Source organism: Xiphophorus couchianus, chromosome 17, assembly GCF_001444195.1.
Source record: "Xiphophorus couchianus chromosome 17, X_couchianus-1.0, whole genome shotgun sequence".
NCBI lineage: Eukaryota > Metazoa > Chordata > Actinopteri > Cyprinodontiformes > Poeciliidae > Xiphophorus > Xiphophorus couchianus.
In genome coordinates, this window is record NC_040244.1 from 12,972,219 (window position 1) to 13,042,469 (window position 70,251).

The window sequence follows — 70,251 nt, forward strand, 5'->3', positions numbered from 1 at the left end:
TAAGAGATGTGTACGTGGCAGAGGTCTCGTCTGTTCTCAGTTACCCCAACCTCCAAGCCCTTTCCTCCGCAGCTTGTAAATGGTAGCATTCTGCCAACAATGTGGGGTTGTGAGGGACAGTGGGCTTGACTGCCTGGCAGGGGAAAGAGGCGAGATGAACCCGATTAACAGTCACATCTTGTTCTCTTGTGATCTCTAGTTGCGTAAGCCTCGTCTTAGCAAAATGACAGTTCGCAACCATTAGCCACAAGTCATGTTTATTGATTTGTTTCAGTGTTAGCCATGTATTAATCAGATTAGATGTACATTTCCTTTTATGAAATACTCTAATGTACTGGTAATAGACATGTTCTGTACAAAAGTAAATATAAAACGACTGCTGTATTTAACACATATTCTTGAAAAAAAGATTCACACTTACTAAGTTACAACAATAAATAGTCGACTCAGTTTGAATCCAGTTGTTCTTGGAAGGCTTTGTAGGATGGTTTGAGACTATTAATGGAGGAAAAAAAGGATCATGTAGACCAAGATAGACACCAGAGAGATCAGGAATAGAGTTTTGGAGAAGTTTAAGTGAGGTTGTTCAATCCATTCTTCAAAATAAGAAAAGGACAGTGGCACAACTGCAAACCAACACAATGGAGCTGCATTAATTGTGGTGGAATCGTGCCTTTCTTTAGCTGGGAGCTAAATCCTGGAAGAAACTATGTTTGATGCTTTCAAATTAAAATGGATTTTAATCCAAAGAAACACCAACAAAATCCATTGAAGTTTGTGATTGTAGTGTGATAAAATGTGAAAAATGTCAGGGGATATTAATAGTTTTGCAAAACACACTGACAAAATTAAAGCCATACATCCCAAATGTGTTAACACAACTGACATAAATGACAACTGAAGGTGTGAAAAATAGAAGTTTATGTCACACATAAGAAAAACCAGCCAATAGACTGATGCTCTATCAGCCACGCAAAGCATCGGTGTCTTAACATCGTCAAAAATCGTCTTGGTTCTCGCTTTAAAGTTTGCGGCTTGAAAACAGGCCTTTGTTTTGCAACTGCTGCTCTGGTAGTAGTCCATCTGGGAGTTCTGTCCTGGCACGTACAAACATGTGTGATAGCGTGTCGGTGTGTAGGCGGGAGAACAAGATGGAAAGAGTCAAAAGATTGTGTGTAGCCCTTTGTATTCGGTGTTAGTTAAATTCACGTGCGATTTAAGGTTTGCCGTTTACAGTTCTCCACCTGATGGCTTCGGAGGTTGTGCATCAGCCGTCGTGGCTGCCAATATGTTCATATTCCTCACTACGTGCGGGGGTTTGTGTATGTCTGCGCGTGGGGGCCGCAGCAAGCTGGTGAGTGGGCCGCTTCGCCGCCTTTTCCTCCTCTCCGCAATCGGAGACACTTCCACCGCGTTTCTCAACCGGAGCCATTCACAGCCGTGGCTAAATAGCCCCAGAAACAGGATGTGCGCCAAGTTGTAGCTGCTAGTGCTTGGCTACGGGAAACCTGACCAGCTTCCAGCATTATGTAAAACCTGCCAGATCAAGCTTTGTAGTCATTTGGTCACACGCTTAATTTACATTTTCTGCAACAGAATGAAAAGCACCGGAAGCTCTTTTTCTCTTTCTCTCTCTCTTTTTTTTTTTTTTCTTCTTCCTCCTTGCTTGTGTAGGGACAAAAGTTTGGAAGGAGGCTAATTTCCTGATCAAATCTGCACATCAAAGACTGACTGAATGTTATGTCACTATCACTTAACCGATTCTTGGTTAGATTTTAGACCAGAAAGAATCTGCAACAAGGAAAGAAGGTTTTTATTGGACAATAAGTGTTAAAAGAATCAACCTTGCTGTGTTCATACCCCAGATTACAGGATCACTGTCCTGCTGGAAGCTGAACCTCAGTGCCATGTTTTTGTAGCTTCTAGCAGGTTTACTTTCAACTCTGTCCAGCTTACCTCTCCTTACTGAAGAAAGGCATCAGAGTCTGATAATGCCACTGCCATGTTTCGCCATGCCGACAGTCAAGTGGATATGAAGTGGGTATTTTTCCACCTCAAAATTGTTAAGCCAAAAAGTCCAGCTGAGTTCCCATCTGGCCAGAGGACTTTGTTATGCATCAGTCTTTCCAAAAATGCGTTTATTTGTGAATTATTAGTCTGTAAATTACTGATTACTGACTAATAAGTCTACCATAAAGTTTGTGAAGTTTGTGCGATGATGTTCCCACCTGAGCCAACGTTCTCTGCTCCTCCTCCAGAGTTACCGTGGTGATCTTAGTTGCTTCTCAGATAGGTGATGGACTGAACAGTACTCTGTGAGATGTAAAAGTTAAAAGATATTGTATACGCTAAGATATTGTTTTATACTCTAATCCTGCTTTAAGCCACTCGCTGATGCCGTTTGTTCTGTGATGTCCTCAAACAATTTTCTGAGGTCGTCACAGAACAGCTGTATTTATACACAGATTACACTGCAAACAGGTGGATTTCATACAAGGCATGGGGGACTTCTGAAGGCATTCTTTTGAACTTGATTGATTTGCGTCATTTTCCTTTTTAGTTGGTTTATCACATAAAATTCCAAAAGATACATAAGATTTCTGTCTATAATATCACAATAAATGAAAAGGGTATTTTTAGTAACTAAACATATCTAAAATTGCACATACACTTCTACTTTACCCAGAAACAAGGTCTATGTGACTAATGATCATTACCCAAAGGCCATATAAGAACTACAGTGAAGTTGTTTGCGATGCTACACCGAGGATCAGCCTCTTTAACGCCATAATAAAATATTCAAGTCCTCAGGAGAAGAGGCCCATGCAGCTGAGGACTGTAAAACAAGACAGACCACCCCTGCTGGCTGATTCCCGTCCACAGCTGTCTCTGGCCTCTCGACTTCTCGTGGGTCCACATGTTTTCTGGCCAGCAGCTCGCCATGTGTGGGGGCAGCCGTCTGAATCCTGACGGATCACCTCTTGCATGGAGGGTGACACCTAGTGTTCAAAGATTAAAAGACATACAGTAGATCATCAAGATCAGAGAAAAGCCACTTACTGGTGGTTTTATATGATTGAAGGAACAGTCCTCAGTTTTTCTTTTTTTTTTTTTTTTACATTAAATTGCATTTGGTGCAATAGCATAATCTCACTCAAAAAAACAGCCTTAAATTTGAGTTAATTTAATTAGTGAGAACATTAAGTTTAAGTAAGAAAGTAAATTGTTGTAAGACAATTGCTTAACTTGCCTGTGTGAAACTATGTGAGCACTAGCTAAAAACTTAAAAACCACTGAAGCAGTGTCAAACAAAGCTGGATGATGAGGAGACAAGTGGATGGTAACAGAAAAGCAGCAAAGTTCCCTAGTGGAGAACTGGAGTTAAGCCAAAGGAACACAAAGTCTCCGTTATAACAATTTATTTATATGGCTTCATATGGAGATGTGTGAGATATTGAAGGGTGGTATACTTAACTTGATTAACAAAGACAAAAAAATACCATGTTGAATCAAAGTCTTTTGGCTAATTTATGATTTCCTGATTTTATTTTAAAGATTTGACCTGCTGATTCCAGTTCTAGTTGATTTTGATTTCATTTCAGTGACAGAAGAGGGTAGAAGAACAGTGGTCACTATGTCTTTGCATTAGGAGCAGTGGCGACATCACATGCTTTAAAATAGGCTTTATAGGGTAATCTCGGATTCAGACCAATGTTTGCTGTCACTACCGGTGACAGCAAACATTGGTCTGCTTGTGATTAATTTTAAAAAATTGTGGAACGTCAAGTTCTTTCATATCTTTGTAGTATGTGTGTTGGCTTTGAGGTGCTCCCGCTGTGAAAGGTTTGTGTATATTGGGATCAGTGGTGTGGAACTCACAGTGTTCTGCTGCATAATGACCAAGTAAGTTACTTTTCTTTTGTATCTATGATTTTTTTCCCCCACATTAAAGGATCATGGATCTATTTGGAAATAAACTTTCAGTGATTATTATCATTACCTCGGATAATTATTAGCCTAAATAATCAGGCACCATATGATGGCTAACCAACCATGTTTATTTTAGCTAAAACAAAAAACATTCTGTCCTATAGTCAGCTTTTCAGTGCATCTCTAGATTCCATTAGAATCTTTAAAGTTACGTATTTAAGATATGTTGGATTCAGTCTTTAATCTGTTTTTGATTCTTTTATGTAAACCTGCAAATCTGAAAAGGTATTTTAGAAGCACTTTAGCACTTAACTTGAAAACCGTGAATGTGAATAACAGGATGCGTCGGGTATGCTTCAGTGCGGTGAGGTGCTGTGGGGAATGCCAGCGGACCGGCAGCTCTACATGGCAGATATATGCTCAGAAGTGCTGAACTGACAGAGAGGTGACAGGCAAGGCTTAGCTGACCCAGCAGTGCTCACTCTGACTGCAGAATCATCAGCACAGACTTCAATACGGACCGCACTCTTTTTTTTTTTTCCTTCAAAGCCGACCCGCTGAGACGCTCGGAAGAGACAGAAAATGCCTAACTGGTGCTCAGGAAGAAGGCTGCACTTCGAAACGAGGCTTCATAAGAAAAACAGCAGATTTTGTTTTTCCCCGAAGACTGTTGAACTGAACGCGAATCACCCTTTGTGCTGACCGAGAGTAGCCCTTTCGGTTGCATAACCGCCATCAGTGTGGTGGTCAGCGAGGATAAGCTGCTGAGCCCTCCTGTGATCGCTGCTCTCTCTTCTCTGGGGTCCCCGTCCAGAAAAAACAAAGCCATATGCAGCGATAGCGGCCAGGAAATGAGTTCCACGCCGAGCGACACAGAAGCCCGCGAAGGGCACGTTGTTTGCTGCTCGCAATAGACTGCGCGTCGCTTTCATGTGGCTTTTGAAGGTTCATAAGAGAACTGCGTCCCCTCTTATTATGTTGCGATGGAACACGTCCACTAAACAATTCAATAAAACGAGGATCAGAGTGAGCCACGTTTAGGAAGCTGGAGGAAGATGAGAGAATGTTTTGGAGCTCCAGCTGTAGTCTGTTGTATTCTGAGAGTACAGCTGACTGGGTAATGAAATTGGCGTTTGAGCACATGCTGCTTAACACAACAAAACAGTTATTACAAATTGGATTGGAAGAGAGTAACTTTAAATACACGTGAATTATCTCCAGAGTTAGTCAACAGCTTGACCTTTTGGCCTACGTGTAAAACACAATGTGAGGAGGAAAAGCAGCACTACTTGTCAGCTTCAATAAGTCAGTGGAACACAGAGGTGGAAGCAGCAGACCGTGGGGATACATTTCGTGGATGGAGCCAAATAGGAGACGATAGCAAAAGAAAACCTGTTAGAGGCTGAAAAAGACACAAACATTCACCTTCCAGCAGTTTTGCTGTACTTTGTGTTGGCCTATCACATTAAATCCATAATAAAGAACATTGTGATTAGAACATTGAAAAATGTCAGAGAAATTGTGAAAAAAGTTAGCATTTTCTCTTGCTTTGAGCATTTTTGTATTTATCAGAATAAAAATAACAATAAATTGATGCGTTAGAGAAGATAGTAAGACTAACAATTTATATAATTGTAATGACAGTGGAAACAATTGTGTCTTTTTGCTTTAAAAAATAAAAAGGTTTGCCATCAAGACTGTTAAAGTAGCTGGAAATTATATTTTTACATATCTGTGTTGGAATTTTGACTCATGCTTCTTTGCTTCTTTTAGCCACATTTGGATTTAAAACCATCCTAAAACCTGTTATTGGGTTGTTTAGAGAAGCAATTGTTTTTCACCATTGTTCTGCTACATACGTTTGAGCTTAAGGCCACAAACTGAAGAAACAAACCGTCAAGATCTAAACACCGTAATGTTTGACAGTAGGCATGAGGTTTTCTACTGAAACGCTGTTAGTTTTATGTCAGATTTAACGGGACATAAACCTTCCAAAAGTTATTTGTTTTTCTTGTCAGTCAGTAGAATATTTCTTCAAAGTTGTGGAGATCATCAAGATGATTTTTAAACCGTCCTTTCTGTGTTCTTTAGTCAGCAGGGGTTCTGGTCTTCTCCACCAACGAGGTTATTTGTGCCCAGTTTCTTTCTCATTGTTAAATCATTAATGCTGACCTAAGTTGAAGGAAGTAGGCCTGCAGTGCTGGAGATACTCTGGATTGTTTTTCAACCTCATGTATGTAATGTGAATGCACTTTTGAAGTAATTTTGGTAGGCTAGCCTTCTCTTGGAAGGTCCACCACCGCTCAATGTTTTCTCCATTTGTTGATAGTAGCTCTCAAGTCAGTTTTTAACCATTTTGTTGACTTTTAGATATTCCTGATTTTGTTTTGCATCTGCTTTTGAATTTTTTTTTTTAAGATAGAGGCAGGATGCGTATCTTTGTGAGGCCTACTTTGTATTGTAAGACAAGTTCTGTTTCAGTGATTTCATAATTACTCAAACAGTAATCAAACCTGGGTTAGTTAACATGGCACCAGTTATGTACTCACATGACACAATTTAGTTTGAGAGTTTTTTTTCCTTTAATAAGAGAAATCGTCATCTTTTGTATTTATTCCGGTTATTTTTGTCTGATCTGTAAAGGATGTTTAGTAATCTAAAACATTAAATTGTGCCAAAAAGGAAAAACGAAAGAAATCTGTAAGGGACAAATGCATAACTGTTAAAAAGCCATAGAAGTTATTCCGAGTTATTACAGAAAAAGTTGCGGTTTATGAAAGGAAAAAAAAAAATCAAAACAAATAAAATAAAGAACAAATTCATGAGAAAAACATGTTTTTGTAACAGTAAGCATAAACTCTTGCTCTTCCACCCTCAGCAATGCAGTTTATCGCCAAGACTTGTCATCTGTGACTCCTTCTCTCCCCTACTCATCAACTCCTTGTTCCCTTCCGTCCTGTTTACACCCTCCAGTGTCAACACCACCTGAGCGCCATGGCAACAACACACTGCTATATAGAGAAAGGAACAGAGATCTCCGCCTCCACCGGGGTTTTACAGCTGGTTTTGGACAAAAAAAAGGGTCTGGAAATCACTTTGAAGTTGGGTCCAGCAGTGCAGGAGAAAAATGCCTTTGATGTGGGTAACCAGAAAGTGTCTTATAAATGCCCCAGGTGTTACAATAGGTGAACAATGCAAAATCCTGCTAATTCATCGCAAACCCAATGCTGCATAGATCATGCTTCCAGACGCACAACCCCTGATGCAGCTTTTTTTCATATATATATATATTTTCTTTACATTTATTTCCAGTAGAAATATTGCTCAAAGCGTTTTTGACAAGGATAAGAACATACCCGACGTTGCTATTTCAGCCAACTGCTGAACATCTGGCTCCGACTGTCCGTGACTTTATTGGTGTGCTTATGGGATCTCCGTGTTAGGTTCTCTAGCCATCCAAGGATGACTTATCTGAAGGGGGAATGTCTAACATTTTACTACCTGCACACATGCAACATTTGAGCGTTAGTTACACGGTGCCGCAACAGAGAAACCACGTGCCTGGTCCCAAAAACGGTTGTACAGGACTCCCTGTACTTTATAATGGAAGTATAATGCAGGTTATTAGGGAATTTTTACCATGACAAAAGGTGCCCTATAAAGAATATTTATGAAAACTATTACTCATTAAAGAATTCCAAGTTGATGAAGCAGAATTTTCCTTACCTGTTCAGGGTGAATCCCAGCTCTTATCCATTGACCACCAGAAAGATACGCAAACCCTGCAAGGATGAAGGAATAACAAAAAAAAACTCAATGGATCTTCCTGCAGATTCAAACAAGGAATTGGTGAGGCACCATTGCTACTTTTGCAGTTTGAGCAGCAAGGGGACTTTAAAGCATTAAAACCATCTTAGTATAATACAAGAATATGTTGAGGTAAAACATCAATTGGCTAGGCATTTGATGTTCTCCAGCCATTTGCAAAACAGCTTTCTACCAAAGATTAACTGTTTGGACATAACACAGGGACTGAGGCATGCATCTGGACTCTAAAGCTCCCTGATAAAGAAAAAAAAAAAAGGGATCTCATAGTGGTTTTAGGAAAGAAGCCCAATCAACATGGCTCAAAGGATCTACTGCTAAGCATCTTGGTCTGAGGCACTCCAGGAGAACCCCAGATGTTTTTCCCCTCACATAGCTGAGCTGTCTGGAAGTAAAAGAGGTACCTGCTCAGTTTTAAGCATTTGTTTATGAATCTAGTGTTAAAAGGTGTGTTTGAAGGATTGCCAAAGAGAGCCTGAGCTGACTAATGGTAAAAAGGTGTATCTTGGGTGTAGATAGTCACGGTTTTTAAACCACAAATATTTCCTGTCAAATTTAAAATCCCTTTTGAAAGAGTTCTTTTCAGAGAAAGTAGAGTAATGTAACTCTGCCTTGCTTATTTCAGCTTGTTGTCTCCGGCATTCCTCCTTTTGGCCATGAGCTATATCTGATGACCGCTGGAGTTTCATTTTGATTCTCCTCTTTCTTCACCGTGACAGACCAGAGCAGTGACCACGTTACTCCAGGCAAGGTCTCAACCCATCTACCCACCATTCTCTCTGGTGAACAAGACAAGTTATTTGAACATTTCCTCTTGCTTCACAGACTGATCCCTACCCTTAGGAAAGCAATCAGCCTCTTTCCTGGTGGTCCATTGCCACATGCCGTTAGAGCATCTGCAACAAGCTAAGGTGAGACCCTGAGGTTCCCAAACCCTCGTCACAAATGCACCTTGAGATGTGGTCCATAAACACCATAATCAGATATAGTACTGGGAACAAGTTCGACTTTGCGCCAGAAAAGCAGACACAGCACTTCCTTTGACAAATACCAATTAAAACAATCCAGGAAAGATGCAGAATCCCCCACAAACCACCTTGACTGGACTGTTGTAATCCTTCTGCAGATGTGGACAATGCAACCAAAAGTACCATGAACAACTCAGCAATTCCATAAGCGTAAAGATCTGGTTCACTGTTCCAGCGCCAGTTTAGATAGTTATTTTATTAATGCAGTAATAACTAGAGCAAAAGCAGATAAAATGTCTCAGTGTTTTCATTTTTATTTGCATCTCAACAGACAAAGGACTTAAACCTACAGCACTGAGATCAAAGTCTCCTATCTGTCTCCTCTCATTCCTGATGGCTGCAAAAGATCAGAGGCCAATGATTCAGTCGTGACGTATTGCTGTACACGGAAAGCACACTGGGCCTAATCTCATCGCCCTGTTATGCTCAGCACATGTGCACACCTGCACATGCAGAGACAATTCTAGACCTGGACCCTGGCTTCAGGATCAAACAGATCGTTGTAAGGGCAGTCTCTGTTCAACACTGAGAATAGGAAGGAATACCCCCCTGAAAACGGTCCAGCCACAGTGGATTGTACAAAAGAAAGTAAAACAATACAATTTTCACTCTATTGAAGCATATAAGAACATTACAAACAACAGAAAGATTGTTTTCATTCTCAGCGCAATGAAACAAGGCAACAAAACACACTGAATAATTTAAAAAGCTGGGATTGGCTCTGTGTTGTTATTGAGTTGAAATGGTCTCAGGTAGAATCTAATTTCTGTACATGCAATCAAAACAGCAGTTATTGAATTCTCTGCTGCTTAAGGGCCCTACTGTGTTTTCTTTTGGTGGGAAAAAAAATCTTGTGACCTAAATAATTCAGATGTAGATTATGTTTCCCTGTTTTTTCTCACTAAAGGTCAACTGAATTTACTCTGGGAAATACCAAACATACAATCCAACCGTGGCAGTCTCTTTAAGGAGAAAAGAAATCTGGATCAAGTGCTTTTGATTCTGCTGTTTTCTGCTAAGATGCAGCACAGATGGAACTGCAAACTTCATTGCATTACTCGAGATCTGCTGTGATGAGGGTTTATATTTTTGTTAAATTTAGGCAGTTTTGGGCATCAATAGGATGCATAACAAATAAATCCTAAACGTATTTCAACAAGGTGTTAGTTTAAGGATGCACATTTATGCAACCAGGTTATTGCACTTTGCTATTATTACTTTTATACTTTTTCTTCTCCTTATGAAAATTTAGGAATCTGTTCAATTGAGGGTGATATGGGGGTCACACAAGCTGCGAGTCAGTGAGTTAGATGTCTTTCACAAACAAAGCAGATTTTCAATTTCCCCCTCCTCACCCCAAGGCAAATGGCTCCAGCTGTTCCACCCTCTTCTAATGCTTTCACTTCCTGTCAATGTCTACATCTTATAAGAAAAGAGGCCAGAATCAGGAGGGTTGGTGTCACTTTTTTGCACCTTGAAGGAAAGATTCCACAAGAAGCCATGGGTCTTGAGCTCCAGCCCACGGCGTCCAGTTTGTCCGGCCTAATCGTCGGCGGCTGGGAGTCCAGCTGGCCGAAAACAAGGCGAAGCCGACCGCATCAGAGAGGGCAGCAAGTTTAAGGAGTGCCTGACATCAGAGGCTGTGCAGACCGCTGACAGACAACAAAAGCACATGGTGCCACATCTGGCTTCTAGTTTAACATGCAGTTTCCCTTAGAGCATCTCGGCACTGTGATTATCCCCGTCCCACCGGCCTATAATGGAACAATGAAGACTTTCGGCTAAGGATAGCTCTGGGAAAAAAGCTGGTTTGAGATGAAACCCTTGATGACTGCGGAAGAAGAGCAGTAGATTTATATGCCCAAAAAATGCCACTGAACAAGAAGTGGTGAAAAACACTTTATACAGAATTTGGTGCCATCACCCTTGCGTCCCTGTGTTTTCCATCTCTGGAAGCATCCTAGTAGTCGCCCTGCTACAGCTGGACCATGTGCTTCACAGCTGAGGTTTACTTACAGCGGAAAACCACCAAGGTTAAAAGAAAGTATCGGGGTGCCCCTCCAACCACAGAGCGAGCGAGCATGCATGCATGTGCAAAACTGAATCTAGGTCGCTTTACCGCACGGAAGGGGAGGCCAGCATTCAGAATAAACAATCCCCAACAAAAGGAAAGCCTGGTGGTTAAAGGAGCGGTCTTCAAACGGGTCACAAGTTCAAAGCACTGAAAATCAGAAAGTCATGAAGGAGCATCGTTTTCTTTTCCCAGAGAGTGAAACATTTGTTGCATCATTTTCAAGTTATTCATAAGGTAAATGAATTTAAGATGTGGGCCAAGAGTAATTTGCCAAGTCAGAAGTGTACATACACAAAAAGCAATTTTAGGCAATTTGGGGAAGTCCACAAGGGGATGTCAAAGCTTTAGAAGATTCTGATAGGTTAATTCACAACATCTGAGGTTGTTAAACATGGCCCCCGTGGACATAGCTTAAGGAACTACTTAAATACAATGCTACCTTGTGTGACATGATGGAAAAATAAAATCTAAAGAGATCAGTCAAGATATTTAAAAGACAATGCTGTACCTCTACAAGACTGGTTCATTTGCCTCCTGGCTCTTATTGGTTAGTACTGGGAGAAGGCATAAATGAGGAAAAAGCAAATCTGCTTTGACTGTCATTAAGCATCAGGTTCCTGCAACAGACTTTCCCACTAAAGCTGTTAGTGCGGTAGGCTCAGTGGAGTACATCTCATCTCCAGAACATAAAACATTATATCAAACATGCATCTGATGAAGGCTAAATTCACCTAAAAGGGTGGCATCAGTATTAGGTACACTGACTCATGTATTAGTCAGGATGCTGACTCACGCTGATGCTCTCTTCTTGCCAAGTACCTCATATCATCCATCTCCTAAAGCAAACACTTTCTCCTTTGAGTTATGGATAAAATATTTAATAACACGAGATAGTTCTAACAGTGTAATCCATGCCTCCGCAGTGATGAGCCCAGCATGCTGAGTGCGAGGGTCAGAGTAGGGCAACTCTGCATCTCTGCTGCCGGCTCAGACAGGTCTCAACTGGCTGCTCCTTCCACCTTCGGCAAGATCCGGCAAATCAAAACAACTTACATCATCCCAAAGATAGCGGAGAGGGTTGATCAGGAGGAGAGACTGAAGGGTGGGCAATTGTTGGTAAGAAACACGACTACCTCCACTTGTGCCCACCTCAAGGAAAGTAATTTAGATTAAGACTAATCTCTTAAATAATTAGGCTTTAAGAGTAGGGAAATGTACTTTTATTACCGCAGGTTGTAAAGGAAACTCCGGCTCAATCTAGGAGGAAATTCTGTATTATTGAGGATACTGAGTGCACAGTAAAGATGATTTAAAACACCAACACAGCATCCCTCGCTTTCTGGATCCATTCCAGACATGTGAGCGATGAAGATCGAAATTTCAACAGCCAGCACTGCCATCGTGTGGCAATCCTGAGTCACTGCAACACGATTGCATTTAAAAATGTCTCCTGCGTTGTCGGGCAGTTTTTCCTCAAAGCTTTACAAATGTAGGCGTGACATGTTTCTTTTGGGTTGCTAAAAAAATAATAAAATCTTTGAAAACTGTCAAATCAAATGGTTAATTCAAATAACTCAGAATAAAATGTCTATAAATCAATTTGTGTTCAAAATACGAAACGTATTTTTTACATTACAAAGCTACCCAACTTTAATAAAACGCAGACCTTGTATTTTAGTTTCATAGCATTCCAAAACACATTTAAATTCCTAAGATCTTTGTTTTACAGGAGCTGACTTGCCGTTTTGACTACCCAGCGTTTGCGTTGTAAAACTAACGTTTTACTTAATCATTTAAATAAATGAATATGAGACTACCCATTGTATTGTGTCCAAGCTTTCACTTGTGTAATTGCTTTCTATGCATACATTTATGCAACTTGTTACCAATTGGCTCCTTTACTATGAGCCTCTGAAAGGGAACTTAACACTGCCATCATGTGGTGATTTCAAATTACTGCAACAAAGTTACCATTTTCCTTTGATTTTCCAATAATTTACTGCTTCAGTTAAACTTGCTCCATTCTAAAAGTTATAAAATAAAACAGAAAGTATTTGATTAGTTAACATAGAATCACATTGAATTCAACATTATTCACGTTTATTGAAACAACTTTATTAAAACAAATGAACAGTGGCATAAAATGTCCTGTTTCTGTCCAATTCCACTGCTGGAAAACACTGGTGGGTTTTGAAAACATGTGGTATATTGATTGCGGTCAAGTTTAAAAAAAAAAAAGTAATGAGGTTCAGTTCGTTCATATACGGGTCCAAGTTTCAACATCAGAGCTCCCCATGTGGCCCTGGAGTCGTCTCCGATGCTTCAGACTCCTCCTTTTCATCTACAGACAAAGGAAGGAAAAAGGTGAGAGTAATGCTACCAATGGTGAAATGTTTGAGTATTTAACGTAGTGACCCTCACCGCTCTGTTGGACACACTCGCCATCTTCCTCCTCATAGCCACTGGAGCAGATGCAGATGAAGCTGCCTTTATTGTTGACACACTCCTGGTTCTCCTTCACACACGCAGGCTCCGACTGTGAACATTCATCAATATCTAGAAAGCAAGGATAGCAATAAGCAAAAGACATCTGCAAAAATGACTCTGTACACATGGTAATAGTTGTTTTCCTCGATAATTTACAATCTACTGAAATATTTCCATCCTACCAGTGCAGGTTCCTTCTACATCCTTGTATCCTTCAGCACAAGCCTGGCACTCATCAGGACCACCTCCAGTGCAGCCGGTGCACGCCTCGTCACAACCTGTGTGAGTGCAAGCCGATCAAAACTAATTAATTCAATGTTCAGCTGCTGCAAAAAGGTTGAAAATATTGTGACTATTTTATTATTTCTGAATTTTTTTCCCCCTTTAATCCAAGGAAACTAATCGCAACCTTACCATTGCAGGAGTAGGAACCTTCAGCATTAAGGCAGTATTGATCCTCTTTGCACGGTGAAGGCTCTTTGGCACACTCGTTCACATCTGCAAATCATTTGGCCAACAACACAAATGTATCAGTTTCAAAATGTGCAACCCTACACCAAGTCTTTCTTTATAATTAAATCCCTCTGCAGAACAGGATGGTATTCCTCCTACCGACACAAGCTTCTTGGTCATCCTTCTCCCAGCCCTCCTTGCACTCATCACAGTCCTGATTGGTGGCGCCAGTGCAGGTCTTGCACGACGCGTCGCACTCTGTGGCAGGATGTAAACCCTGTATCATTGACCAATTCACTGAACCGTGTCGCTTCCTATACAAGTTTGCCTAAAGTTTACCTGTACACAAAGAGTAGGTATCGTTTCTGACTTGGTTGAAATACCCGTCGACGCAGTCTAAGCAGAACTCCCCCTTATAGGCGTGGTCGCAGCTGCACTTCCCGTTGCCTCCGCGGGTCCCATCGCCGTCACACACCCCGTTTCCATGACACGGCCTCTCCGAGCCCCCTAGACAAGCTTCGGAAGCAAAATTATTATTATCATTGGTGCGTCAAATGTTACAGCCAGATCTGTTTTCCCTCTGGTTTCATTAGAATAGTTCCTTACCATTGCAATCAGGTCCAAATGTTCCCTTTGGACAACAGACCTTGATGGTGTCTATGCAAAACCATTTATGCAGATCTGGATGTTTGGTTTTCCTGCATTGCAGAAGGGGATGAAATGGGAAGAGGTGGACTTCAATGACTGTAGAAACTTACTGCAAAAACTTGCTAAGTTCAGCTGGTTTTTCAATATTTTGGGGAATAGCTAGTTTGTTAAACCTGATCGTGAAATAATTCAGGTACAAAAAGGTCCCAGATTAGATAACTGCTTATGTTTAAACACTTTTCTGAACATCAGCTCATGCTCATTGACAGTTCCTCTGTCAATCTCACTGGACACCCACTTTTTAAACCACCAGGTCTCAAACTGCTCCTCGTGTTCCTCCACCATACGGTTGCACTCAAAGCTGCTGCTATCACACAGATCCTCCAAGATCTCCATCAGGCGAATCTCACTGCAGGAAGACAGACATAGGTATATCCACACAGGAGCATAGAGGAAAAGGAAGCTGGGAGGTACGACACAGGAGGCGACAAGTAAAAGTAAAGGTTCTCTTTTTGGTGCAACCTTGTTTAATGATTTGTTATCTAAAAACGTAGATATGCTTCCACTGCCGAGGTCAAACTGCTCTGTACCAGGTTGACCTGGTGTTAGCAGAGGACAGGACAATCTGGACTCGTCTCACCTTGTCTCATACTTGGACAGTTTTCTCTCCTCCCATGCTGTGTTGCCTCCTCCAAAGTTCTGCTTTGCTGTTCTATCATAGCCCTGAAAAAAGAAGAAAATCACAAACCCAAGTTATTTATACCAAGTGGAAAGAAGTAGAGGTTTTGCACCTTGACCAATAAGGTCGACTTATCAGATGTGCCTTGCAGGACTGGTGGTTATTTAGGACTGCCAGATTTAAAAGGAGTGAGCACAAAATGCCCGCCACATATTTCAAATAAAAAGCATCAATTAAATGCATTAAAGCGTGAATGCATTTCCTTTCACCTGACAGTCATGCCTAAAATAGCATTTTGTTCCTTGAGATTGATTAGTTTAGCAAGGCAGTGCAAGCAAGACGGGTGTTTTGAAAAGATCTCTGACCTTGTTGAAGTTCTCAGTAATTTGCTGGCAGGTGCTGCAGGCGCTTTTTAAATCTCTCTTGGTGTCGCCGGCTTGAAAAAGCAAAATAAGAAGAAAGGAGCAGGAGATGAGTCGGAGCTGTGGAAGGCAGGGGGACAGCATCTCTCACCCAAACAGATCACGCTATCATGACAGTAGCACTCTTCACTAACTAGTTTACACCTAGCTATAAAGTTCTGTAACGGTCGGATATATTTAAATGAGCTATTCCTAACATCAAACCTAAGATAATTGTATCTATGCAAAGCGCAGCTAAGTAGTATTTACATGCCGGTTGTAGAAAAAAAGAGATGCTTTTCTAGTTTTCCGCGTCAGCCTCTAAGGCTGATTGTGGCTTGTAGTAATTGGTCAAAAGGCCTGTCAATCATTAAAACAACCAATCACAAGCCGCCACGAGCGGGACATAAAACCTAGCCACACGTGGAAAATTTAGGAAACCGATTTGTTTTATTCAAAAACATGTTTTTTAATTTTAGAAAACCTCTTTATTGCAATACCAAACCGGTATTGACACGTTTTTAGATAAAACTAATAATATTATGCGACTTCAAAGCGTTTTGAGAGCGTTCACTTCCTGTGTTGACCGGAAGTAAAATCGTCGGCTCTCCAGCTGTCATGGCGGAAAAGAAGAATGTTTTGGAGAAGCCTTTGCTGCTTTTGTTAATTTTTCTGAGTTTCCTGCATTTATTCATTTGTCCTTTCACGAAAGTCGAAGAAAGCTTTAATTTACAGGCGACGCACGACATTCTGTACCACAGACTTGATTTTGACAAGGTAAGCAGACTTTCAATGATGTAGACTGTAAATCACACGCATGCGCACAGAAGAGACAAACCAAAACGCCTAGTTGCTTAAATGTCAACAGTTCACGCCACTATTTTGGCTGTTATTAAAGTACAAATAAAATATATATTCATATTAAAATAAATACTTTTTAAAAATGAAATTTCTGTAAATTTCATTTGACGTAAATTTTCTGTAAATTTCTTGTTATGATGTAAAGCACTTTGAAATGCCTTGCTGCTGAAATGTGCTATGCAAATAAAATTTGATTGATTGATTAAAACTTACATTTTATTTATTTTTACCTGATTTGTAGGTGTAATAGAACTTGTGCAAGATGGATAATATTTTTCTGACACATTTTGTTATGATATTGTAATAGTAATATTTTGCACTATAATATCTGTTCATTATAGTTCAGTAAGCAATATTTGAGTTATTGAGGTTTTGATTCATAAGTATCAGATTCATAAAAGATGTACAAAGGTACAGTATATCTGTAGCCTTATATCCAGTATCATGGTATATTAAGGTTTTAAAAAGTTATAATTTTTTTTTTAAATTTAATTTAATAATTTGCAAATATTCATACAGCTTCTGAAGTTCTTTCACTGAGAGCGAAAATAAAACTAGATAGAATCATTTGAGTTTGGTCCCCCTCCTCCACCTATTGCTGCACCCAGGTAGCTGAAAGAAGTCTACACATTTCACGCTATTATAGCAGAAACTTTCAACTCATTTGGAATTGCATCCAGATATGAAAAACAAGAACACTCAACTGTGGAAACTTAAAGACAAACAACACAGTTATTATAACATAAATCGATTTGGCTTATAACCTGCTTAATAAGCTTCTTTGCTCTTTAGCTAAATAATTACTTCCCATTCAGCAGGAAGGTTAGAAAAGAAGTATTTAAAATATATTCTTATACTGTAGTTTTGAGCTGGCTAAAACCGGCATTGTGAGGTCAAAGCTTCACAAAAAACTGAAGTTCAGACATTGGCCACAAAATTGTGATTGGTGTATCTCTAAATAGTAATGTTAATAAAAGAAAAACCTTAGCAAGAAATAGCAAACTTGCATCTAGTAAATTACACGTGGCAATATTAATGTGTGTGACAGTACTGATTTTATAAGGAATTAAAATATTCAAACAAGATTTTTGTTTAAAATTGGTGTAACAAATGTCTGTTTTCATGGTTTGATGTTTTGAAGTTGGAAAATGCACATTTTCTAGTCCGTTAGCATGTATATTTTTAAAAAGTTAATTGTTTTCACAAAGTTTTGAGTGCGCTGGAAACTAGAAAATGTTGCTTCTCTCTCAGTATGACCATCACGAATTCCCTGGAGTTGTGCCGCGTACTTTTCTCGGACCCCTGTTGCTCTCCACACTCTGCTCCCCGCTCGTTTCTTTATCATCTCTGCTGGAGGCACCAAAATTCTACACTCAGCTTATAGGTAAGTAAACAAACAGACAATGACTGCTTTAACCTGAATGTGAGGATTTCTAAAGTACGTTCTGCTCAGTCCGGGCTTCGCTGGGGTTTTGCGTGATCGGCGCTCTGTGGCATATGCAGAGAGAAGTGCGGAGGCAGTTTGGCTCCACAGTTGCGTGTCTTTTCTGTCTGACCTGTGCCTCCCAGTTCCACCTCATGTTCTACAGCACCAGGACACTCCCCAATGTCTTTGCGCTGCCAATAGGTACGCTACACTAACGACACATCTTTACCGAAGGAATCTCTTGATACATTTCTTTCTTTATGGTTGCAAAATTCCTCCCAAAGTGCTTGTAGCATTCACCTCTTGGATGGCTCAGAAACACGGCTGGTTCATCAGCCTCTCCGCTTTGGCCATCATCGTGATCCGGTCCGAGCTCTGCATCTTGCTGGGCCTCATGCTGCTGATGGCGCTGCTGAGCAGGAGGCTGGGGCTGCTGCAGCTGATTTACTACGCTGCTCCTGCTGGACTCTTGTCCCTAGGTGAGAGCAGAATTTACAATATCTAGTGAGGTGGGCAGAATGTTTGGCATCTCTTAAGATAGACTGAAAAAAACAAATTTTTTGTTTTTGTTTTATCCTTAATAATTGCATAAAATGAAACCACAAATATGTTTGCTTTATTTTTTGCTGCAGCTCTGACGGTGGCTGTCGACACCTTCTTTTGGAGGAGGCTTTTGTGGCCTGAGGGGCAGGTATTGTGGTACAATGCCATTCTTAACAAAAGCTCCAACTGGGGAATATCCTTTTAAAGGGAACCTATAATGCAAACGTCATATTTGGCATTTTTGTACTTCCATTTGGGTTTCTACTGCTTCTAAAAACAATCCAAGTGCTTAACAAAAACCCACATAGCCGTTTTTTGGCAGTAAGTTCTTTTTTTGTTTTTCTAGAAAATGAGCCGTTTCAAAAACTTATGGAATATAACGTCACAAACCAGCCGGCACTGCATCTTGCAGTGCCTCACCTAGCAACCCCGGCAAAGTATAGCCTCTTACCTAGCAACTCTAGGTAAGAGGCTAGGTTCGAACGGATCTGCTTGAACCTAGCAGCGCAAGCTGATCTCCAGCACGTTTGGTCAGCTGGTTTTACCTCTGTATGCACTGTACAATGGCTGCTGGAAAAGACAAGTGTTTTGTGTGTTGACTTACCATCCAGAAACCACTTGCTGAATTTTTGTTTGTTGTGCTGGAGCTCCACTTCTGCTTTTCAAAGAAGTACAATTGTATAATTGAGTCTCTGTTTGCAGCCATTTTCATGTGCAAGCGGAAACGTTGAGTTGAGGAGGTGTGGCCAACAGCAGTTTGGATGGATTTAAAGTGGCAGAGACCTCAAAAAACAGCTCATTATTGAAGAATGATTTTGTGCAACAACTGCAATGAACATAATTTGTATAGGGGAAAAAGTACAACTGTCTTCAGTTTTTTTTTTGTTGTTTTAAAATGGAAATCCTAATGATTTCCCCAAATATTTCTTTTCTGTCTACTCCCAAGTTCGCCTTAACTCCTCTCTCCATTAAACCTCGCCCTTTCTGTGGTATTTTTACTCCGCCGTGCCTCGAGCCCTGGGCTGCTCGCTGCTCTTCGTGCCTCTCGGCCTCCTGGACAGGCGGATTAGGCTGCTGCTGCTCCCCACAGTTGGCTTCATCCTCATCTACTCGCTGCTGCCTCACAAGGAGCTGCGTTTCATCATTTACACTTTCCCTGTGCTCAATTTGGCTGCTGCACGCGGCTGTTCCTTCATGCAAGTTAAAGTTGATTTAAAAAAAAATCTTATATCGAGTTATATATATATATATATTTATTTTATTTCAGTCATTTTTCCCCCCTTCATTTTGCTTCAGATTGTGCAACTATCAGAAATCCTGGATGTACAAACTGGGCTCTGCAGTTGTGGTTGGCCAGCTGTTGATCAACTCATCGTACACTGGCCTTTGCCTGTATGTTTCCCATCACAACTACCCGGGCGGCAAGGGAATCCAGGAACTACACAGGCTGTTGCCGGCCACAGCAGGTCACAACTGCAATTAAGCAAATTTATTTCCCAATATTAACACACACGTCTGGATTTTTAACGTGGTGTGCACATCCCCCCCCCAGATGTCTTTGTTCACATCGACAACTTTGCTGCCGAAACGGGAGTGTCACGCTTCTTAGAGCAAAACAAAAACTGGAGGTAAGTGTTGTGTAAATATTGCTCCTCACAGTTATTGACACCCCTGCTAAAGAAATGTAAAAAGCATTCAATTAAACCCATTTGTCATTGTAGTAGGAAAAGAATTCACGCTGCTGAAGTAAGGAAAAAAATCGGGTCCTGTTGCAGTGCTAGTTGTTTATAAAGCTTTAAGCATTCTCAGACTAGCTAGAAGAAGTAGGTCCATGTCACCTCATCATTTCCCCAAGGAAACAAGCTATTTAGTTATTTTCCTCTACTATTTCATCACTTATAAAATCACATCTTCTTTGTAAAAATAGCATGCTTCCCCATTTTTCCTGTTTTGGAGAGGGGCTAATAGAAATAAGCCTTTATGTTGCTATACAAGTTTCTTACTTCTTCCTACTCCTTTTTGAGAATGTCAAGATTAATGCGGTACAAAAACATGTCTTTTGCATTCCTTGTTCATGTGTGTGATTTTATACTTCTATCATGTTCGAGATAAATTAATATATCTTTATATTTATGTCCCAAGGAAACAGGCAAGTAGCTTTCATTTTCTGACTCAAAATGATGAACACACAAGCTGCTTGAACGGCATGTTTTCTTGTCTTTTCCATTTTGAATATCGGGTTTAGAATCAGGACTGTCACATAATGACACCCTAAAGAAATGAGAAGTTTTGCTACTAAATACAACTTCTATGGCGCTGTACTTTAAAAGGTAAACTCCTCATTAAAAGGTTTCATATTTACTTATTTTAAAGGGAAAAAATCAATGATCTCCAAGCACTCCTCTCTCCAGTTTTTTTTTTCCACTGTGATATTTTGCTACAAGGTCAATCATTTTGATGCTTTTTACAAATCTTTATCAGATACCAGTGGATTGCGAGTGGGAGGACGGCTACTTTTGTGCCATTACATAAAAATGCTCCTCATTTTGGTTATCTTTCTAATAAATAGTCTTCAATTCTACAGATACGACAAAAGAGAAGACATAAGCACCAGAAGCCCTGAGCTCCAGGTGTACTCACACCTGCTGATGGAGGCGAACGACACCAAGATACAGCAGCTGCACAACACTCATGAGCCTCTGGTCTACATCGAAGGTTTCAACAACATCGCCTTTAGCAAGGCTCACTTCCCACTTGTCAGAGTTCACCTAGCGAGGAAAGCTGTGCTGATGCAGAGCAAGACTTGGGAGGGCACGTCGAGAGAAACATGAGCTGAAATATAATTTAGAACTATCAGGTGACCAAAGACAATTAAAAATCATGCTGCTAGGTTGATAGAAAAAAAAAATGTCTTGGTGTCACATACCAGCACAGATCGCCTATGATCTTCTGCCCCAGCAAATGCATCCAGTTATTGTTTACACCAGAGAATCATTTCTATATTTTGATTTGTAAATGAATAAAAGCCAAACAGAGAAAATGAAAGCATGTTGTTATCCTTACAGAGATAGTTCAGGAGGTTTTGGAGAGAGGTAGTAAAAATCCAGAGTGGTTGGTGCTGGAGATTAAAGCTAACGGCTTTAATTGGTTTGGGGCCAAGCCAAAACGCTCGTCGCCTTAAATAACATCTTAAAAATGTAATTTGCTTTGAGTAACAGCTAAAATTGCTAACTTTGCATTGGATAATCATTTTCACAGGAATTGCAGGTGCAGCAGCAATAATCTTCCTGTTTGAAACACTAAATTGGACCAAAATATCTAAGATTAACTGCATTATAAAGTAGTGGGTGACCTTGTTTCTTAATGGCTCATATAAGGAACCAGAGAACCGAACGCAGCACAGTCTTTGTCAGTAGCGGAACAGGAACTAAACTTTATCAAGATAACAAATTTTCCTTCTACAAAAATGTCAATTGAGCAATGTCCTATTTTCGTGAATTTTTAATCTTATTTGAATTTTAAGTGGAATGAGCTGACATTTCTTAAGAGTACATCTCTAAATGGAAATACTTCTGAAGGTGCTGATGTAGCGCCGGAAATCAGGAATAACGTAAAAAAAATAAAAATGCTGCCTTTAAAATGAGATTTTTGTATTTTTTTTAAATGGTTACATTCTTGAAAATGCTCTGGAAAAAAGCTGACAGAAACACAAGGCAGCATTCGCTTAAACTCCACATTTCACCCTTTTATAGCAGTTATTGTGAGCATGCCAACTCCAAAGTCTAAAGCAAATAAACATTTTTTAAAAAGATAGCATTTGCATAATCTCCTGTTTTGAGACTGGTGTTTATGATGGTAAAAATCAGCTTTGGGCTTAGCTCCTCTTGAACTAAATGTTCCAGTACATTAACTAAACTGGACCTATGCTAAATAGAGACAAGAATCACCTACTGCGGGTAAAAAGCTACTTGTAAAAATAAATAAGCAATAAAAACTCCCTCCATAAATCCTGAACTATCCCTTTAAATCCTTCAAAACTTCACACAAAAGCTAGAATAAAAACAGAGAATACCGTTCAAGAAAAACCTTTATTTACAAATGACCACAAAATTTGCATGTTTCCAGTCTGAATGCTAAACGTTTATCAAATTAGGTTCAGAAGTCATTTAATATAAAAATGTACAGTACACTGTTCATCAATAATAAACCCATAATTTAATCCCCTGGACATAAACTTAAATTGTGCTTAAGAGTCAACTGGTGTATTCCAAAAAAATCCACCTTATTCTGAAAATACAGCCACATTATACATCATCTTATTAAAAGCATTTCAGTGAGTTAAAAAAAAAAAAAAAAAAAGACTTTCTACCGTACCGTAAGCCTCAAATTTACAAAGAAAAATTAAATAGCATTAACTTAAAACATATTTCAGTCACAGCATTTGTTTTTGGGCCAAGTTGTCATTCTGAGAAAAAAATTCCTTGCATCTATGTTTAATTAATAATAATAATAATAATAAAAAAACGGATCCTGATGCGATCAGTACAATTTCTATAATATTTACAGCATTTTGACCTGAAGTAGTTTTGGTTAAGGCACAAGGAGAGAGTAGACAACAGAAAAAAACAACAATAACAAAAGATTACAACCAAACACATCATCACTATCCCCCTACAGCTAAAAAGAAAGAAAGAAAAAAAAATCCCTCCCTGATACACTTCTCACTGAGACGTTTCATCACAACAGCTCCAAGTGTTTAACAGTAGTACACAATACAAGAAACCCTCAATCTGGCCTTTGCATTAAGAATCAGTGTATAAATCCCTATTTTACAATTAGCCCCACACAAGCCCACCCATTTCACAGCTATGCAACTTGGTCCTTGATGGAACAGTTTTCAAATTAATATTCAATAATGTTCAGTACTGAAAATAGATCAAGGGGAGGTTGACCTTAAGGAACAGCAGTCCCTCTATGTTGTCCAGCATTGGCCTGGGCTGGTTTAGAGCACAGTTGACGCCGGCGGTGCTAAACAGCGTCTCTACTGGGACGATGGTGGGAGGGCAGCCCACGTAACGGGCGGCTACTTTGGCAAGATCGGGCCACAGAAACTTTTTCAGGTTCCAATAGTCGAGGGGGTCACAGCTTTGATCTAAGATGTCTTCCTCCAAATACTCCAGCACTACCATCTCTGCGGACTTTTCCTCCTCCTCCTCCTCTTTTATGTTTTGCCTGAATTCAGGCATCAAGGGCCAGAGGTTGTCTCTGGTTGAGTGAGGGTTGTCAGAGGAAACGGGGTCCTCGTCGCAGCCGTTGGGGAGGAGAGAGTCAACTGGAACTGAGGTAGAAGAGGACAAGTCCAGCTCCTGGATCAGATCTTGTTTGCAACGCTCTGCTTCTTCCTCTGTGAACAGTGATGTTTTGTATCTCGGGTCCAACATGGTGGCCCAGGTATAACGTGGGTCTTGCAGAGTAGCCGACATCCTGTTCATCATTGCTTCCTTTAGAGACATCAGCATATTGTCGATGCCAACAGTCTCATCAAACAAGAGATCTATTTTCCTGGTGAGAATGTGAATGAGCGGTATGACTTGGCCCAGAGTGGCAGTGCGGTTGCTCAGCTCTCTGCTGGCCACTTCAAAGGGTTTCAGTGCATTGCAGACTGAGAGCATCACCTCCCACTGGTCAAAGCTGATTATTTCCCTGAAATTGCACTCTATCGACAAGTCGTCGATAGCTATCTTCTGCTCAACCAGGCGTTCCAACATGAAGAAGGACGTCATCCACTTAGATGGAACGTCCTGTATCAGCTGGTTTTCTGGTAGCTGGTGAGTCTTTTGGAGCTCGGCCAGTCTTTCTTTAGCATTTGCCGAACGGTGCACACGTTCGCAGATCTTTCGCGCTATGCTCAGAAGGTTCTGAACCAATCTCTGGCTTTTTATGGCTTCGCTTACAATGAGGTCTATGGTGTGTCCAAAACACTGCACGGTGACATGGCCATGCTCCTCCAAGGTATTTTTGATGGTGTCGTTATCTGTTACTGTGAACCCTTTCTTCAGCCCTGGTGAGGTGATCCAATTGTCCCATAGGTACTCAAGCTGCTTTGGGATGTCGTGCATATCTTGGTCACAATCTATTTGCGAGACACTTAGGAGAGCTGAACAGTGGAAGTCTTGACCTTGAGGTCGGAGATTTGACTCATATGCTGCCCAGTGAGCGGTAAGGGTCAGGTATTCTCTTGTCTGGCTGCTGACCCAAATACTTGTTGTGAAATGGACAACGCCGCCTTCGGCCTCTTTTAGGTGGGTCAGCACAACATCTTTCACCTTACTGTACATTTCTGGTATGGCGGTGCTGGTAAAGTAAGAAGAAGGTGGAAGAGAATACTGAGGCTGGAGGAACTCTATCAGTCTAGTCAGTCCAGAATTCTCTACCATAGCTGATGGCTGAAGATCCAGTGCGAGCATTTCCGCAATAAGCTTTGTGGTTTTTTTGGCAACCGGGTGGTGTTCATCAAACCTCTCACAGCTTTGCTCCGGCTGATAAACGGTGGCTTCCATCGGCTCTTGTTTAATGCGAACTTCAGCAGACGGCACAACACCTGAGATAGAACTGTTACTTTCGAGAAAATGTCCGTGGAACCTCTGCATGTGCCTGAAGAGGCAGCTTGTGCCGAGGTTCGTAGTCTTTTTGCCTCTGCTAATTGTGCGGCTACAGTGCAAACAATTCACCTTGGTGGGATCGGTGTCGGAAATGGAGAAATGATTCCACAGTTTTGACGTCCTTTTGCTAAAAACAGGCAGGTTTGGGGGCTTTTTGTCAATGCCAGAGTCGTCAGCTTCTTTGGCCGAGACTGGATCTGTTGAGGTGAGCATGGCGTAGGGGTGAGGGAACGATTCCTTCTCGTCTGTGCTTTTTTGGTTTTTCATGACGTCTGGGTGACGTCTCATCAGATGCCTCATCAGGCAACTTGTGCCAAAGTCGCCCCGCTTGCCCCGACTAATGACACAAGGACAGTAACGGCACAGTGCTTTTAACTGGTCAACTGGCGACACTATGAAATGTTGCCACACTTCAGATTTCACCCGTTTCATAAGCTTTTTATTCTGTTGGAAAACTAAATGGTTCTGACTGAGGCTGGGGCCTTCAGAGAGGTATGGTGAGGAAGTCAGTGGTGTATCAGCCCCCTGAGTTTTAAAGAAGTTAAAAGAGGAATCCTGCCCTGAGAGATGCATAAGGTCTCTCTCCTCCTTAATAAACATGCTTTCCTCTAAGCTTTGGGGTAGTTCATCTGATATAGTCTCTGGGGAGGACATAAGAAAGGGTGGCTCTTTTTTAATTTCCAGTGCATCATGTAGCTGTGAGCGGGACAGCAGCGAGGGTGGGTTTGTATAGGGTGGCGGAATGTGGTTGCCATGTCCGTTTTCCTCGATGACAACCTCTTTGTGGGCTCTCCACATGTGACGAATGAGACAGCTTGTCCCGAGATCCTTTCCGTTTTTACCCCTACTGAATTCATTCATGCAGTGGATACACACAGCTTTGGAATTGTCTGCAGGTGACAAGTAGAAATGCTTCCACACGGCCGATCTGCGACGGGAACTGGCGCCTTTAGGGGTTCCCGGAGGGCGCTCGGGTCCTCTGTCTAATAAGTCGTCGTTGTTTTCGCTGGAATGTGAGGACGGAAAGGGTGGAAGGATGCTACTCAGAGGGTCGACATTTGTAAACTGATCTATTTTTTGTTCGACTTTGGGCAGCACTTCTTTGGATGACGGGCTTGAATTTTCAGCCGAGGATGTGGACGGTGATGTGTTCTTTGAGGGAGAAGTAAAAAAGTCTCCGTTTTTTGGTGAGCCTGGGGAGGGAGGTATCAACGATGAGGGAAAAAGAGGCAGGCTGGAGAAGGATGCATCTGTGCCGTCCTGTATAAGCACAGTCGGGTGAGCCCTTCGTACGTGCCTCATTAAACAACTCGTGCTGAGGTCTTTTTCATTCTTGCCCCGACTGAACTCTTTCATGCAGTATAGACAGATTGCTTTGGTATTGTCCCGTGGCGAAATGAAGAAGTGATTCCACGCTTGAGATTTTTTCCTCGGGTTGCCGTGACCCCTCATCGACGACAAAAGACTTTGAGTGACGGCATCCATGGCAACATCATAAAGGGTGCTTGTGTATCCGCTTAATAAATTACTATAGTCATCACAGTCTCGGGTTAGGAAAGGGCCAATGGCGCCACCAAATGCTAGCCTTTCGTCCTCTTGCATTTCCTCTTCCATCCCATTTGCATCCCCAATATGATCTCTGACACTTTCACTCAGTCCACCACCGTTTGGATACTTCTCAATGTTTATATGTCCGTCATTGAGGGACGATGGCGCAATATCACACACTTTCTCCAAGTCTAACCGTTTTTCTACCTGAGAAGATAAATGGAAACTAGGGAGGGAATCTTTATCCAGTGTTGAGGAGCAGCTTGGCGACTTTGTATCCGTGAGATCGTGAGGATGAAAGCTGTAGGACTTTAACACATAACCTTCCTGTCCCTCGATTTTCAGGCAGGTCCCTTTCGCCTCTCTTTTTTTACTTTCTGCAGAACTGTCAGATACACAGAAGAAATCCTCACTCAGGCGAGGAATATGCTCCTCTCCGTCCATGGTGGCAGCCCAATTGTTTCTATGGATCAGTCAGGCTTGCGTTGTTGGGTGTAGTCACTTCGTTTCAGCTGCAGTCATTGATAAGGTGCTTCTCAAGCAGGTGTGGTATTGAGCGTGTTGCTTTCGTTGACCCTGAGTGCCTGCTTGTTTCCCTCCATTTATAGATTAAACATTTTCCACTTCTCTCCACACAACCTACAGAGAAAGGGAAAAAAAGAGATAGAATCAGTGCAAACAGTACAAACTGGATTCCAAAAGCAGGTAATACAAGTGTACCATAATGATGTAATCAAACCTGTATGTTTTGCTTTCTTTCCCCCCCCCCACTAGATCCTGTACAAGGCAAATAAATTAAACCAGTTTGTGAGATCAAAGCCAAACACTAAAAGCTTCACAGTGTATTAATGTAACAAAATTGTTCTGAGTAAAGGGTAGGTATTTCATTTCCATTATTTATACAAATGGCAATATTTTATATAAAGAAACTCACAACATATAGTGCTGAATTAAGTTCAGTTTCAGCTCTACATTGTCCAGGTTTTTGGCTCAGACAGTCATAGGTTTCATTTTTGAACACCAAAATATCTTTTTGCAGATAAGTTGTCTAAATCTTTGTGCAAATTGTGGCATTTTCTTATAAATTTGTTTAATTCTGCCTGAAACTGTCTCCGTGAAACCTTTCGTTGAAGGATGGCCGTTGTAGTTGAAATTTCAAATTGATGGCAACGGTACAGCTTGACGGCTGTACCGTTGCCATCAAGGCAACGGAATTTGATGGAATTTATCTGAACATGTCTGGTATATGCCTTCACTCAGCATTTAGTGTCACTTTAAGAGGATGTTGCTTTAAAATCAGCTGGAAATCTACATGCAGGTTGCCTAATTGAGGAACTAGTCTGACTAATGAACCATGTAGTTTCTGCTTAATTGATTGATTGTCCATGCTTTGGTTCGATATGCCATGCTGGTAACTTACACATTCAGGTACAGAACGGCCGTATTAGCTTTCCTCCGCTAATACGGATCAACCCTTAGAGCCTTTCTACTTGATGTTCTTTCTGAATAAAAAAAAAAAGGAAGACTTCTCACAGCATGTATATCTGGAACATGGATTTGTGGCACATCACTGAGCTAAAACTGGAGCTGGTACTGAATTCAGGAGGGTGCTGCATAGGCGTAAGGAGATGTGACAGATTCTGCTAAATCTGTAGAACATAAATAGGAAGATGAACACCTTTAAGTCTGTTTCAAGATCAAAATATCATAAATAAATGTGAAAAATAGCTTTAAAGAATAATGTTTTGTTTTAGAGACAGTGGGAATAGTTGTGGCTCTTATGACTCAAGTTACATCGATTAAATCATGTCCGCTTTTGTATTACATATTTGTCAAAATAACATGAAATGATTTCATACTGGGAACATTTAAATTGATCTACTCCTGATTGCAATGTCGCATTCTTTACTCAAAGCAGAAACAGTTTTTGAATGAATAATAGAAAGCATTCAGCAACTTGATATATTAATGTCCAAAATGATGAAGAGGACTACTTCAGGTCACATTAGAGTAACTTTGGGTCAACTGTCAAGAAAATAAGCCACTTTTTTTTTTAATTTAGCCTGTAATATTCTTCCTCGTCATTCAGAGAATACACACTAATTAGGTGACACTCTACATCAAGCATTTTTAACTATTTCACACAGTAAAACCTGCAAGAAGTCAACAACTAATTTGTGACTAAACTGATTAGGCAAGCAATCTAAAAAAAATTTTTTTAAAAATCAACAGTTCTCAGCCTTGTCTGTGGTTATGGTTCTGAAATAAACAATCAAACCAGGAAGCAGAATTCTAAACTACAGAAGCAAAACCAGAACAAAAAGACATGCACAGTATTGCAGGGAACAGTTCCTATAACGCAACAAAACGTCTGGCAGTGCTGATTTACATAACAAAGAAGCCTGCGTAGACCGTAATCTCTAACGGCATTAGCATTAAACTTGTAGGCTGAAATGTACATATTGCTGGCTAATTAACTATTGGCGTATATTTTGTGAAACCCTGCAGTCGTAGACAAAAGCCTTTCAATTCTGCTTTGTTTGTATTTGGGTTGCTGACATCACAGAAGGTCAGGGACCGAGCCGACCAGCTGATTCTGGTAAACCCTGTGCTAGAATAAAAAAAAAAAGAGAGAGAAAAAAAGTTGCACTTTTGAAGTAAGGATTTAATTAAAAGAAGAAAAAAAAAGCGTGTATCCAATGAGGAAAAAAAGGAGAATAATAATACAAATATTCAAAAGAATTTGTGATGTGTATTTTATGGACATGTCTTTTCATTCCTTATAGAGAAGTAGCCCGAGATTTTTTGTTGATGTTTCCATATGAAAAATGGCGTTTCATTTATGAAAACGTTTGAACTAAACAGCCTAAGTGTCTGCTTGGTTATGGTTTCAACTACCTGTATTCCAGATATTAATTGAATTAAAAGAATTAAGAAGCTTTTAAATCAGATTATGGTCCATAGCAATTAAGTCCTAGTTTTGTATTTTAATTGTAGGACTTAATTAGATGACCTGTTGAAAGATAATGCGATCTTCGGCCTGAATAACAGGACTGTTAACTCTTCACATTTTTCTGAATTAAAAAAAAGCCATAAAGTATCCCCCAAATCTCAGACATACTTGATTTTTCACCAAGACACCGGATCTTGATATCATTTATCTTTTTTTTAATATTCTTTAACAGTTCTGACATACAACTATTCTAAACTTCTTCAACCGTAAGTATTGAAACTATATAATTTCTTTGCAGTACGGTTTGAAGACTTTAGTTGAAACTTTTAAGGGTGATCATAACACTTAAATTATCAAGCTTCCACAAATTCAATTGATCCATCATTTTTCCTCTCTAAACAAAAGCAATAGACTGCAGGTTTTAGTTTTATGAATACCTGAACACGTTTTTTGTTTTATTTAATCAATCACGACTCCGTACAGAAATCCTTTAAAATGTGAAGTTTTCCTCATTGATCACCGGCGGCGAGCTTTCCGGGTTAAGCTTTACGTGCTAAGTCAGGAAGATGCGAGAGGACAGCAGAAAATAGTCACGGTCGGCTAGCGATCACCTGCTCACAACAAGCCCCACTTTAGATCAGTGTGCTTCCCTGCCGGCTCTTCGCTTTGCCACGATGAACTCGAGCAGCCACGATCGTCACACTCCTCCAGGCATCACATAATGGAGTAGTGGAGTAGTGTTAAATATTGTCGGCTATAAGGCTACATCATCAGTAAACACGACGGTGGCTATGTTAGAGCTAATAGTTAGCCTGAAGGCTAATAAATACACAAAAGCCACTCGCAGGTAAAGCCGTTCTGACGCGTGAAATCTCGCTCCAATGTCCACGGCTGTGACTCCTCCACACACACACACACACACACACACACACAGGCAGAATTGTCGCCACACTCTTAGATATGCGCCTCGTTATGGTCGGACCGTACCACGTCTGCTAGCTGGTTAGCTGCCAGCTAGGCCACACACAGGACATGCAAGCTAACCTGGCGAGGCAGAACCCAGCCGAGCACACGAACCGCACGGGATCCGAATCAGGGAAGCTTCTCAACCACGACGTCCCGCCCGCATTAAGCCCCCGATTTCAGAGCCCCGCGTCGCCCCGGCGTACTTACTGTTCACTCTGGCGACGGGATCGCAGGGTTTCGGCTCGTAAACGGTTAATTGTGACACATCTGATTGATCCGGAGCGGTGCTCACTTTGTTGCTTTTGTCTCCTGGTTTGCTAGCAGTTCGCGTTCGGCCGGAGAAGCAGCTCCACGCAACGTCGGACGGAAGGAACGCGCTCAGTGATGTCACCGGGCTCAGAGTCTTCATTGTGGCCAAACGGCCGATGACTTCAAAAATGTCCGGTGACATCACGATTCCGTTTTCACACTTATCACTTTTTTTTTCTTCCCTTCCAAAATGAGAATGGGTTCCATTCAGAAACGAGTTCTTTCATTGGTTAATCATTGTTTCACAATCGATGTTAATTAGTTGTCAATCAATTAAAGTTCATCCTCCAAGATCAGTTTGTATGTTGAATGGTGCGTTTGAGTGCTGGTCGTCATTACGTGCTTTTAAGGTGTTTTGGTCATTTTGTAGTCCTACTTTAAGATAAGAAGATGCCAGTCCAGGTGTCACCACATTGGCAGTGTTTCTGTGAAATTTTGTAGGTTGCTAGTTGTTTGATTTGGGGGTCAAAGAGTCCAGATGGGACAATTTCAACATTTTTCTGACAATAAAACCAATTTTCTTTGTTGAAGTATGGCTGGAGGCCAACTTACTTCTTCATGAAAGAAAGAAATACAAGACATGACTTCTGATCAAACCAAAGTAACCAAGTGACTTCCTGTTGGTTGATGTGAGTTAATAGAATCGCATATCTACATTTTCTTCTTTGATAAGAGTACAGAAAATGACTGTAATTTAATATGCTGTCAAAGTGAAACACCTCATTGGTGGATATGAATCAATGTATTAGAGAATCTGTTCTCTAATGTAGCCTTTATGGAAGAATGAAAACAATAAAAGCTCTTTTTGAAAGAAAGAAGTCCTATTTGTCACAACCCATGTAAGGGACAAAGCAAATGCATGGAAGAAGGTACTCAAACGCACCACGAGACATGGCAGGAGCAGCATTATTCTATGGGGATGTTGGGAACAAGGAGGCTGTTTAGAATTGATGATGACGGAACATAATTACCAGTAAAGTTTGTATGTTATTTAAAAAAATAATAAAGGATTCTCCTGTGTTGCGTTCATCTTCTAGTTATCAAATAGGAAAAGAGAAGAATGAGCTTAAATATGACATTCAACAGGTTTTGTCCCAGAAATTGCCCCCTCGCCCCCCTTTTTAAAAAAAAATAACACAATCAACATTTATTTTATTGTAATTAAGCACAATTTGCACATGAACTTTGAAGACCAAAACAAAAAAAAAACAACAACCTGCAACTCCGTAAAGCAGAAAATCCTCCTTAGATCATGGGCTGCGATGGGTGGCGGCGGTTCGTGTTACACCTGTCACCTGGGTGGGGCTTTAAACCCGCTACTCTGTCTGTGTAGGTTAGAGATTAACCCAAACCGTGACTTGCTGGTTTTTTAAAAGCCATTTCCGTTTGGCCAAGTCAAAACAAAACACGTCACAGCTTTACTCCCACTGCACCCCTACCCGAAGGCTTTGTGTAGGGGAGCTTTGTCTGTGTTTGGCTAGCCTGGACTGACAAAAAAAAAAAGGGGGCAATGCATCGATTGGGTGACAGATGGGGGGGCTCTTTTGTATGAAATCCTCACCAACATGACCTCCAGCGTCATGCGTAGAGTTGTGCGTACGAGTGGGAGTTGTCTGCTGCTGGATAAACGCATTGTTGTGCTGGGGGGATGTTCCGTCCTGTAACGCTGCTGTTCCTGCTGTTTGCCTCTGCAGCCTTTGAATGGCCTACAAAGGGAGGAACTGTGTCTTCTCTGTAGAAATCTGCACAAAAACCAGCACGGGCGCCAAGCAGACCTCGTTCTGTTTTACCAGCAGGTGAAAAGACCAAAGTGTTTCTCCCCCCCTCCGCTGGATGATAACATTGCGCAGGGAATGAGAACCGTTTCTCGGGCCGTTGCTTTGTAAGGCTGCTGGCTAGCTACCTACTAGCAAAACTGCCCGTTTATCCGAGGTATGTGCTTTTCGTTTATCATGCTTTTTTGCGCTTTGGAGTCACGCAGTGCGCCCCGTGGGCTTCATATTAGCCAGATGTTTGACTTGAATTATTGTTTCAAATGGCTTTTGTTTTGTTTTGACGCCATTTGGTCCGTTTCGGGGGGGCGGTTAGCTTCTGATGCTAGTTAGCCTACGTTATTGTTAGCATCTTAGCAGATTCTTCCTGAGGCTAATTAGTGAGTAAAAAGTGTCAACTCCGTGTGCATTTATGTTGTGAAAGCACTCATTGGGCACCACCCATTGCATTTAAATGCCTCAGCTGACTAACTAACGCCCTACTGAGATACTGTTTACAGAATAGCTAATCACCGAGCTTTGAAGTACTAGCATAGCTGATGGGTCGTGTGTTTTATGCGTTTATTTACATAAAAAGTAATACTAAAAGATAGTTTTTAGCCATTTTATTCTTGGAGTGATGGGAGCTCCTTACTGAATAGCACAATGTGGAAAACTGCTCAAGTTGATTTAAGTACTTTCCTGGTTTGAGTAAGTTTGAGAAAAGGAAATGGGGGCCATAGTAGAGGAAATGCCCAGACCTCACAGCCTATTCCATTTTCTCAATTTTGCATCTGCCAAATATACATTAACTGATCTAATTTTGTTGCATTCACCTATTAATCCATGTCCCTACTTCCAGCCATTCATTCAACTTCAACTCATTCACTCATTAATCCACTTGTGTATCCTTTCACTTTCCTTCAGTATTTGAGTTCTGCAAAGATAAACCTCTGTAGATGTATCGGCCACAAACGCATAGTCAAGTTTTGTATTCATTCAAAAAATAAAGAAAAACACAGACTGAACAGGAATTTACTACAGCGACGGTATTAGTTGCAACACAAACCATTTCCTCACACCAATCTTTTCCATTCTCGATACCAGTCATAGAAAACAAGCATAATTTATATTAAAATGTACATTGCAACTACCCTAATAATCTCAAATCTATTGATACTTATTGATACTTTCATTGAACAAACAGTGGAGAAAATAGTAAAACAAGCAATCCCGACAATGTGGACGGTTTTGGGGGTTTTAAACATCATTAACTGGAGTTTATCACGGCAACGTTGAATCAAAGTTTTTATCTTAAGAAATTTATCACAATAATTAAAAAAAAACAATATAACTGCCCATCCCTAGCCATTACTGGTATTAATTTTGCATTGATGATATCCTAACATCAAAAAGCAAATTGGCAGTCAGTTTCAATTGACGTTATTAGTATAGTTCTTTTAATATCTGAACCTCAGCCATCTGCAATTTTAGCTTTTAGAATAAAATTCACGCAACACGTTTGCATTATGACAGAAATATAAGCCATGGCTCTGTTTTGATCCCTTAAATGGAGCATTTGCATTGCACCTTGCTTCTTCTGCATGCGCTCTTGAACTATTTCATAACCAGCTAGATAAAAGTCCAACTGATTTTGGTAGTAAGTAAAGAGACAAATAAATACAGAATGTTGAATATCATGTTTAACTTTCCTTCCACTTCACAATCCTACACTAATTTGTGTTGGTCAGTCATGGCCTTCCTACAAAACACCTTGAATTTTGTGGTTATTATACCTCAAACCTTCCATGCTATCAAAAATGACCTTCCGTCTGTCACTCCACAGCATCACGGAGCGTCAAGATGAAGAAGAAAGCTCGGCAGCACCGGACGGCGGTGCCGCAGAGGGCGCAGTCTCCAATCAAGCCCTCTCCCAACAAGCAGATCTTGACCTATGCCCAGGCGCAGCGCATGGTGGAGTTCGAGCTGGACGGCCGCATCCACCGGCTAAGCATATACGACAAGCTGGATGTGATCTCTGACGACGACCCCATGATCCAGGAGATGATGGAGTGCACCAGCAACAAGGAGAACGCCGACAAACCCCAGCAGCAGGTCCGCCAGAGGTCGGCCAGACTAAAAAGCAACCAGGAGAAGAGAAACGCAGCGCTGGGCATCGCCGGCAACGCGGAGGGCGGCGGGCATCACGCCGCGAGTCCCACCGCGCCGAAGCTCCCCGAGCCGAAATTTCGAGTCGTCGAATACAACCTTCCCGCGGTTCCCAAGCGCTCAGCCTCGTTTTACAAGTACATAGAGAAGACGGAGGAGGAGCTGGACGAGGAGACGGAATACGACATGGACGAGGAGGACTACGCCTGGCTGGAGTTGGTGAACGAAAAACGCAAAAGCGAAGGGATGAGTCAGGTTTCCCACAACGTTTTCGAGTTCCTGATCGACCGCTTCGAGAAAGAGCTTCACCTGGAAAGTCTGGACCAAGCGAGCGAGAAGCAGCCCGCCGTCGACGAGGACGCAGTTTGCTCCATCTGCATGAGTGGCGAGTGCCACAAAAGCAACACCATCCTGTTCTGCGGCATGTGCAGCGTGTCCGTGCACCAGGAGTGCTACGGCGTCCCCTACGTCCCGGAGAGCCACTGGCTCTGCAGACACTGCCTCCAGTCGCCGACCCAGCCGGCAGACTGCATCCTCTGTCCCAACAAGGGGGGAGCAGTGAAGAAGACGGACGACGATCGGTGGGGCCACGTGGTCTGCGCCCTCTGGGTCCCAGAGGTCGGCTTCGCCAACACCACCTTCATCGAACCCATCGACGGCATCGTGCAGATCCCGTCCGCTCGCTGGAAGCTCACCTGCTACATCTGCAAGGAGAAGAGCGTGGGCGCGTGCATCCAGTGCCACAAGGCCAACTGTTACACGGCCTTCCACGTCACCTGCGCCCAAAAGGCCGGCCTCTTCATGAAGATGGAGCCGATCAACGAGGTGACGGACACGGGGGAGCCCATCCTCTCTGTCAAAAAGACCGCCTATTGTGGAGCGCACACGCCCAACGGATGTGTGAGGAGGCCGCTCTCCATCTACGAAGATGCCAAGCGGAAAAACGGACTCTGTAAGAGGGCGAATAAAGGCAGGGGAGATGATAAAGAACATTGCAAAGGAAAGCAGCAGCAAAAGAAGAAAGGCAAGAGCAAGAAGCCTGAACCTGATGAGGAAAGTGAGGCTGCAGCTCCTGCTACTGTGCCTAGTTTTCCTGCTCACAGGTATAATCAAGTGGAGGCTCTGTAAAGCATTTGACCCATGAGTGTTTTTTTATTCTAAAGGTTTGAAAAGAATGGTGTTTTGAGTTTAGTATTAGCTTAGAGAATAAGTTACTTTTATGTGTTTATCCTAATTATGTCCTGCCCTGTTTCCTTCCTATTTTCATTCTTGTATGTTCTCTTTCTTTCTTGTGTCCTTATTTCTTCCTTCCACTCTAATTTTCCTCTTTCCTGTTTTCTTTTTGCCCTTCACATTCCTGCCAGCCTTCCTACCTTGTTGCATACCTACATTCCTTTCTTTGGTCCTTCCTGTTGTCTTTACTTAATCTGTTGCTCTTCCTTAATCTGTCCCTTCTTTTCCTTCTTCCATTCCTTTCTTCCTTCCTCCATGCCTCCATTTTTCTTCCTTCCTTTCTTTTTACTTGTGTTTTCATTCCATCTTCCTATGTGTCCTTTTTTCCTATACCTCCTTTTTCTTTCCTTAAAATGAAAGAGGATCGTGGGAAGTTGAGTTTACATAAACTCCAGTATTAATCCTGTTATTTGATGATCAAAAAACAAAGCAGTTCTGAATACTTTTCACCTTGTTCTATCTCACTGGTTCTAATATATTTTCTTGTGCCTTGTCAAGGCTCCAGACCATTCTGAACCAGGTGTCCATACAGAAGAAGAGAGTCTTTGTGGAACTGGTCCTAAATTATTGGACCCTGAAAAGGCGATCTAGGAACGGAGTCCCCCTGATCAGGCGCCTTCAGACCTGCCTGCAGTCACAGAAGAACTCACAGCCGGTACGATTCACATGCTCATGTGTTGTTTTTTTTTTGCTTTTCCTTATATTATTTAAATCTCATAATTTCTGCATTCACCTATTGCATTTGTATTTGTTTTTTTGTTCCTCCTTAGAGGCACAATGAGGAGGAAAGCAGAGCGCTGAAGGAACAGCTGAAAGAATGGCACCGCCTCCGACACGACCTGGAGAGAGCTCGACTGCTGCTGGAGCTGATTCGCAAGAGGGAGAAGCTAAAGCGAGAAGAGGTAGGAGAGGACACATTGACAAATTTCAGGCCCATTTTTACCCGTTCCCTCATATTTCTGTTTTCCTCATGGCTCTGTTGCAGATTAAGCTACATGAGACCGTCCTGGAGATGAAGCTAACGCCGTTTAGCATCTTGCTCCGGGCTCTGTTGGACCAACTTCAGGCAAAAGACCAGGCCAAGATCTTCACCCAGCCTGTGGATGTCAATGAGGTGACCTACAAGAGAGGCTTGAACATGTTGTTTTTATTTTTAGGGTTCCTTGCATTATGAACAAGGCTGGGCTTTGATTGGACTTTTACCACGTTTGGATAATTGGAGAAAAGAAGATGTTTTATTCCTCTTGGCATTTCCCAAAAGATTGTATTCCTCTATCTGTCCCCTCAACTGTTCATTCATCTGTTCATTCAACCGTTCATCAATTTTCTGTACGCTTCAGCATCCAACCAATCCTTTTTCCATTCATCTAATTTTATCCATTAATTTTTATTTATCCATGTGTTTGTCTATTTAAAAAGGTACATTTTTATCTAACTTTTTCTACGTTCCCTGTGTATTTGAAGAGTCCACGTATCCTTAAGTCTGAGATCCTTTTATCTAAAATTAAGGCCTTAAATTAATTAAAAGGTAAGTTGGGCTGGCTAATCACAGGCCTTAAATTTTGTCTTGTGTTTCAGTCATACACTCATACAAAGATTCCACATACCTCCTTAATAAATTTTAAGCGAGCCACATTTAAACTGTGACAAAAAAGAAAACATTTGTCGTAAACCTCGGCATCAAATTGTTTGATTTGTTAAACTAATATGCAGCGACTCGCTACGTAAACATCCCAACTGGTGGTGGGATCAATTAAATTTTCTGTAAGAAGTAATAAAAGCATCTCAGTTTTGTGGATTTGAAGATGGATAGAGTATATTTCTTAAAATAAAGTTACGTTGTCTCTTTTAAGTTTGTGGAACCCTGCAGCTGCTGGCTTCAGTCTCGCACTGAGCCGTGATTCAGGTCATAAATCGCAGCCGCCCACCTGGTGGAGCCCGGGTTACGCAATGCGGTTTCCTGCAAAGTGGAATTTGACACTTGAGAAGTTTGCTTGCCAAGCCCGGCTAGCTCAGTCGGTAGAGCATGAGACTCTTAATCTCAGGGTCGTGGGTTCGAGCCCCACGTTGGGCGCTGCATTTTGTTTCAAGCATGAAGTCTTTAAATCTCCTTCCGTTGTCTAATATTAACCTCCAGTGACATTGCGTCAATGATAAAATACTTCCTGCAGGTTCCAGACTACCTCGACCACATCAAACGCCCGATGGACTTCTCCACCATCCGGCAGCGCATCGACGCCCAGGCCTACACCAACCTGGACCAGTTCGAGGCCGACTTCAACCTCATCGTCAACAACTGCATGAAATACAACTCCAAGGACACCTACTTCTACCGGGCCGCCGTTCGCCTCCGAGACCAGGGCGGCGTCCTGCTCAGGAAGGCCCGGCGGGACGTGGAGCAGATGGGCTTCGACACCGAGAGCGGCATGCACTTGTCGGAAGCCCCCGAAGTCAAAGCACCGCCGTCGTTTTCTTGGGAAGACGGTGAGAATCTTCGTCTTCAAAGGTTCAGTCTGAAACGGTTGGTTGATCTTCTACTGAATCACTCTTTTTTTTTTTTTTTTATATATTCCTGTACCCTCAGTGGACCGTCTGCTGGTGCCGGCCAACCGGGAGCACCTTCCCCTGGACAAGCAGCTGCAGCTGCTCCTGGAGAAGTTCGACCTGACCTGCGCCATGAAGACCAGCCCGTCCCGCAGCAAGCGCCTCAAGCTGCTTAAGAAGACCATCAACGACATGCGAAACGAAATCAGCCTGAAGAAACTTCTGCCCTCTCACCATCACAGTTCCGCCTTCGCAGCCGCTCCGTCCCCTCCGGAGCTGGACAAATCCACAGAGGACAGGCAGAAACCCAACGGGCATTTTCAAGATGACGAAGGTACGTATGCATTCTCTGTTTTACTCAGTTTTTGTTCCTGAAAGGCAGAGACAACATTGTTATTGATATGTGGCAGCTTTATTGATTAATTGTCGCAGTGATGGATGTTTCTTTAAAGCAACAAAAGGCAGGTTGAAGGAGAAATTTGTCCTTCTAGGGAGTGGAGGTGTGGCACATTTTGATAACACATAAAAACGGTTTTATGTAAACTGCACCTCAAAGACCATCTGGTTGAGAGTGACTGGTTGAAGTCAGATGACCGGATGACTTCAACAACCTCCTTTTTTAATTAAACAAATATCACTTGATTGAACATGCGGCTTTGTTTCAACAGGTTTTTGTCGATAGGTTCCAAACTGTTTTGTCCTTGTAGAGGAGAATAGAAGTTTTCATTTCCAACCAGTTTTTCTCTGCAGTACATTTTTACAATCTTTTTCAAGCAGATTCTGCTTTAGACCTGGGTTTGAACTTTGAGCCGTTCCAACACATTAAAATTCCCAAGATTTTTATCCTGTTGTGTTCACACTGAGCTGGACTCTATTGGCCAATTAGACTCCTGGAAGCATTTGATTAAATTGGATTTTCAGTCTTTCCAGGAGGTTGTGATGTTTTTTTTTTTGTGATTCTTGGTGCCTAAAATTAGCAGATTTTTTTCCACCTTTTTCAAAAAGTTACGGTCAAACTTGCAATTTTTTTTAAAGCTTTGTTTTTGCCACAACGTGGTCTTACAAAAAAGCTGAAATTGCCACACATGTTGTCCCCCAAAAATACTTTTAATAGTTAATATTTGAAGTGCAAGCAACATTTTCACCTTCTTGAAATAGAACCTTGAATACAAATGTGTTCTGAGGAGTTGTCAAAGTGCAAAAGAAGAATTCCAGTTTGGTCATTCAAGTTGGCATGAACTGTATGCAAAGTGTATGCAAGTCTTACAAAACAACCAAAATGATTTTTGGAAAAGGTCAAATGTTACTGTTTAGCTTCATGCATGCGTCTCACAGATTCAGGTTTCACGCGAGATCATGAAACAGGAAGTTAAATCAGAAGGGGACTAACGGGATTGGCTCATTCCTCCCAAAGTGTTTCAAACACAGAATTATGTCAAGTGCTTAACACCGGACTCTGAATTCTCTCCCACAAATCAAAATATAATTATTTGAGCAACCTTCTTGTGTGGTTCATGTAGTTTTGCTTAAAATGTTACAGATTTTGTTGTACTTGTGATCCTATGGTGATGAATGTGTGTTTACGGCCTGTTTAGTTTGAGCAGGCTGTAAAAATGGAAACATTAAAGGAGAGCAGTTGTGTAAAAAATACAACAAAACCCTATTCATTCATTTGTATTCATAAAAAGCCGTCAACAGATTTAGAGAAATACACCAGCTGTGATAAAACAAAACCCGCCGGCTTTGATTTGTGTGCTGTAAAGGACGGCTTCGCTTTAAACTCGAGTTGTTCAAAGGCTTGCTGATTCAAAACAACTTCTATGAAGTTGTCCTTCCTGACTGAGCCACACTGAAACGTGTGGAGGTTTCCACGCCAACGATGGTGGCGCTGAAGCGGAGGAAAGGTGCAACCGCTTTCTGAACTTGGAAATTTGCATTGTGAAAAGTGTGAAATTTTGACATGGAAAATTGTGTTGGAACTACAATATTTTGAAATTACCCGAAAGGAGAATGAAATCACAAAAACTAAATGGACATAAAGCTTATTGGACTTGGTATTAGACAACATAAACGTTCACTTTCCAGGTTTTGACTGTTTTGTGCTGACAGGTTAAAGATTGCTAGCTGAAAAATTAAGATCCCGTCATATCTTCTTCTTCACGTTACCTAGAATTGAGGAGAATGCATCTTTTCTTTTCTGGGACAGAGAAGATGGTCAGATTTTATAAAAAGAAAATGGATGGAGATTAGGCATGGGCTATTTGGCTTAAAAATAAAATTTCATACCAGATCCTGTTTCAGAATTTTTTTTTTTCTTGCTTTCTTTTCTAAAACTGAAATTACAAGTGACAAGACAAAAATGATCCCTTCTGTGAGTCGTACGATGGAGTATCAGGGGCAGGCTGCGAGAATTTTTGTTGAATTACAAAATGCAGTCACCATGCTAGCAAAACAAAGACGCATGTTTGCAAGAACGTATTCAAATTACAAGAATAAACTTGTTTTTAAAAGAAAAAACTGTGCGTTATAAAGACCTGACTAACATCTGTGTGATTTTTTTTTTTAAAGAGACTCTGACTTTGTCATTTGCTCAATCATTTCGATGTCCTGTATGTGACAATAATTTGACGCTGATGTGTTAGAAGATGAAGTATTTCCTCATCTGTAAAGCTTATGCCAAAGTATAGCGTCACAAAATGCTCAACTTTCCTTATTTTTTATTTTTTTTGCTACTTGTCTTGTCATGTTGAAATTCTCACAAAATAGCTACTTAATTTTTTACTTAACTTTATTCTGGTAATTTTCTGACTGTAGTCTTGGAATATTATAACTTTATTTTTGTATATTAAAACGCCTGACCTCACTCTTAGTAATGGAAACTCAAGGAGTGCAATGTTGGGAGGGGGGGGGAATAACCAGCTTTCAAAAAAAAAAAAAAAAACAACAACATTTTTTTTCACAAGCCAAAAGGTCATTTAATCAATTAGAATCGATTGATGGAGATGAGGTGATTCTGCCTCCACTCAGCTGTGCTTCCATGATGTCCCCTCCACAGGAGACAAGTCTCTTCCTCCTAAACTGGAGCCGCCGGACGCTCTACCCCCACTCCTCCGCTCGGATGCCAATTCTGAACCCCCCACCCTCAAACCGATCGACGACGGCGCGGAACAGACTCGCGGCAAGCGACCGAGGTTGGACGGGGACGTGGCGGAGCTGCTGTCCTCGGCTCCACGCCTCAACGGCCACTCCCTCCAGAGCGCCCTATGGGACGGCGACGTGAGCGTGCTGGCCACGCCCACCTTCGCGGAGCCCACGGGCGCGGCCAACCACCGGACGGCCGTCGTCTTCCGCAAGTCGAAGGCGGCCGGAGCGCACGGGCCGCCCGAGGGCGAAGACAAGGAGGACGACGGGACCGACGGTGGGTCAGGCGAGCAGGACGGGGAAAATAAGGACGGCTCCCAGCTCGGGGCCAAATCTTTCCTCTCGGTTGTCATACCGCGGCTGGAGACGCTGCTTCATAGCAAGAAGAGGAAGCGCAGTGGCAGCAGATGCAGAGAGGTGGAGGAAGAGGAGACTGAACACACAGAGGAGGGGGCGTCTCCCGGGAAAAGACTACATACTGGTAAAAACATCCTTAGGAACTATTATTGGTGAACAATTCAGTAAGGAATCTGTTGGACCACAGGCCAAAACTTTCTTCTTGGCTAACCAGAATGTTACCATCTAGTTGTCAGATATAGAGAGTGCTGTTCTGTCTTCTGGCTCCTCGCAGGCCTGTCGAGAGGTTTCCTGGGGATGGACGAGGAGAAAGAAGTTGAAAAAACACGGCGGCCCAGCAGAGCGGTGGAGCCGCGACGGCGCTGTGCCTCCGAGTCCTCCATATCTTCATGCAGCAGTCTGCAGGGAAGCGCCAGGTCAGACGGCCAGAAACACAGATGAGAGACGATCCTTTGAGGCTCACTCTTATGTTTTAGTTACAGCTGTTTATCCAAAGGTTTTGTCCAAGTAAGGTTGTTTTCATTTGTGTGTTTGTGTGTGTACATTTTGCTCACAGCACCATTCTCAGTCTTCCAAAATGTGGAAAGGGGAAACCAGCTTTAGTCCGAAGAAACACTGTGGATGATAAGAGGGAACTCATTGCCTGCATTGAATCCGGGAACTTTGCCAAAGCTGCTAGAATTGCTGCAGGTAAATAAATACTGGTCAAAGGCAGCTTGATAAAGTTTCTGAAGTGTACCTTTAATGCATGGTTTCTTTTTTTCTGATAAGCTAATATAAATTATAAAATTATGATGAATGATACCATGAATGTTTCTTATTCATTGGATTGATACCCCTTGAACTTTTTTATGTAGTTTTGTCATGTTAGGACTACAAATGAGCACAAACTCCAGATTTGAGACATTATTTGAAAACAAAAAGTTGCGTTTTGTCAGGTTAAAATCTAAAACGAATGCTGTGCTGTGCTGTGTTCAGTTCTCCTGGCTCAACACTGATGGATTTTTGTGAAATAAAAAAAAACAGGCTCAAAATCAGTCGAATGAATACATTTTTAGGACTTTCCGCAACTTCCTAATTTGATTTAGCAGTTTGCTTTGACTATGCCGTCTTTTGTTTTTAGCTAAATATGCTTTGCTCTAACCCATTTCAGTGGAGCTCTGGGTGTAGTCATTGTCAGAAAAAGAAGTTGGCCGATTTATAACCTCGGGGTACCCCACACAAAAATAGAAGGAAGGAGTAAAGATCCCTGCTGTGCACCAAGTTTCCCTCAAATAATGCAAAATAAACCAAGCAAAGAGCCTTTTCATTGTGCTTCAAAGTTATGCACGACTTTGTTTTAGTATTCCATAAAAAAAACCACAGGAGGTTTTACTTCTAATGTGAGAAAAGGAAAATTTCAAGGGGAACGGATGTTTTTGCAAGACCAAGGCGCTTATTGGACTAAATAGATTAGCAGCATCCCTGATGTCTGCAGATATCTCTAAATTATCTTAATCTTCTTCAGACTTAATGTGATCAAACCTGCAGACATCTGGTTTCCATTCATGGCTAAAAAAAAAAAAAACATATTTGGAAACGAGGATCCGCTACAAGCCAGGGTCTTTTGAGTGTTGGCAGTGACCGTTTATTTATTTATTTCCCTGCCTGCCACCGTCAGCATCAAACCAGTCCGCATCTGGGTGCCCCCCCCCATACCGTCATCTTACCTTCGTCTCAATCTCTCATTTTTCAAATTAAGTACTTAAACACTCCTGGCTAATTTAAGCGTTCACTCCTCGCTGTACCTAATTTTCCCACTAACAGTTTTGAGAACACGTCTCTCTGTGTCTTAACTTCTCTGGTGTCGTTCCCGCTTCCGTAGAGGTCGGCAACAGCAACATCTGGATGCCGGCTAGTGCTGCAACAGTTGCCCTGGAACCTTTGAAGCTAGTCTGGGCCAAATGCAGTGGCTACCCTTCCTACCCTGCTTTGGTGAGTTTTATTTTTTTAATTGCTATTATCCTATTTAAATGTCACCTTCACGTTCAGGACTCACTGAAGCCAAATTGCAACAGTCTTCCTGAAAGTTGGAAGAAATTGAGACTGTTTGTCCACTAGATGGCACTCCAAATCAACTATTTGATGCTTGCCTTGAAAGAAATCCAATTGGGTTTCTTTTTTTAATGTAATCTTTATTAACAAATGACAATCGCACAAAATCAACAAGTAATCCCATTGGTTTAAGCTAGCGGTGTGCATAGGATTGTTTGTGTTAACAGTTTCGGCTGTGTCTCCCAATCCCCCCCCTTACCCTCCACTGCTGCGTGGCAGATCATCGACCCCCACATGCCACGCGTCGGCTGCCAACACAACGGGGTGTCCATCCCCATCCCCCCCATGGACGTGCTCCGAATCGGAGAGCAGATGCAGTACAAGGCCGAGGAGAAGCTCCACCTCGTCCTCTTCTTCGACAACAAGCGCAGCTGGTGAGTGCCGCCCCGTTCGTCTGAGTGATTTAGGCCGACGCCGGCTCCTACAAGGGTAAACCTGTCAACCTCCCCGTCAGCTGATCGTTATTCTCCTCTGGCTGCGGAGCATCAGTTGTCAGGAGAAAACAAATGGCTCTCGCCTCGAGAGGCACTTGATATGTTCACCTCGGCTCCCATTAAAATACTGCGAAAGGACGCCGGGCAATTTCAGACGTGCAGCACGCGCCACAATTACCGGCGAGCGTCGGCAGAGGTTGTGTAGAACTCCTTCAGAGTAAATTCGTCTTCTGCTGGAATCTCTCGCTGGAAAAAATTGAGGAAAATACAACGTATTTATCTATCTATATTCAATTTTTAATTACTACTTTTAGCAATCTTCTATTGTTTATTTTTGTTGCCAAAGCTTTCTAGATGGAGCGAAGTTTCTCTTGCGCTCTTCAACTCTCCCTACATCTTTTCTGTAGAATGAAGTAAAAAAAACTCACTGCAGAAAACCCAAATTCAGTTTTCTTGCAGAGGTTTTATTTAAAATAATAACAGCAATAAAAATATTTTTCCGGAATAATACACGTCTCTCACTGTTGCAGTGGGTTTTTATCCCTGTGTCAGATTGAATCTATGACGACGCATTAGGGCCATTGTAGTAAGAAAAGACAGTAAATTTCCACCAAAAAAGCTAACTCAGAAACTTTGAGATTGATCCCAGACGGTTTTTTAGAAGAAACAAGAGCATTTTTGAACTCCAAAAAGTTGAACATTTTCAGGAAGAAAGCTCAGAAATGTTGAGATAAATCTCAATTGTTTTTTTTTTTAGAAAAAAGTTGTTTCTTGGGGGTTTCAAATTTTTATCTTTTGAAGCTCCGAAATTTCTCCTTTTTTTCTCTCTTTCTTTTTCTAGAAAAATTCTGAAATTGATCTCAAATTTTCATTTTTTTTGTTGTTTTGTTTTGTTTTTTTGGTGAAGATTTACTCTACCTACATTGGCCCCAGTACGCCATCGTTGGAATCCTTGTAGAGTTTAACTAACTCCAAATGTTTACACTTGTGATGGTAGGAGGACTTTTTATTTTACTTTCTGACATAACTCTGACATTTTTAATCGGGGTAAGATTATTACCAACATAATTTTCTTGAATTATGTTAAGTATGACAAACGTACGTGTCTCTATACAATAATTTATAATAAGCAAGACATTGTTCAGTTGAAAAATTGTAAGCAAGATTTCTGCACCCAAACCAGCTTTTGTTTAATTTATCACATTTGGCTAAATACAGCAAAGAATTTGAAAGAAATTGACCAAAACCCTGTTCTTATAGCAGATAAAATTTGTTCAACGTAGCCTAAGAGAATTTGAAAACTTGATTACTGTCTGTTAATACAGCAAACGTGCAAAATCTATTTTTACATTTTGGATCAAACAAAAAGAATCAGACAACTTTGCTGTGTTTTGAGGTTTCTTTTTTCTTCCTCTTCATGGCCCGAGAGTACCATGAGTACATGACAGAACGTTTGGACTCTCCTGATTTATACCGTACTGAAACAGAAAGTCGCGGGTTGCAAATTGAATATTCTCAGACACTCAAGTCATTGCTGCAAATGTGATTTGGTGGAGGGGAAAAAAAAATAATTGTGAGCATTGGGATCTCCAGGCAGTGGCTTCCCAGGTCCAAGATGGTTCCTCTTGGCGTCGACAAAACCATCGACAAGATCAAGCTGATGGAGGGCCGCACCTCCAGCATCCGCAAAGCGGTCCAGATCGCCTTCAGCCGCGCCATGAACCACCTGAGCCTGGTGCAGGACGAGCAAGTCAGCGACCTCAGCGACGTCGACTGAGGATAAGACCACTAACCAAAAAACTTCTCCCCCCTCCACACACACACACACACACACACACACACTCGCTCCTCATTCCCCTCCTTCTGTCTCTGCGGGAGACTTCGATGTTTACTGGGCACCTGCTGTAACAGGTGGTGTCAGAAATGAATGTGTCCGTATTTCCTCTCCACCCTTTCTTTCAGCCCTGTGACTGTGCCGAGGTGGAGACGACCCTCCTCTTCCTCCTCCTCCTCCTCCACTCTCAATCCAAACACCTCCTCTGCCATTGCTGATGTAGTTTGTTTTGGTTGCCTTACAGAATCCCGTTAATTTGAATAAAAACCTATTAAGCTTACGTCATTCCCACAGGTTTTACGTCTGTTGCTTTCTTTTGTATTTAAACTGTAAATAACCTGTACATTTGCCTGACACTAACTTATTTTTTATTTGTTGAACATGCCATTGGTACTGTACAGTTGTTTTTTTTTTTTTTTTTTTAATATTTAGTAAGTTTTGCTTGAATGATCGAAAAGAATAGAAAGTTAGGGCTCAAGTGTCTTGTTTAAAATAAAAAAAAGAAGAAAAAGAACAAAAAACTCCAAAAGCCTTGTTTTTGTCTAAGTTATTATATTGTAAACTTCCATTTTATTTTATTTTCTTGTATGAAAATAATTTTGGTATATTTTTGTTCATATAAATACAGTATTTATATTTGAATACATTGTATGCTGTCTGTTTGTCTCTGTCGGGGGGCCAAAAGCTCAATTCAGTTCGCAAATAAGTTGTTAAATAAGCATTGGACAGACGTGACAGTAAAACAAACGAAGCCTACATTTTGATATGTTAATATTTTAATAATGAAGTCATTCTGAAAATGTGTAGGAATGAGTTTTCATTCGATAACAAATCAATTTCTTGTCGCGGAAGATCGTAAATCGATTTGACCCGTCAACGTCGAGGCCTGTTTCATGAGACTTAATTTAATCCCACGACGAACTGATCCGTGATCCGTTTATGTTTTAAGGCATGAAGCATATCTGTGGACACAAATGCATATTTCACAAATTATTGTGCATTGGATTGCACCACTTTGGACTCTCGGTGTGCGTCTAAAGCTCACGGTCTGTCGTAAACACGGAACATTTTGTTCTAAAGAAACCAAAAATGTTGCTACCCAGATGATTTTTTTTTTTTTTTTTTGTCGTGTGATTTTTTTTTTTCTTTTTTCTTTTTCTGAGAAATTGTTGCCAAAAAATAAGAAAAAAATGTCAACTGTTTTTTTTTTTTTTTAAAGGAAAACAATTTGACTGTTGCTTTGCTGTTGTAAAAGAATGTGCCTCTGTTAACTTATTGTAAAGTACTTGCATTACTTTATATGTGAAGAAAGACATGCAGAGTGATTGTGAAGTGACACATTCTGTGGTGAATATCTGCCTTTTTTTTAAATGTAACCCTTTTCTAACTTTTGTAGCTGTAGACTTGAAAGACAATTCTTCTGTTTGTTTTTTTTAATTTTTTTTTTTATGAACGTCTATTTTTTCTGGGTAGCACCGGGTAGTTTTGATATACTTCATTTTGTACTTTACTGTAGTGTTATTTTTTAATGGGAGGGGCATACAGAATATTGCTGGGACTTTTTTTTGTAGTAAAAGAACAATAAAAATACAAAATAAACAAAGTGAAAGTGATTTTTGATGTCCATTTCAGTACGTTTGATACTTTGCGTGCTTAAAAGTAAACACTCACGGTTGCGTTTGTGTTTCTGATATTAATTTCCATCTCAAAAGCTTATTTTCTGTCTCTTCTGACAAACTAAATAGATTTGTAACTGATATAGGAGGGATAAAAACGTAGTTACGTGTAAATATTTTTGCATTCGTAGCTCAAATGCAGAAACGCTGAAGGCTAAATTTAAATCCCAGTTGTTGCACAATACATAAAACTTGGATAAGAGTGAAAATATTTGAAATAAATGCATGACTTCTGTTTTTATAGTGCAGCTGTTGGCAAGTTTACTGTAACTTTGACAACCCCACCCCCATAAGTTACGCAGAGATTCATGCTGTTTGGTTTACCAATCTAGGAAGTCAAAATTGCAAGTCGGCTGCATTAAGACACAAAAACCAAGGAAAGTTACATTTGTTCTGGAACGCAATAAAACTGAACTATGAAGTCTGAATTTTGTTAAAAGTTTCTGTGAAGTCGCATTGTAATGTAAAAACACAGGCTTCACCTTTTGAGAATTTGGAACCAAAACAAGGCATATTTCACGGGGCAAATTGAGCCAAAAACATGACTTGCTGTGTTTGGATAAAAAAAAAAAAAAAATAGAGGTCTGAAAACACAATATTTTGTTTTGGAAACATATTAATTCAGCTTAGATCTTCAATTAATAAAGGAGCTGCTGGAATCTTTGTTTATAACCTTTTTCCTTTTGTAATATAACTCTAGATAGTGAAATCATCCTTTTTTACTGTCACGGATGACTGCGTTTTTGAATTTAACCATGGTTTTTGGTCATAAGTCTCATATCTAAGGTATTACGAAGTGTCTTGGAGGACTTTCAAGAGATTTTGTGCTGGAATATCTCCGGCCTTCATCAATTGTTCTCATCTCTGGTTGAAAATGAGTCATTATGCTAAGAACTGGATTAAAGACTTCTGTGGCTTTGGGGGTGATTAATAATAGATGCCATAATTTAATGTTACACTTGTATACACAACAAAATTGAGTTAAGTTTGGGTGGTGGTGGGAAGTTTATCAACTTTTTTTTCTGTTATAGCTAACAAAATTATGTTTACAGTCATTTTATCTTCCCAGAAATTGGTTTATACTTTTAAAAACATCCCTTTTTAAATTTTTATTTTTTTTTAAAAACAAAGTAACAAATGAAAAATGCAAGTTTTTCATAGCACGATTGCTAGTAATGACCAATTCAGACAATTTTTTAGAAACTTAAAAAACGACCTGGAGATATTCAGATTTATGTTATTTTGATATATTGAAAAATATGCTGCCGCACACCTGATTTAAATAAATGGCTGATTAACGAGCACTTTACGGCATGCTGGAGGAGAAACAATGACCTGTGTCAGGTGTGCTGGAGCAGACACACCTAAAACAAGAAGGAGTCTATTTAGAGCAGCAAGAAGCCAACAGGTAGCTAATTGTGAATTCGTTTAAATTGAAACTGTGTTGGTTATTATTATTTTTTTTGTTAGCTTATGCACTTATAATTAAGATATGTGAATTTTGACCGGGAAAAAGTTTGTTTACAGCGCAAATCAACATGTGAAGAATATAGAAACATAAAACGCATAAAAAAACAAAACAGACAAAGTTGAATAAATGTGTTATCTGGACTGCAATGAATCATAATTGTGAAGTTTGAATTAAGAAACTGCGCGAGTTTCTTATTGTTTTGGCTAACAAAGACACATTTGCCATTAGCTTATCTCTTCGAACAGAAGAGGCTGCAATTACGGTGCTGTCCTGAGGGGGTCGCTGTGGTACTACATAAAAAATGCTTCCCACCTCGTTCACCAACCCAGCAGACCTGCATGTCTACCTGCTCTTTTCAGCCAGAGCCACTTTTTTCTTCTTCTTCTAACTCTTCCAATTGGGGAATTAAAAATCAGCATACAAACTGTACTGAAACGGCAAAGAGTCAAATTGGGAAGAATGCGAATTGTTGCTATATCAAGTTGGAAGACACGGTTTTCTGGTTTTGATTGTGGCCCTCCTTCACACCAGCCAGAAACTTTGTTTATGCCAGAGGCTGGCACGTCTCCTCCTTCACAAAGTGAGCGCACAGCCGTCCTCTGTAACTGCTTTACGTGTTTATATGCTAATGATCAGGTGAAACTTAACGGGACTGGACACGGTGCTGCTGTGTGGGCAGGCTTTGGACCCCGCAGGGCCCCGCTCCTGGAGTCAACTCCACAACCCCGCTCACCACCGTCGATGACGCGCGACCTCACAAGCCAAAGCCGGGTTCGCCTCTGATGCAAATTCTGCAGCCATCTGTTGAAATAGGCATTTTTTACTTAAGCCCGACGCAGCTTTAGTCATTTGGCGCTTCTGACATTCAGCGAGGTAAGCCCGCTTTATGAGGATTAAATGAGCCGGTAATGGGGGCGGGGGCCCCGTGATATGGAGAGCCACCTTCAAGACGCGTTAAAAGACATCTCCCATCTTCATAAACAACTGGAGCTAATGTGGTCGCACAAACAGCAGCAGCAGCAGCAGAGGAGTATGTCTCCATCCCTCTCTCGTCTGTCTTCAACAGATACTAATTGTGTGGGGAGGTAAACACCGCAGTTGAGCGGAGAGGACGGCGAGTCAAGCGTGAATATCAATCTCCCCACATCAGTGTCATCAGATGACTTTGACTGAGCTGAGGTGGGCTCATTAGGGTGCGGCGGGCGCCAATAACATCCAGGTGGAGAGCTGCAGTGTTGTGGAAACCTGTGGTTTGCAGATGTGTGTGTGTGTGTGTGACACGGTTCTGGATGTATAATCCAGCCCACCTTTGGCAGAGGTGTCGCCAGAGTTCAGGGGAGGAAGTGTCATGCTCCCACGCAGGGCCGCTGTCAGTATGAGGCACGAGCAGCCACACAAGTTCGTGCTGTAATGTGTGTGTGTGTGTGTGTTTTTTATTTTTTTGACGTTTGCTTGACTGCGCTCGCAAAAAGTTTCCCCACCTCTTCGGCTTTTCTTGCCTTTCGTCACGCTTACAGCCACAAACTTTAGCGGATTTTCTCTCTGCATTTTATGTGACCCGAGTAAGACAAAAGTGGGGCCCAGTTGTAAATTGGAAGGAAATGAACAGAAATTAGTCTGGTGACTGAGTTCGTTGCCCATTCATTAAAAAAAGAGAGAGAAAAAAAAGCCTTCAGCTCGGTTGGATGGTAAGCATCTTTTTGTAAATTGCTTTTTAAGGTTTGTCACATTCTCATCACAAATGGAGCCATTCTGACACATGAATATGGTTTGATGTAACGATGACTTTCAAACAAACTCTGGAAAAAACATGGAATTCACCTTTTTTTTTTTCTAGATATGGAGAAATGTTTATGTATTTATAAAACTACCACCTGTCCTATTACTTAAGTAGGTCATTGCATTGATTGAAGGTGACAAGTGCATGTAAACACTCTGGTTTTCAGGACTTTTTTTTAAAATGTAAAAATGATCAAAACTATAATTTTCCATACACTTTAGAGTTATGTGCAACTTTATGTTCGTCAATCAGATAAAACTGCAATAAAATACATTTAAGTTTGTGTTGATGATCATGTGAAAATGTTAGCGATATGGGCACCTTTGAAGGACATTTGCTTCAATGTTATGACTTTTTAGAAATCAAAGCGCTTTATTCAAAGAGAATCAGACATGCAGGAATATTTTTAAGAAAAAAAAAACTTTGCTGTTTCAGTTTGTAGATTCCACAATTTGCATTTTCTGTGCAATTCTACACTTTGCAAAACTGTTACTTTACATGAAAACAGTAAAGTTACAAACAACCCTGAGCATTCTGTTCATGATTGTCATAGGAAGAACAGAGCTTCTTCAGATTCACTCTATCGCAGACTGCTATGGTCAGATCAGCATCTACTCTTTGCAGAACCTTGAATAATATGAAATGCAACATATAATTTACCTTTTGGAATCACAGAAGTGTTTTTTTTAATTTAACTCTGAGTGCGTGGCAACAGTTTTGATTAAATTCTAAAGTAACATTTGTCTTTTAAATATGGACTAAACTGTGTTTCATTCGTTGCCATATATATTTTGTTTTTTTTATCAGAAATGTCTGGAGTTTGATTCAAGTTAGCCAGTAGCACAGAGGAGAGCCCATCGCCAGCTAACCTGGACCGCTCTGTGGCAGCGGAAACATCCAGAGAAAATGGCAGGAACACCAGGAGAGGTCAAATCAATACTTTCAGTACATTGGAGGAGAACAAAAGGAAGCAGTGGTCAGCCTGGCATCATGATGAGCTCAGCCTGGACGCTAATGGCGGATGAGTGCAGGTAAGGAAAGATTCCTAAAAATAAATATCCTGCCAAAGCTGTTGCAGTACCAACCTCTGTTACCTCTTCCAATAAAATCAGTTTAACAGAAGCACTCAATCTCAGTTAGATATTTGAATATATTTGTTGCTGTATATTTAAATACTTGCAGTACTTTTTTGAATTAGCCCAGTGTTGAGATAAGACTGCAAGGTAAGAATGTGTGTTGATTTTTATTGGTCAGGGAACGTCTACAAGAAAGTATTTACTGTTGAACCTGCTAACATGTCTAACTAAACAGCATACAGTAGTTAGAAATAGGTTTTTCTTGCAACAGCTATTTAAAATACAGCAGATCTGAGACGTCAGAGCTGCTTTCAAGTATAGCCTGAAATAAAGTTATATTGATTTAAACAGTTTGGAAAAAAAAACAACTAAATATTATAGATATCTAATTCTTAAAGTTTTTGCTTTCCTTTTAACTTGAAAAGCCTCAGATTTGAGACGAAAGTCCGTAAACATACCTTTAGGTTTGATTTTAATTACTGGTTCTTTTTTGCAAAACAGCCTCAAGCTCATTCAGGTTGGTTTGAAAAAAGTTGTTTCTTTTTGCTTTGTTTGGGATTTTGTTTCTGGAGGGTCAACCCTGCATTTAGCTTCACCCAGTTTCCCCATCATCTCTGAGCAACTTTGTTTGTCCCACCAAAGAAAAGCTTCTTAACAGCATAATGCTATCAACACAGTTTTATGGAAGAGGGAGAGATTTGGTTGAAGTGGGTTTAATTTAAATGTACACACTTTTTTATCTTTGTTTTGTTCCCAACTTTGAATTTGTGAAAACATTTCCCAAACCATTCTTCCACTATGTGCACTAGTTTGTGTAGGTCTAGCATAAAATCAAATACACTGGAGTCTGAGGTTGAAATATGATAACATGTTAAAAGGTTAGGTGGGAAATAATACCTCTGGACAGTGAGTGAAAAGATTCCTCATTTTCTAACAAAAACATTTTGATTACAGTGAATAAAACTGAATACGGATGTGATTTTTAGGGGCAGAAAATATTTCCTTAAAATTAATACGAGTCCGTTGGAAAATTTGCAAAAGATGTCTGGAAGCTAATGAGAAAGAAATGGAGCTTTAAAAAGGCAACTCCCACACCACAATGCTGCCATCACCGTGTTTTAGGTGGTAGTGGTGTGTTCAGGGTGAAGTTCAGTGATAGTTTTCAACCTTTATATAGATTTTTTTTTGCATGGACTTTTAATAGCAATGTCTGACTGTTCCTTCCACTACACACACTACAGCACACTACTTTGTGATGCTGTAGCACATAAAATGCTGACAATCAAAGAAAAATGGGAAAATTTAATGGGGGTGTTCATACATTTGGAAGGTTTATTTGGACTGAATCACCAGGTGTTTTTCTGTTAGAGTCTGAAGCTTCAAAGAGCTTCCTCTGAGCACCAAAACTCACACAAAAAAAAGAAATGCAGCACCTAGACTTGTGTGACTGAAGTTTTATGAGCGTGTGAGGTGACTTGTAAAGGAAACAGACTCTGAACCGTGGAACCATTCTTCTGCATTAAACATTTCGCGAACCCTCCACTTTCCATTTTGGGACCTGCACAAAAATATTCTCCAGCACCATTTCTCTCCTTCAAGCTTTCTTCTTTTGCTCTTTTTCTTCTTCTTCTTCTTTTTTTTGTTTTTCCTCCCCTCTCTCGTCGGCGGGTCCTGATAGGCCCAATCTCCAGTGGCCATGTCGAAAACACCGGGCCAGAATAGCATGGGCTCAAGGTGGATAAATATTTATGGGGTGCGTTTACTCCGCACCGCAGAAGAGAAGTAGAAATAGCGTGTTTCCAAGGTGAGCAAAACAAACAACTTCAAAGGAATTTAAATGCACTCCATGTAAATTTCCCCCCAGCAGTCGCATGTTTTCTGCAGAGATTACAGTTATACTGTTAATGAAGGATCTGTGCTTGGCGCCAGTTGACCTGATTATTGTCTGTAGCCCAGAGGTATTGACAGACAAGGCAGATAATGTGAGTAAAAATCAAACGCACACAAATATGAGTTCTACATTCCTATTTTTTATTTATTTTTTTACTATACATTCATTCCTTTAAGGCTTGAGTTTAAAAAAAGCTCATTGATCTACACAGTTACGGCCAAATAGTGAAAAACAAATAAACGACAATCCCTGCAGATTGTAATTCATTTGCAGATCGTCTGTGCAGGTAAAAACATGCGAGATCTCTCTTCAGTCTCGGTTCCGTGATCTCTCAAAATTCGGCAGCTCTGATGCCAGACGGTTCTCTTCGTCACATGTTGCCCCTCCCACCCCCACCTCCTCCCCAATCAAACCCATTCAGGCGATCGGCTAATTATCCACTAATGTCATGATTCAGCTGGCTCGGGAAACGTGATGATGGCGACGGCGTGTGTCGGGGGCCAGGCAGGCTGGTTGTTTGGGAGTGAGAGACGGAGGGAGGGGATCAGCAGGGCTCAGAGCGAGGCCCTTTGATGTGGAAGATAATTACTTGTGTAGTTAAGATAATTAGCACAAGTCCAGAATAAAAGTAAATAGGCTAACTGTCGCTTCCACTGCAGCTGCAATGAAGTCAAGCTGCGAGTGGAACAGCATGTAATTTTCCTGTCTGCTGAAAGTGAAGAGAGATTAAGCATATGCATTTATTTGGCTGAGCGCGGCGTATACTCGTAGTACACAGTGGGGATGAAAGATCGGGGCCGCGGGTCGTGCCTTTGAAAAGTTTTCGCAACCTTTTTTTTGGAAAATATTTGCCACGCTACAACAGTGGGTTTACAGTGATCAAATCAAGCAATATAAAACACAAAATTTGATTGTTTTTTAAAATAATTTTTTTTTTTTTTTAAATGTAAGAAGCTGGTAATTTTTGGCAACGAACAAATGCGAACACCTCCACGTTTATTCCCACATAAATGGCTAAAATTACACAAAGAGAAATCACATCAGGTGCACATGAGAACATTGCTAGTAAGCATTTTTGTGGAGGTTTGCCCTGTTTAAACCTCAGACGTTTAGTTTGCTGTGCTCCTGACTGTTGGAAGTAGAGTAAACTCCACAGTGGGATCCAAAAAGCCGTCTGAGGCCTTCAGAAAGCAGGTGGTAGCAACTTTTTGACACTAGAAAGGGATCAAAAGAGGTCAAGAAATGACTTGAAATAACTTTATATGGTGCAGATTTATAATTCAATAATATGAAAATAATGACCTTTAAGCATGCATAAAACATCCTTTTCATCAATTCCACATATTTTTTGTTACTGTTCTGGTGTAATATTCAAATCTTGCATGTTTTCATTAAATGTAAGTAGAAAAATATCATAATTAACACAAAGACTTAAACAACCAGTGTGTGTATAATTTATCTATATAATGTGTTTCACTCAGTGAATTGATTTACTGAGTTAAATGTGCTTTTCATTTGGATGGAATATGACTACAAATGAGACATTCCCAGCCAAGGTCTGGACATTCAAGCTAGTTCACTCCAAAGCAGACCGCAACATGCTAAAATAAGTCTCCAAAAAACCTCAGACGTCGTCACCGGTTTGGCTCTTATTAGTGTTTATGTCAGAGTACATGTTTGTTCGTTCATAAAGGGACTAGTAGGTAAATAAATGAAATTTACAGATAGAAAATTTATTACAAAGACAGTTACATTAAAATATATGTAACTAAATGATTCAAATAATAAGAAGTAAAATATCTTAAAAGCTGCTAAGGCGTTTTTGAATAAGAAAGCATTGAATTGTTTTTGAAAAGAGACATTTTCGGAGGAGCAATACAGCTGAATGTCATCTGCATGAAGGTGATGGGATATATTGTGTTTTCAATACTCAGTAATAGTCATCCCTTTAACAATTACCGTCCATCAAGCAGGTTACTCGTATTCTCTCCAATAGCTTCATTGACTTCTGTTGACCTTTAAAATACTCACCATTCAAAATGGGATCCAGTAAAAACCCAGCAAGTTATACTGAATACTTATTATTTTTGATCTTAACATAAAAACTGCACTTAAAGCAAAGAGCATAAATAGCATATATGAACAGTAACTCATCTCTGCAAAATGTAAATCAGAGTTGAATATTTTACACAGAGAAATTTTAAATTAAAGATAATTTTGAAGATGAATAGTGTATTCTATTTTATCTTTGGTGTTATAGTTGTGTATATGTCATGGCATATTTTGTAAATGTTACCTTTGTGGTTGAGAGGTGCCTTATGCAGACATCTGTGCAGCCTGAGGATGTAAATTGTGACCTGTTTAGTGAATATAAATGGTCTTGAATTGAAAAATGAGCGATGGAGTCGAGTACAGGGGACCCTCCAGGATGATGCAGGTTCTTGAATGTGCCAAACCAGATTTAAGGAAGGTTCATCCCCGCTTTCGTGCAAAAAGAGACTCCCCTGCTGCTCTCATCACCATTCTGCTGCTTTCCAAGGGCACTATTGTGATTGACGGGGCTTAATGTGTATCTTGCCAGAATTGAATTTGATCCTGGGGGCTCTGCCACGGGCCTCCTATGTTAGATTTAAACCCCCACCCTCCTCTACCTCTATCTTTTTCCTATTTTTTCCCCCCTCCCTCTCTGTCAAACAAACAGAAACAGAATTACCTCGTCTGGAAAAGCTCCTGCATGCTCGCTTGCTGCATTCTTGGGAGATCATGTGCGGATCTGTGTCACAGAGTGATTGTGCTGCTTGTATTTTATGTTTTGCTTTGTTTTTTCCAGGGGTTGTAGGAGGAAAAGGATTTGTGCATTTATTCAGAATGACAAAATGTGACTTTATTTTTGTGACGCATGCTATATTTATTTATTTTGGTACGTACAGATGCGCATTTTGGCATATGTGCTTCCATGCCCATGCACCTGTTTATGCCTGAGGCATGGGGGGGCGGGAGGAGTATTTTTTCCATGCACCTGCTGTCTCAGAGCTGTAATTTCCTCTGCAGAGTTTAGCTGAATAATCGCGCTTCCCCCTGCTGGCGCTTCGCAGTTCAAAGCACTGACGAGATGAAACAAAACAATGACTTGTCAGAAACGCCAAACAACGCTCAGGTTGAGCTGGAATGGGCAGCTCCTAGTTATGCAACACTCTAAATTCTGCCCACCCTGCACACATCAAGGCCTAATCGCATCTGTAATTGTCAGCAATATGCTCGTGGGGGGGGGACGTCACGCAGGGCACTTCAGTTTAAGGATTCAAATCTCCATAAAGAAGCGATATCAGCAAGCAGTAGATAGCTGCGTTTTGCACCAGTTAGACGTTTTCCTCTCCCAAAGCGGTGGGCGAATCGACAAGGCCTCATCCTCCTCTTGTCTCCCACGGATCTGTGACAACCACATCCTTATTGTTTGTAAAAAGCCTGCCATTCATGTATATCCATTTGGCTGAAGACTGATATTACCGCTGTAGCACCCCAACCCAACTTCCCCCCTTTCCCTTCATCTTTATCTTCCAGTGAGGCTGAGGAATCGCACGCGGTCCAAGACAGATTACTACTTCAGCTAAGAGGGAATCAATGGTTTTCTGTCTTGGTTTCTTGTAGTGGCACCGTTGAAGTGGCATCTGTTTTTCATTCATACACAGTACGATGTGTTGCTTTTAATCTGCCTTTGTAAGCTTTTACTTTTAACAAACCCATATCTTCGACAAATGCTTCACAGATATTTTTCTAAACGTTTAACAAAACAATGCATGTCCACACGTCACGATGTGGCCCCACAGAAAATGATGTAGTAGATATGCCGGGCCAGTCGGTGGCGCTGTAACACTGCAAGAGAACAAAACAAAAACACACAGAATAGCGCCCTGTTTGTGAGAGTGCGGGAAAGAGAGACATATTGTTTTGATGTCATCATTTAAAAAAAAAAAATGGCCGCAGGGAAACGTGAAACGTTCTGAAATGTATCTATTCCAGAACCCAGTTTCATAAATGATTGTGTCTGGTCTCCCAAGTCGCTGATTCCTCAGAGATTTGGGTCCATATTGAAATCCACGATGCAAATATCTTGTTCCACCTCTATTGGATTGAGATTGAGGGACCTTTGAGGTCATTGAAGTACAGTGACCCCTCCGTCACGTCTAGGAAACCGGTTTGAGATGATCTGAGCTTTTGTGCATTATTCTGCTGTAAGTATCCATCCAAAGATGCACAAACAATGCTCAGTTGGTAAGAAAACTTCTCCTATACCACTACTCTATCACCATCATCCTCAGTGCAAGGTGGGATGGATTTATGCGTCCATGCTCATAAGGCCAAATTCTGACAAGACTACTAAGAATAATTGGACCAATCTGTTATTGTCCAGCCGTGTTAAGCCAGTGTGAATTAGTGTGAATTGTTCTCTCAATTTTCTGTGATATTCTGCTTCAGTGTTTGATGTATTGTGTGTTTGGAGAGGGCATTCTGCTTAGTAACAAGTGGATATTTGCTCCTCTCTTGACTTCCCATCATTCTGAACCAGTCTTGGTCATTTTCTTCTGACATCAACGAGGCATGTCCATCAAAGTAACTTTCTCTGACTGGATATTTTCTGTCTTTTCACTGGTTCATTTCCCAGTGGAGCAGTGATTTCTGAGATACTCGGCCCAACAATCCTAACGCATTAAAAAATCACTCATTTGCTTTTTCTGTTCTCATTTTGATCTTCAGCAAGCCTGAATGCTTTTAGCTGCCTCCATGTGATTGGCTGAACCTCTATTTGTCTTAAAAGCAATTGAACAAATGCTTTTTTTTTTTTTTTTTTACCCCTAGTTTACTCTGTCTTAAATGTTGTATTATCTCTTCCAAACTGCTACATTAGCTGAGAATAACTTATGTAGGACCCTGTAGCTACCACTGGAGATTTATCTGATGCATCTGACCTTCTAAATGTTACTATTCAGCTGGGTATTTTTGCATTCCCAAGTGTCTGGATATACTTTTAAATGTTTAATCCCACACATAAGAACTTTTTCAAGTTCCTTCTCCTCTCTCCGTCTCAGCTCTGTTGCGGCTATTGATTGTAAAACAAAGGGATCGGACGAAGGCTGACCCCCACATTACGAGCGTGCGGCGTATAATTACCTGTGCCGCTCTGTGATTGTATCCCTTAAGAGAACTCCACCCCAGACTCCCTCCTGCTCCTTCAGCCTCCACCTTTACCTTCAGCAGCAGCATCACCCTTCCTTTTAAACAAACCCTGCAGCCGAGCCAGTGGGGCAAAAGCATCTCAGCTAAATGAAACATGTCAGGTTTCTAATGGAGTTTGTTTACTTCGCTGTGTTTACCTATTAATGTCATCTATGATTTCATCTGCATACAGGTCCTGTGTTGAACGAGAGTATCAATGTGTGTGTGTGTGTGTGTGTGCGTGCAGGCCTGCCTGCCTGCCTGCCTGGAGGCTCACTTTAATTAATTAAAACCTAAAAATAAGGCTCTTACCACCATAACCTGCAAGAAGCGGGTTGTACATTGCAACTGTCCTGGATATCTTTTTGAAAAAGCCTTCAGTAGGACCAATGTGCAAATTAGCCAAAGCAAAGCAGTTAGTGGAAATATTGATCACAGAAGGATAAAAGGGGAGCAGTTTTGCATGTTGTAGCTCATTAAGTAGAATTGCTTGCATGAAAAATAATTAGTATTGATTAAGCGACTGCAGCCACTTTATACAAGAAAAATAAGTTAAACTTTTGTTTTAAGGTGGCTTTGTTGACGAATTTATAGAGATTTTAGTGGTTGAATAAATGAATTAGTTATTTTTTAAAGCATCAAAGAGGAGACTTTTTTCTGGTTTTGATGTATTTATCAGCCGGCAGCAAAGAAAAGCTGTTGTATGAAAGACGGAACATGACACTGTCTTACCAGCATCTTCACAATGTCTTTTGTGCGATCTGCACATTTTGGACCAAAATACAGAACCCGTCTCCTTCCTGAGCGGTACGATAGTCGGACATTCCCTTCACGACTGTATTTGCATGTAATTGTTTGAACAGGTGAAGGCGGCACCTTCAACCATCTGGAAAGTGTTCCCAGGCGTGAACTAGACTTGTGCAGCTCCACAATTCTCTTCCTGATGTCTTGGATGATTTTTTCATTTTAAATTTTAAGTTTTTGACTTTTGACTTTCCAATCATGTCAAAGAAAAATGCCGGTATGACCATAAAATGCATCAAATTAACTCAAATACAGTTAATCTACTTTTAGAGAATTGTTGATTGAAACCCAAAATATTTGACTGAAGTCATTCAGTATAAAAGACAATTATCCCTGATAATGGCCAAATGTATGTAAACTTATGAATTTGAAGAAAGTTACAAAAGAAACCTCTTAAAATGTAAAGTTTTCTGGTATTAAGCAAATGGAAATGATTTTGGTAACTCTAATCTAAAACGAGACGTTTGGACAGATTTCACTTCAGTGAGAAAAAAACTAGTATGTATTTTTATTTCTGTATGTGAATATCTAGATTTGACTGTCTCTGTGTTAGAATGGCCCAGTCAAAGCCCTGACCTAAAACTAGTTGAGAGTTTATGCCACATATTCTAAAAGACACCATCTATCCAATCTGACTAAGCTTGGAACAATTCAGCAAAGAATATCTAGATTTGTGTGTGCAAATAATGTACAGTTGTCACATTCTAGATGTTTATTTAAAAAAAATGGTGTATCCTTCGTCTCCTTTTATTTATAATAAATTATTTGTGCTAGTTCATCCCCAAAAAACACCTCCGAAATAAACAAGTTTGTGATGGTAACGTAGCAAAATGTGAACAAGTCGGAATACTTATGCAAGACACAGTAATTTGCACAACAATGGAATAAATTCTTACTGAAGCACATAATTGCGATCTATCTGCTCCGTTATGTGTGTTAGATGCACAAAAAGATTCTAATTCTGAAACTGTGATTCACAACCTCGAGTACTTGGGCTCCGTGGGGTGCATCTGTTGTTGCCAGAGGGAATGTTGAGAGATGGTAGAGTTGTCCAAAAGCTGTGGGGGGAAAAAATACAGCAGCTAACATTTGATTCACTCAAATGGGTCACGAGGAAATAAGTGGGAAAATAAGCCCCATCATACGAGGCCGTACATCACCAGGCGCCAAAAAAACAAATACTCTTGGCAAAGAAAGCGGAAGACAAGTATATTTATTCGAAAAGCTCTTTTTTTTCTTCTTCTTCTTTTTTTTGATTTTTTTAGCGGAATGAGGAAACCAAAAGGAAGGCCCACCATCCAAATGCTTAGGCACATCAAGAGATTCTTATAACTCTCATAAAGCTTTAATCAAGGTCTTAGTCTTAATGAGCTTGCTAGGGAGAAGAGTGTGTTATTGCTGCTAAAGGTCATGTAATGCAAACTGTAGAGCTAAATGAACACAGCCCATTTCCCCAACAATTAGCAAGGATGATCGTCTCCAAACAGTTGCCCCGTACCACCAAAATAAAAATAATTGCCGCAGAGGTCAACACCAGAAGCCTATAAGTTGATGGTTAGAGGTTTTAAGGTAGCACCTGATGACCAATACAACTTGAAAGGAAAAACTTTATAATTGAGTTTGAAAGACACATAAAACCTTTTTTTTTTTTTTATGGGACATAGTGTTTTATTGTTTGGAACCAGCAGTACAAATGTGATCTGATAAGGAGCCTTCAAAATCTGCACATGGGTCAAAACAGATTGGATTTGTACATTTATCACACAGTTTAATCAAAAAATGAAACCAGAATTTTTGAAATGTACAGTAACCATCTTCAGGCATAGAGTTGAATTGACAGTGGTTTGATTTTGGGTTGCATTCAGCGATGCATGGAGAGATTTTGCTCTGGAAAACATTGTTTAAAAATAGAATATAGAGTTTGAATGCAAATTAAAATGTGCAAGCAGCTTGAAATGTTTAGCCTCAGACCTCACACTCCACTGGTCTAAAATGTCAAAATGTGCATCTGAATTTCCCATGTTGGACGGCAGCCATTACACATTTGCCAGTCGATACAAGAGCACAGAAGACAGTTTGATTGTTGGATGACATTTACTTACCGTAATACTACTGTACCTTTTATGTTAATACTAAAACCCAGATGATGTCATGTCTTATAAGCTTAATTTTACTATATTTATGTTGTTGTTGGGAACAGAATGGCCAGGCCATTGTTACCCCTTCAAGACGTTTGACAAAAAGAAGTTTCTATTGAACAATTCATGTTTTTTGTTTTTATATTAAGGTTGCGAAAAGTCTTAACATATTTGAAACTGGAAGAATGTTTGCTAAAAGATTCATCACTGTTATGTCAACAGCCAGATGTCAGAAAGTCTGCTGGTGCAAAAGTGGCTTCTGCTGATTTCAGAATAACAACCACAAGGTGAATAAGCAGAGTAGAAAAGTCTGCCAGCTCAAATAGCGGCTAAAAGCTGCGACACAATGCCTCTTACAGCCAACATCCAACACTTGGTTTTTAGTTATCATTTTTATTTCTAACACGGCCGTTGCAAACTGCTGGCAGTCGGCATTTATACCCGATCCAATGAACACATTTGCCCTGTCACATTGTGAAACATGGAAAATCCCCCAGAAACACATTTCAGACGGAGACATTTTTATTGTTCAGTTTGTAATTTTGTAACTGCCATGGGTTTAAAAAAAAAAAAAAAAATCCATTTACCAGGGGTCCTTTATTGCAGCCAGAGGAACGGAAAATGTGTTCCCCTACCTCCCTTATCACCGCTTCTCACAAACAACAGCATGAGATTTAGCACAATAGTTAGCACATTGTAACACCACACATGTCAGCGGTGATTAAATATGGGGAAATACAATGAGAGCTTTCTCGTATCACGGTTGCATTCCTGTTATTGAGCTGTATCATCCAATTTCAACAAATTATGTCTCAGTTATCTCCGAGCCTAAGCAATGTTGTTTTCCTCCTTCCCCTTCTGTTTCATACTTATGCAAAAAAGAGGTGAGAAGAAAAACAGGTTCCCGATAGACTTCAGTTGTCTGTTTATATTGTGGGGAGATTAGGAGACCCGAACAATTGCTGCTTTGTTTATGTTATCGATTTTTGATTTGAATGCCTTGTGAAGCCAGAATTGGCTGGTTCTTAAAATTTTCTCCATTACATTTTGAGATGCTTGTTTTCTTCATGGTCTAGAAAGAGACTGTTTGCATTTTTGGAAATTAAGGAAATTTTAATATGGCGGGCTACACTGCTAAAATCGCCAACTGTATAGATCCAACTAGCTGTAAGTCATAAGGTGGGTTTTCAGACTATTATACCTGGGAAAGCAGTAAAACATCCAGTGTTCAATGGATTTATACCAACTTGGTGGAAGTCCAACCTTTTAGACGAGGCTTAAGTAGTCACAGCTAATGGGGGAGAGATTGTTGTGCTAGCTAAACGGCATTAAACTGAATAAATGGCTCATACAAATCTTTATTATTTATGATTCCAACATTTTTAAACGGAGGGTAAAAAAATCAAATGTTTTACTTGTAGGAGGCCACTATCTTTATATCTTTGGTAAAAATCCAGATTAGTTTGTTTTAAAACATTGCAGTGCTATACAGTGTAGATCTGTCATTGGGCAAGACACTTCACCCGCCTCTAATTGCCCCAGGGCAGCTGTGGCATCTAGTAGCTTACCACCACCAGGATGTAAATGTATACGTGAATGGGTGAAAAACTGAATGTTGTGTGAAGCGTTAGGTGTCATCTGGACTTTATAAAGCGCTATTCAAGTATCAAGTACCCATACCATTTTATTCTAACACCAATCATTGCATTTGGATGGGATTTACAAATGTTTCCATTTGTTAGTTACAAAGGAAGCAGCAGTAGGAAGTGATGCGTAGTTGCTCTGAGTGAAAGTGTTTTACATTTTCTGCTTTAAGAAGATCATTGGCGGTGCACTGCCTCCTCAATTTCATGTTTTTTCATAGGTTAACATCAGAATTTCACCATCATCAAATACTTTTACTACTACTATTTTTCCCCCGGCCCAATATGTAAGACATAAACGGGTCTGGTCTTTGGAGATGCCAGGTTTTGACAAATTTGCTGTGAAATTTGTCAAATGAATGCCAGTGCCAGGAATGAGAGGCACCATTTGCTAGGTAGAATTATTTTAGGAGCAGCTCTATCTTTCCATCTAGTTTCAGAATTGTAAGTAAGGCAAAAGTTTGCCCAGATTTGGCATTTGCAAATATTTTCATGAAGATGCCCCCCAAACAAAACAAAGGTTTCTTATTTTTCTTTTATTTGCTGTAAGTGCTTTATCAGAGTTTCATTCTGTCCCTCTCATCCTTGATGCTGAGGCTGTCCTGGGTCAGGGCGAGTTCTTTGAGCTTCCATCCATCTACCGTTTGACAAAGCCTGGCTGACTTCCAACCCTTTAGCACAGCCATCAAATGCCAGCTACCAAAGTGGCCATATGTACTCCTCCTCCTCAAGATACCAGAGGTAAAAAGGTCTGAAGTGCAACAACTTGATGCATCACCCACTAGGTACAAATTAATGAACAACACAAGGGCCAGAGTGAAACACTCGCACTGAATTACTTTATCTTGCAAAAACAAAAATCAATTAAAACCCTGATAAATATCTGATGTAACAGCTTTTATGTTGCAAAGGGAAAATGAAGCGATTGGACACAAAGAGTGTGGTTTTCAAGTGATTATTTGCATCAGAGAGCCAACTAGATAGAGGTATGCAGAAGGTCAGATTAAATAGAGCAAAAAAAACAAAAAACAGACCCAAACATCTTTCTCTATTGTTTACCTGAAAAACAAGTTAAATCAACAAGCAGGAGCTGATGGAAATTGGATAAAACCGTCAGCGCTGACCCAAGAGAGGATTCCATTTTCATTACGTTTGGACAATGTCGTAATTCAAGCCCCCGTTTGGGCCCTGCTTTTAGAAAACAACAAAAGAGAAGAAGGCGTGTCGGCCCGGGAGGCATTTCTCATTTTTCCCAGGCATTCACATGAAATGGGAAGGGGCAGGCAAAAGGGAGGAGGATAAAGTGGGGAAAAAAAGAGGTTAGTTAAGGGGATCAAGTCACCACCTGTGATCTGAAGTAAAACTAAACCCTCTCATTCCCCATCCTCTCCTCCGTCCCTCATCCTTTTGTTTTTTCTTTTCTTTTTAAGGTCCTCTGAGGATATTGCCGCCATATTCTTTCAGTGGTAAAAATGTCCCCAGGCACAAAGCTATTTCAGATCCTTTACCAGCAGGCCCATGGTGATAGAAAAGGCGTAATTTGTTTTGACTTTGCCTCTCTCGCAAACCAATCTCCTGGTGTTATTTAAGTCCGCACTCTTGTCTCGCTCTCAGCAGCGTGTGGCGGCAAACAACAAATCTCAGGTTGCCATGGATCTCTGCTATTTATAAAGCGTTTGTGTGGCTTTGTGCAACTATTTCCCCCCCTTCTTCTTTGTTTCCATAATTCATTTTAAATTTTGTTCCAATGGCCATGGTCGCGCACACCAAAACGAAAAAATAAAAACAGAAGCTTTGAATTAGACTTTTATGAAGTATTGCTGCCTTATTCCCAGTGTACTCATATCTATGCTTGTACAATCTGAGGAGGCAGAAAAGAAGTCTGCACAAGTCCTCAAAAAACAACCCACAGATGGTCTTAAAATAGAATAGCTTCATTGTGCCCGAGCAAACAGGGATCCAGCCGTTTGCCTGTTGATTATTTCCCTCTGGTGACTGCTGAAATGCACTCTTCAACCACAATGCAAGGGTAGAGATTAGACCTACAAAAGCAAGTACATCCCTTACTCATTTTTCTAAATATTTTATATCTTTTCATGGGACTGCACTGAAGATATGGCTTTTAAACAACGTAAAGAAGTCTGTGTTCTGCTTGTGTAACGGTGTCAACACACAACCATCAATGTCTAACCCATTGGCAACAATAATGAGAACAGCCCCAAGTAAAAATTTGTAAATTTTACCCAATTAGCCATTTTTCTTCCCTAGTGTTATGTGATGCGTAAGTGTGCTCTCACACTCTCTGTCCGGTCATTGGAAGTTCAACATAGCACCTCATGGCAAAGTAGCCCCTGAGGATCAGAAGAAAAATAATTAATAAAAATGGCATAGGCTATAAGAACATCAACACCCTGAAACTGAGCCGTAGCACTGTGACCGAGACTATATAGCTGTTTTACGAGACGGATTCCAACGAAAACAGACCAAAGAAGTTGAGCGATTATGCGCCGCATCATCTCAAGAGGTTTCCTTTTTTTTTTTTAAATAGATGAATGAGTGCCGGTATCTTTGCTGCAGAGGTTGAAGGGATAAAGGTCAGTCTACAAACAATTTGCTAAAGACAAGCAAATCTCTTCAGTTTTTCAAACCCATTGAAAAAGGAGACTCTGAAGAGGCTCTGCCACCTCTGGCAGACATTTCTGTAATAAAGTTGGCCAAGCACTCTGTTTAAGTCACTCCATTCTCCACAAAGACCTGTCTTCTCTGGAAGCTCGTTGCTCTGCGAGTACACCTTCCCTCTAAATCGGTGTATAGATACCACATACTCCACCTTCTTGTACGTCAATCCCTGGGGCAAGGACAAGAGCCCGTCTAAGTACAGCATTGCCACAGTGATTTTCCACCACCACTTCATTGGTCAATTTTCCAGAGGTCTTGGACTGTATCAGAATGCGAAGGAAAGGAGTTTCTCCTTTTAGGCAAGAAGAAGACAAGACCAGCACAAAGAAACAGATTTTCCCAACAAACTTATAAAGTGAACTGATCAGAAAGTGGTTATGTTGGACTTGTATGTTCAGACTGACATGTTTTTAGCTTGACAAGTGGAATAATTTCTCTTTACCCCTAATATCTTCATCATGTCAGGGACACCAAACCAATCAGTCAATGACTCCATTTCTGGTTTGTGTTGTAGTGGACGGGTGGAGCTCATGTCATCTATCCCTATAAAGTGGGAGAAAGTTTTTCTTCACAGAACTAGGGAAAAATCCTCTTAATTTTTTAAACTATCAAACTAGACGTGGAAATGACCTGGCATCAATATTTAAAAAAACGATTCAAGTCAAACTCACATTAACTTAAGCATCACATTCCTTTAAATGTGTAATTAAAGCTTCAGCTGATCAAACAAGATGATTAAACTGTTCAAATTTGTCAGCTAGAAGGAAGAACATTCTGTGCCTTAATGCTGCCAGAATTCTGTATATTTATCATTCCAAGGTGTTCAGCTTAGTCTGAAGAAACTTTTTGTCCAGTGGAGACTAGAATTATTGAGGTTACACTGTGCATGACCTAAGGGGAAAATAAAAGGTCAAAATGTCACACCTTGGGGAACCTTTACGCCCCAATAATGTGTTTCAGAAACTGACCTACACAGTAAATTAAATCAGATATCCCCAGGCTTTTTATTAGCTAGGTGAGATTTAAGAGTCTTACCAACCCTGGTGTGTCTGCTGCAGCAGCAGATGGTTAAAAATTATCCCTTTTCAGACTTGCAGCTCCTGCTTTTGTTAGCGCCTTGTCTCAACAAGTATTTGGGGAAAATGAGGTGCCGCAGTGGAAAAAAAAGGAGGTGGTGCTGTACATGAAACCCATCACATATACGGGGCTCTAATTACTTCCACGCTCCTCCCTTGTGTCTTAGATGGATTCTCATGAGCCAGAAGTGGAGGATCAACACTTTCCATCCTTCCTACTAACTCCGTTCTTCCTTTTTTCTTCTCCCTTTTCACAGTGGGGCTTGTGTTATTAACCTTCTGTCTGCTCATGCAAATAGGACTCTATAGCCTCTTTTCCCCCTTCTCTCTCTAGAAGCTCATTTTAGACAGCTGAACTTCCTTTACAAAATTTACAAGTGTTGTTTCCTGTTATGGAAATAGTCCAGCATTCGGCCAGAATCCAGAGCTGATGAGAATGGGGAACCGATTGGGAAAGTGAAAGGAGAGACAGAACACACTGCTGAGACAGTGCGCGCCTCATTTTGCTTGATGATGAGGCAGAAATGTGGAGAGAAGAGGAGGTAGAGGAGTTCAAGCTGAGCAGAAAGAGGATGAAGTAAAATTTTTCAGTCTTATCTTTTAACCCAATATTGACTATTGAAGAAGACAAATGGGTCATGGGTGTACTTAGTTTTGATGGCTTGAACTTGTCCACCCACTCAGCTGCTATTTCCTCAGGAAACTTTCTCTGTCTCATTATTGGAGGTACTAAGCACCTCTTAAGGTGGCTACTGCTCCTCTCATCAGGAAACAGTGCAGAAGGGGCGATGGCGACGGACGATTGCTGGACAGAAACAATGGGAATCATTAAACATGAGTCACACTAAGCTTTTGTAACGTATTAAACCACTGGCTCCGCCTCCAGTGCCGCTACTGATGCTAAACCCCGTCCTACATAAAAATGACAGCTGCACAAAGTGCTACTTTAGAGCCTTTTACATCAGACTCTGTGAGAGAAACCGTTGTTAAAGCCCGCTAATGGGACAATTATGGGAATGGAAATGCTGCATACAGAGAAAGAGAGAGCTGAATTTCTGACCAAATGTTACCTTTTTAGTTTTTCCATCAGCACTACTATTGCACATTTTCTGCAAATGCACTCACATTTTTCTTTATCAACACTTCAGATTGTCTTTGTAAGCTATTTTCCTGCTGCAGCCACAGTAAACCTTCAAGATTGTAGAATAAAGTCCCCCATTCACAGACACTGAAGATTCAGAATCAAAACAAGTTTGATGCAGACAACAGGAAAAAGTGTTTAGTTTTTTTTCTTTGGTTTTATATAAAAGAAAAACTGTTCATGGAGGTGCTCTCATGTTTCACTTCAGTGGAGTTGATTACTGTTTATGTGTCTTGGGCAGGATTTTTGGTCAGAGAAACTCACTCTGCCTGAAGCTAATATCAAATGCAAAACTACATAAAACTATCTAGACTGTGGTCTTGTAATCACATTGATATTGTTGTGAATTTTTGTTTTGTTTTCAAATACTTACAGTAAATTAGCATTTTTTCTTTCATTCTAAACTTCTGTTTTCTTTAACTAGAAAGTGTTTGAACATGTCAGCTCTTTTGGTCTTGATTGGCCCAACATATGTTGCTCATTTTAGTTTTTGGCTGATATCAAACGAATGCCTCATCTTTATTGTCTAAATTGGAAACAACTAAACTTGGCTCAGCACTGGTTTATCAAAATAACCCAAACATGGATTGATTTAGCCTTGATTTATTGGTATGACCGAGAATACTGGGTAAAGTGACTAATGTCCAACATTTATATTACCAAAGACTTGGTTGAACAGAATAACCTCAAACCTGAAATATTAAACTGAATATTATATTCAGATGTACTTAAGCTAACATTTGCTGGCTAACTATTAAATAGTGTTAGCTATGCTCAGCATTCACACTGGAACTAGTCATAAATTGAATATAGACAGTTGTCATTCTATAGTGTATTTTATACTGAGAATGAACTTCACAAAACATGTAGGTTTTGGATTGTGGGAGGGAAACCACAGTAACTAGAGAACCTGCATGTGCACTGGGTTGAAAGACTTCAGTTGGGATTCAAACCCAAGACCTTCTTGCTGCAAGGCAACAGGTTTAGTTTAATTCTGCATCTAAAATGCAGATTAAGAACAAAATGTACTCCCTTGAGTTCATAACCAAATGCTATATCCACCTGATGCCAGTGTGTACTTTCCCTCTTCAATTTTATTCCCTTAAACAAATTATTTCATGCTCATATACCACTTAAGCCATAGGATATTAGTTTATTTCTATTGTTAAATGTGTATGCCGACCAGATTTCCACTTTTCCCCAGACATTCCCTCTTATTAGGACCAAAAAGAGGCCTATTTCACAAAATGGCTCACTGGATGCAGGGATAACAGCCTGTATTATCTTGTTAGAAGCATTTCATGGAGGCAGA

General features: G+C 40.7%; 4 protein-coding genes, 2 long non-coding RNA genes and 1 other non-coding gene across 9 annotated transcripts; 5 read left to right on the top strand and 2 right to left on the bottom strand.

Moving 5' to 3' along the window:
• Nucleotides 1-817: 817 nt before the first annotated feature.
• LOC114160651 (uncharacterized) lies at nt 818-8,500 on the top strand. 2 transcript variants are annotated; one of them, XR_003598823.1, is made up of 3 exons: nt 818-1,354; nt 6,904-7,779; nt 8,381-8,500. It is a non-coding gene; the product is annotated as an uncharacterized LOC114160651 (long non-coding RNA). The 2 variants fall into 2 exon arrangements; XR_003598822.1 differs by lacking the exon at nt 8,381-8,500 and having other exon boundaries at nt 6,904-8,000.
• An 80-nt stretch (nt 8,501-8,580) lies between these two features.
• On the top strand, nt 8,581-13,082 carry LOC114160908 (uncharacterized). The gene is made up of 2 exons (XR_003598892.1): nt 8,581-8,666; nt 11,781-13,082. It is a non-coding gene; the product is annotated as an uncharacterized LOC114160908 (long non-coding RNA).
• Nucleotides 12,941-15,819, bottom strand: creld2 (CRELD disulfide isomerase 2). The gene is made up of 10 exons (XM_028043824.1): nt 15,490-15,819; nt 15,086-15,168; nt 14,744-14,854; nt 14,404-14,495; nt 14,137-14,313; nt 13,957-14,055; nt 13,759-13,842; nt 13,527-13,622; nt 13,279-13,413; nt 12,941-13,198 (listed from the first exon to the last, which is right to left on the bottom strand). The coding sequence occupies exons 1-10, from the start codon at nt 15,628-15,630 to the stop codon at nt 13,140-13,142; spliced, it is 1,077 nt and encodes a 358-aa protein (XP_027899625.1). The 5' UTR covers nt 15,631-15,819; the 3' UTR covers nt 12,941-13,139.
• Nucleotides 15,820-16,009: 190 nt separating this feature from the next.
• On the top strand, nt 16,010-23,039 carry alg12 (ALG12 alpha-1,6-mannosyltransferase). Its single transcript, XM_028043823.1, has 9 exons — nt 16,010-16,302; nt 17,638-17,770; nt 17,840-18,013; nt 18,097-18,291; nt 18,445-18,548; nt 19,328-19,551; nt 19,652-19,821; nt 19,908-19,983; nt 20,940-23,039. The coding sequence occupies exons 1-9, from the start codon at nt 16,144-16,146 to the stop codon at nt 21,184-21,186; spliced, it is 1,482 nt and encodes a 493-aa protein (XP_027899624.1). The 5' UTR covers nt 16,010-16,143; the 3' UTR covers nt 21,187-23,039.
• On the bottom strand, nt 22,425-30,973 carry zbed4 (zinc finger, BED-type containing 4). Of its 2 annotated transcripts, none has more exons than XM_028043820.1 (2): nt 30,692-30,973; nt 22,425-27,204 (listed from the first exon to the last, which is right to left on the bottom strand). In XM_028043820.1, exon 2 carries the CDS (start codon nt 27,007-27,009, stop codon nt 23,275-23,277), a length of 3,735 nt encoding a protein of 1,244 aa, XP_027899621.1. In that variant the 5' UTR covers nt 27,010-27,204; nt 30,692-30,973; the 3' UTR covers nt 22,425-23,274. The 2 variants fall into 2 exon arrangements, with proteins under 2 accessions (XP_027899621.1, XP_027899622.1); XM_028043821.1 differs by lacking the exon at nt 30,692-30,973 and adding an exon at nt 30,150-30,662.
• A 1,314-nt stretch (nt 30,974-32,287) lies between these two features.
• On the top strand, nt 32,288-47,962 carry LOC114160976 (bromodomain-containing protein 1). Its single transcript, XM_028043953.1, has 13 exons — nt 32,288-32,725; nt 34,391-35,816; nt 36,445-36,601; nt 36,717-36,848; nt 36,932-37,060; nt 38,118-38,430; nt 38,531-38,824; nt 41,546-42,112; nt 42,263-42,404; nt 42,545-42,678; nt 43,853-43,962; nt 44,302-44,456; nt 46,110-47,962. The coding sequence occupies exons 2-13, from the start codon at nt 34,408-34,410 to the stop codon at nt 46,291-46,293; spliced, it is 3,726 nt and encodes a 1,241-aa protein (XP_027899754.1). The 5' UTR covers nt 32,288-32,725; nt 34,391-34,407; the 3' UTR covers nt 46,294-47,962.
• trnak-cuu (transfer RNA lysine (anticodon CUU)) lies at nt 37,948-38,020 on the top strand. The gene has a single exon. It is a non-coding gene; the product is annotated as a tRNA-Lys (tRNA).
• Nucleotides 47,963-70,251: the final 22,289 nt, after the last annotated feature.

What these genes read in the sequence shown, in the direction of transcription:
- creld2 (XM_028043824.1), bottom strand. Translation starts at nt 15,630, where the DNA reads ATGCTGTCCCCCTGCCTTCCACAGCTCCGACTCATCTCCTGCTCCTTT. An exon ending in ATTTGGACCTGATTGCAATG is followed by an intron (nt 14,314 to 14,403) that starts GTAAGGAACTAT and finishes TTGCTTCCGAAG; the next exon opens with CTTGTCTAGGGGGCTCGGAG. An exon ending in TGACCAAGAAGCTTGTGTCG is followed by an intron (nt 13,843 to 13,956) that starts GTAGGAGGAATA and finishes AATGATTTGCAG; the next exon opens with ATGTGAACGAGTGTGCCAAA.
- alg12 (XM_028043823.1), top strand. Translation starts at nt 16,144, where the DNA reads ATGGCGGAAAAGAAGAATGTTTTGGAGAAGCCTTTGCTGCTTTTGTTA. An exon ending in TGCTGGACTCTTGTCCCTAG is followed by an intron (nt 18,292 to 18,444) that starts GTGAGAGCAGAA and finishes TTTTTGCTGCAG; the next exon opens with CTCTGACGGTGGCTGTCGAC. An exon ending in GCACGCGGCTGTTCCTTCAT is followed by an intron (nt 19,552 to 19,651) that starts GCAAGTTAAAGT and finishes ATTTTGCTTCAG; the next exon opens with ATTGTGCAACTATCAGAAAT.
- zbed4 (XM_028043820.1), bottom strand. Translation starts at nt 27,009, where the DNA reads ATGGACGGAGAGGAGCATATTCCTCGCCTGAGTGAGGATTTCTTCTGT.
- LOC114160976 (XM_028043953.1), top strand. Translation starts at nt 34,408, where the DNA reads ATGAAGAAGAAAGCTCGGCAGCACCGGACGGCGGTGCCGCAGAGGGCG. An exon ending in GTCGTTTTCTTGGGAAGACG is followed by an intron (nt 38,431 to 38,530) that starts GTGAGAATCTTC and finishes CTGTACCCTCAG; the next exon opens with TGGACCGTCTGCTGGTGCCG. An exon ending in GCATTTTCAAGATGACGAAG is followed by an intron (nt 38,825 to 41,545) that starts GTACGTATGCAT and finishes TCCCCTCCACAG; the next exon opens with GAGACAAGTCTCTTCCTCCT.